At 34.0% G+C, this 72,089-nt stretch overlaps 5 protein-coding genes across 9 annotated transcripts in view; 2 read left to right on the forward strand and 3 right to left on the reverse strand.

Annotated features, from left to right (window-relative positions):
* The window catches only part of LOC126660497 (thioredoxin-like 3-2, chloroplastic), a 4,344-nt gene extending 700 nt beyond the window's left edge, over window positions 1-3,644 (forward strand). Inside the window, exons 2-5 of the mRNA XM_050354044.2 lie at window positions 437-511; window positions 1,128-1,194; window positions 3,137-3,154; window positions 3,366-3,644. Coding sequence (XP_050210001.1) covers window positions 437-511; window positions 1,128-1,194; window positions 3,137-3,154; window positions 3,366-3,470 — 265 coding nt within the window. The 3' untranslated portion in view covers window positions 3,471-3,644. The remainder of the gene's footprint in view (window positions 1-436; window positions 512-1,127; window positions 1,195-3,136; window positions 3,155-3,365) is intronic.
* A 10,186-nt stretch (window positions 3,645-13,830) lies between these two features.
* LOC126660492 (pumilio homolog 4) lies at window positions 13,831-21,695 on the forward strand. Of its 3 annotated transcripts, none has more exons than XM_050354037.2 (12): window positions 13,831-14,015; window positions 14,148-14,200; window positions 15,004-15,692; window positions 16,072-16,906; window positions 17,007-17,565; window positions 17,644-17,785; window positions 17,864-17,971; window positions 18,133-18,345; window positions 18,431-18,541; window positions 20,235-20,429; window positions 20,996-21,170; window positions 21,257-21,695. In XM_050354037.2, exons 3-12 carry the CDS (start codon window positions 15,021-15,023, stop codon window positions 21,292-21,294), a joined length of 3,048 nt encoding a protein of 1,015 aa, XP_050209994.1. In that variant the 5' UTR covers window positions 13,831-14,015; window positions 14,148-14,200; window positions 15,004-15,020; the 3' UTR covers window positions 21,295-21,695. The 3 variants fall into 3 exon arrangements, with proteins under 3 accessions (XP_050209994.1, XP_050209992.1, XP_050209993.1); XM_050354035.2 differs by having other exon boundaries at window positions 15,008-15,692; XM_050354036.2 differs by having other exon boundaries at window positions 15,014-15,692.
* A 761-nt stretch (window positions 21,696-22,456) lies between these two features.
* Window positions 22,457-24,233, reverse strand: LOC126660493 (protein WHAT'S THIS FACTOR 9, mitochondrial). Its single transcript, XM_050354038.2, has 2 exons — window positions 22,691-24,233; window positions 22,457-22,574 (listed from the first exon to the last, which is right to left on the reverse strand). Exon 1 carries the CDS (start codon window positions 24,112-24,114, stop codon window positions 22,771-22,773), a length of 1,344 nt encoding a protein of 447 aa, XP_050209995.1. The 5' UTR covers window positions 24,115-24,233; the 3' UTR covers window positions 22,457-22,574; window positions 22,691-22,770.
* Window positions 24,234-25,769: 1,536 nt separating this feature from the next.
* LOC126660495 (OVARIAN TUMOR DOMAIN-containing deubiquitinating enzyme 9) lies at window positions 25,770-31,296 on the reverse strand. Its single transcript, XM_050354042.2, has 11 exons — window positions 31,162-31,296; window positions 29,764-30,204; window positions 29,428-29,675; window positions 29,176-29,249; window positions 28,793-28,847; window positions 28,601-28,675; window positions 28,413-28,486; window positions 28,256-28,304; window positions 26,804-26,888; window positions 26,089-26,145; window positions 25,770-26,007 (listed from the first exon to the last, which is right to left on the reverse strand). Exons 2-11 carry the CDS (start codon window positions 30,083-30,085, stop codon window positions 25,952-25,954), a joined length of 1,095 nt encoding a protein of 364 aa, XP_050209999.1. The 5' UTR covers window positions 30,086-30,204; window positions 31,162-31,296; the 3' UTR covers window positions 25,770-25,951.
* A 5,001-nt stretch (window positions 31,297-36,297) lies between these two features.
* LOC126660494 (serine/threonine-protein kinase PCRK1-like) lies at window positions 36,298-39,805 on the reverse strand. 3 transcript variants are annotated; one of them, XM_050354040.2, is made up of 6 exons: window positions 39,592-39,805; window positions 39,001-39,285; window positions 38,501-38,918; window positions 37,664-37,924; window positions 37,302-37,424; window positions 36,298-36,960 (listed from the first exon to the last, which is right to left on the reverse strand). In XM_050354040.2, exons 3-6 carry the CDS (start codon window positions 38,891-38,893, stop codon window positions 36,451-36,453), a joined length of 1,287 nt encoding a protein of 428 aa, XP_050209997.1. In that variant the 5' UTR covers window positions 38,894-38,918; window positions 39,001-39,285; window positions 39,592-39,805; the 3' UTR covers window positions 36,298-36,450. The 3 variants fall into 3 exon arrangements, with proteins under 3 accessions (XP_050209997.1, XP_050209996.1, XP_050209998.1); XM_050354039.2 differs by lacking the exon at window positions 39,001-39,285; XM_050354041.2 differs by lacking the exons at window positions 39,001-39,285; window positions 39,592-39,805 and adding an exon at window positions 39,469-39,492.
* Window positions 39,806-72,089: the final 32,284 nt, after the last annotated feature.

Consider the following 72,089-nt stretch of genomic DNA (forward strand, 5'->3'; position numbering starts at 1 on the left):
TACGGAGATTTTAATAGCTTACAGAAATATTTCATGTAAATTATTAGTGTACTGCTAGGGACAGACACTTCATTCTATCAAGGCGTGTCCCGTGTCGAAAACATGTCGGAAACTTTACTTTATACATAGGAAAACTTATAATAACACCGTTTCACAGTGTGCGTGTCCAAATGTCCCGTGTCTGGCTACTTAGGTGTATTGAAGCTGAAAAAGCATCATTGAGGAACGATCCTCATAAACAAAACCCCATTTTTCATTTGTTTAGCTTAATGTTCTTATGTTGAAATTTAATGAATTTTGTTGATTTTCTTGATTAATCTTCAGAATTAAATAAAAAGAACCTTGTGCTTGTTTGAATAGATGTACTGGTAAGATTTTTTGTTTATCCTGTGTTGTAGTGAAGCTTACCAGTTACCAGAAATATTTGTATGTGTAGGATGGCGAGTTGGTGCAGAAAATGTATATATTTGAAACCAAAGTTGGAAAAGTTGGCTGCTGACTACTATCCAAGGTTTGTTTTATTTTCCCTTTTCATCTGCAGAATTTTGAAAACTAGCATGTTACCTTAAACATTTGGAAAACTGAACTAACGCAGCATCTAATTGTTTCAAAGAGTTGCAATTTGTAGATTTTCCTTTGGATCTTGTGATTCTGTTTACTAGATTGAAGGACATCATGAACTGATTTGATGTCATTTTAGCTGTTTCACAAAATTGGAAAATCCGTATGAGAATCAGATCCATCCCGGCAGTAGTACAGTAATAGTTAAGAGCAAAGAAAGTGTCTTCATTGTTTTCCATCTTTACATGTGATGTGATTTCTTCATAAGCTGTCCTGTTGCTTCGTTTCATTTTGTCATTCCTTAAATCTTTTTCTGGTTCAACGTAACGAAGAGCGCCTAGGACTGCTAAAACGAATCGCTCTCTCTTACACAAATACTTGTGAAACAGTTCTTTCTTCTCCAATGATACAACAGAAAGTAACAATGTGTTATTGTTATCACCTAACATATATAAAATATAAAACGAAATTTTGGCTATTTGTTAAGGAATTTAATATGTGAAATTAGATCCGTTGGCTTTGGAAGTAAGATTTTTTATTTTTTTTCACTGAAACATGTAATGCAGATTGAGGTTCTACTGTGTTGATGTCAATAACGTTCCACACAAGCTGGTTGCTTATGCTGGAATCACTGTAAGTTCCATATTTCTATAGAGTTTGCCTTATCTCTTTTGTTTTTTTTTTCTCTTTAAGTTTGTAATTTTACAATAATACAGCCAAAAAAATTAATACTTGGTTGTAGGTAGATAATAGAAACGACTCCCTCTTGGGAAGAATGGTCGGATAAGATGGGGAAGAAAGAATAATGTTTCCTTTGGAGCCTGCATAACTACACAAATATTTAACTAGTTGAACAATGTAGTAGGGTTAGGGTCACACTCTTCTGGTTAATATCAGTTCTAGTATTCCACTCTGATACTAGTTTTAGGTGCAAAGGTGGTTAGTTTTAGCAATTGAATTGAAAAAATACATTCATGAATTTTGATTCCACGAGATAGTGCATAAACATAAAAGTAATATTTCTTGGCTAGAACTTGAATAACACAAGTGTCTATTTTAAAAATTACCAAGTAAATGATTGCAGCTTCTGAACAATGTTTTTATTGTTATCTTATAAGCCAGTAACTTCACCGGTATCATAAATTACAATCCTTGGTTGCCTATTCTTCTAGCTGTCAGCCTGCTGAGCAAATTTTTCACCACTTTTTCTATGTCAGCATATAAACTCCAGTTGTAAATGAATTACATCCTAAATAACTAGTAGTTAAGCCTGGATCAAAGAAGTGAGGATTGAGGCAATTGAAAACCAACTTATTAAGGGGTGAAGTTTGAGCATATTGATCGAAATAGGGGAGGAGAAAGTAGAAGATGGATGAGTTGAGATATACATGGGAGACCTTTATATCATGCACACATTTAACCTGGGATTTAAGGCTTAGTCAAGTTTTCTTGTTGATCATGAGATGCAGTTCTAAAGAGAAAAGAAGAAAAATAGATCCACTAAACTGAATGTTAGAGATAATAAAATCATAGTTGGAGTCTCACCTAACAGTTTTATCTTTTTGAGTGGAATTGGTTATTTTTTTGACATGATATCATGATCTTGTGATATCTTTATGATTGAAAGGTCTAAAGTTTTATCCTTGACAACCTCTTTTAATGTTCCTTCGTGTGTGGAGATGTGTTAGAGATAGTTAAACCGCCTCACTTAACTGTTTGAATTGTTGGTGGATTGATTATTTGACACTGATGCCGACTAGATAGGCATCTCAGTTAATTGAATTGGATTTTGTTATATCAATGAGATTCTCTAACTGATATGTTTTTGTTAATGAAATTGCATGGAGCGGAGTCAATTATATATTGACACTCCTCAATAGACAGACAACGAACCTGCATTTTTAGATTCCTGAATAGGTTGGTAAAGATGCAGATGTTCTGCTTTTCCTGGTTTAAGAATTTTCATGCTTATAATTATTTATAGGGTAGACAAGTTACCATTTCATGACATTTATGATGCCAAAGTTTCCATTTCTCGTGTCTTAGTTAGATCCCATCATGATGGGAAAATGAGAAGAATCCTTAACTAACGCTTGTTTGGTTACGTTCAAAAGATATGGACAATCAATAAGATTTTCAATTCTCGTGTGTATCAAGGTTCCAAATTTGATACCAGTTATAGTGTATAAAAGTTTCAAATGAACTTAGATGCTGTATCAAGTGTTTCTTCTGATTTTAATTTTTTTTATCTTGAAGTTAATGATCAGCTAGCATTTGGATTTGCTTATAGCAGAATTAACTATGGATACAATTACTAAGCAAGCTCGATTCAATTGGAACATATTAACGTATCATACTTGAAAATACCAAAAAAAATTACCTGTTTGAACTTCATGTATAAGATGCTTGTGGTGCTGATTTAATTTTCCTCCTTTAATTGTGCTATGAGAGTTATTCTTTATCTTGTTAATTCCATCCTTCTTGCTTGTTGTGATCTTATCGTTTGCCGTTAACCCTTTCTCTGTCTTACTCTTTGTCATGTATTTGAATGTGGCGGATGACAAAACTTCTGCAGAAAATGCCTACTGTACAGGTAATTTCCATCTCAATTGTATGGCTTCAATCATCTGCTTTTAGGCCTGTAAAAGATAAGAAGGCTGAGAAGTGGGGAAGTTAGTCGAGTATCGATTCTTGATCGACTCGCTTAATCCTTGCTATTCTGATTGTTATCTGAGCTTGTTTATAAGTCCTTTTTCTTGAAACAAAAATGGAGGAAACATGAAAATGAAATTTTTATGTTACAGTTGTGGAAGGATGGCAAGAAACAGTCCGAGGTGATTGGCGGTCACAAAGCACATTTCGTCATTAATGAAGTTCGTGAAATGATTGAAAACGAAAGCACTTTGTGAAGTATGTTTAGTCTAGCATTATGTTTCTCTTATCCAGGAGGAAATTAATTTTCTTCTCTTTTTGCCGGAAAAATATACTCGGAAAATTATAGTCGCAACGGAATGAATGAAGCTTTGGCTTATGTACAAAATATATTCTACCTAAGTATACTATGTTTTTCTTTGCTCGCTTCATACCTTTACTCCATGTCCTTCACGGAGATATGTTCCCTCTCGAGGTTCCTTTTTTGGACTCGACCTACGTAGTGAGCTACTTCGTTTGCTCCTCTTTTCAAGTCATGAGTTCTCATTCATTGTAGCTTGTCAGTTGTGATTGTAATTGTTTTTGAAGCCTAATTAACACAGCCAAAGATGGAACTGATAAGTAGGCTAGTAGAGAGAAGCATTTTGTGGGGGCAATGGAAACTGAGGGTATCGAACTATCAATTTATTGCATTTTGGCGACCGAACTTTGATTCGTTTCGTTTTAGTTACTTCACTTTAATTTCATTTTATTATTATTTTTGGCAAAAATGTTGACATGGCAGCCGGATTTTTCACGTTTGATAAATAAATTGAAAAGAATTAAAATTTGATCGCCAAAATATAATAGTGTGGATACTTCTAGAATCAATTATCTCATATTGTGGTGTTCAGCTGTTAGTTGAAACCTGAAAGCCTGTCTTTTGGGGACTAATGGCCCTCTCTCTTAAACATGCCCATGTGCTAATTCGATCATTTTCATATATTTTGCTCCCAACTAACCATTTCATTCATTATTTTGCGGATATAAACTCTTTGAGTCACTGAATTATTCTAAAATTACAGAAAGGGTATTAAAATTTAAATTGTTAAAAAACAATCACTAGTTTATTAAAGGACTAATGTATTACAAAAATCCGACTTTTTATCCCTTTTTCAATCCTTAAAATCAGTTAATTTTATTCTATTTTTCATTTTTTTTTCAATTGTATCCTGAAGCATTGAATTGTCTTTTCTTTATTTAGCAAAAGTTCAAAAAAATTCTCTAAATTGACCCCTTTTGCATTAGATTAACTTTTTATATTAAATTGACCATTTTTGAAGAATTTTTTTGAACATTTATCAAATAAATAAAGGTCAATTTTATACTTCAGGTTACAATTGAAGTGGAAAAAAAATGCAAAGTAGGATAAAATTGATAAATTTTCAATGTCATGGTAGGATTGAAAAGGGGATGAAAGGTCGGGGTTTTTTTTAAGGTATTAAGTCTTTATTAAATTATGAGTGAAGGTTCAAAAACCCCCCTGAACTTGGCACGAAGTATCAAATAAGCCCAACCTCGCAAAAGTGGATCAAACTAACCCAGAACTATGCAAAAACGTATCAAATACCCCCTTCCCCACTCTCACCCTAGAAAGTGAACACACTCTCCGGTTTTAAATGACTTTAGGTGGTTTTAGAGGGTTAAAAGATTAAAATAGTCCTTAATATTTATATCATTCACAAAATTAACATTTAATATACTTTTATAACTATTACATTTTAATACTTTAAAAATCTAATTAATTTTAAAATAAAAATTAAGGGATCTTTTTATGCCTTTTTCATCAACTTCTTCTTCTCCAATCAACCACCTACCCGCCGCCGCCGGTACTCCGCCGCCGCTCCAGATTCCGTCGTCGCCGCTCTCAAAAACGAAGAACAGATCCCCGCCGGGATCTATTCTTCGTTTTTGAAGAAAAGATCCCGCGACGGGATCTGTTCTTTGAATTTGAAGAACAGACCCATGGGATCTGTTCTTCATTTGAAGAACAAAATGAAGACATTTGAATCCGGAGGTGGTTCGGGGAGGTGGCCTGAATTGATTCCGGAGGTGGTTGGCGGCCGGTTTAGTATTTTTAATGTTTAATTAGGGTTAATTTTAGTTGATTATGAGAGTGATTAGAAAAAAAGATTAATTTTAGTTAATTTTAGTTGTTCTTAATTTTAGTTGATTAATTAGTGTTTTAATTAAGATTAACTAGAGTTAATTAGGATTAATTTTTAAAATCAGCTTATTCCACTCTCTTTTTTAGTCAAAAGGGTGAAACCGATCCGGTTTTGCCAAGTTGTGGGGTGATTTGATCCGGTTTTGCGAGGTTGGACTTATTTGATACTTCGTGCCAAGTTCGGGGGGTTTTTTGAACCTTCACTCATTAAATTATTTCTGAAGGAGGTCACCGTTTTAAAAAAAAGTCATTATGTTTATTACAAATTATAAAATGGGTACTGAATTATACCCTTTTGTTAAAAAAAGAATATTGAATTATACAGTTTTTTTTGTAATTATGGCATGCCACGTAAGATAAAACGTAAAATAAATTAGCGTTTTTACCTCGAGTGATATCCCGTGAAATAATTTGATAATTTAGTGACTGTTTTTCAGAGATTTGAATTTTAGTACCCTTTCTATAATATTGAAATAACTCAGTGACACAGTGAGTTTAATATCCTTATTTTGTTGCAAAAATTACATTTTTATATTCTCAATTAAAAGGGGTTCCGGCTAAACCTGGCCATGGGCCGGGTCAGCCCGTGAATGGGTCCGGTTAAATTCAGCCCGGAACCGGTCAAATCTGAAACCGGGCTAAAACCGGCCTGGAACCATAGACAAGGCAGTTCCGGGCCGGTTCCAAATATTTTGAATCGTGAACCGGCGGTTCCGGGTCGGAACCGGCAGTTTAAGGGTCGAACCTGTCGATAAAAAATTATTTAATTTTAAATTATATATATATATATATATATTATTTATTTATATTATAAATTTATTATTGCGATAAGATATATATTATATTTTTTTATTAGTTTTTTGGTTAGTGAAATTTATTTTATTTTATTATTTTTTGTAATATTGTCTCCAAGTGGTATTTTATTTTTTAAAATTTTTAATAATTAAATTTCAATTTTACTTTACATTTTTTTCTAAACCGCCCGAAACCGGAACCGGACCTGGAACCGGCCGGTTCCGAACCGTCATGGAATCGTCACTTAGACGGTTTCGAACCGGTTCTAATATTTCTTGAACCGTGATCCTGCGGTTCCAAACTGGAACCGTTGGGTTACGAACCGTGGCCACCTCTAGTTCCGGCAAAAAAATTAAAATTAAAAGGGGTTGTTCCGACTTGAAACTCTCGTTTTTCAACATAATACCCCATTGTTTGGAAGTTATAAGGTATGGTTATTTGGTTTCCTATGCTTATGCAAAGGCTATGATGGAGGAATAATAACTACTTACTCCATAAGTTTAGATCTCAAACAATACTATATTATGACGCTTCAAAAGTCAACTGATTCTTCCTGACGTTTGATCAAATTTACTATTTTCCCTTTCGTTTGTTAAGTTTGTTAGTATACTTCGTCAAAGCGTCTAAATGTTATACCCTGTATTTTTATGGTATTAAAGTTATACCATGTATTTTGATTTTCGCTTACATTCTTCCCCCTTATTGAAATTTGTTCTCGAATTTTGAAATCCATAGCCACATAACTCATAACGCTATTTTTAAGAGATTTATGCTTCATCCTTAAAGCATCCTATGCTTTCATGATCGATCGCATCTAAAACTTAACATTCTATCATTTATACCTTGTCTCGTCTGACGACATAGTGTGACCAATAACATCATCGCACTGTATCTATTCTACTAACTTCCGTCTTAACCATCTTTCTTATCTTCCTCTTTGCCAACTTCATACTTGTTCATCAATCCTTCCTTGCCACTGCTGTCGAATAGTTTTGGTAGCATCTTCGTGTTACATTACTGAACACATAAGTCTTGCCATCGAGTCGTATAAATACTAATCGTCTATCTTGCACGCAATAACACACATATATCGCATACCTATATAATTGCACCTCAATGCAAAAGAAAAATATATATGCATGTGCATCTCGTCATATAGTATCAAACAAACATAAGCACAGACTCACATCCTAAAGAGAAAAACTGGAATTTTGGAAATTAAGTGAATACGTATCAAAGACATGACTCGAATCTTATGTGCTACAGTAGTTACTAGGTACTCAAGCCACATAACACACAAAACACATTACATATTAGCAATGGTATCTTGGACCACTGCTCTGATACCAACTTTGTCAAAATTGAGGTTGTAAATGTCACGACCCAAAATCTCGAGTCGAGACCGGCACTAGGGAATGGGAGTGGTAGCTCCAAAACCCGTAGCAAGCCTAAAACCACTATAAACTTTTTTCGATCAAATCAAATAACAATTATGCAAACATTTTCAGAAAGGCTTTTAAAACGGTTCCATTGCAAACATCTTTTTTGCATTCGGAAAACTATACATAGAAACTAGGGTCTTACCATGCGATGCCACATCAAGGAGTGCCCTATTTCGCACATCAAAAGCAAACGGTTTAAAGCGCAGTTAAACTATGCGAGTTTACAAAATTTCAGAGTACATACATAAAAACGTTTGACAAAATCACATAAACATCTAGGACTAGACTACTGCAGCGCTATCGATAGAAACTTCCTTTGTACATACTTCTAAGCAGACTTCTGAAGTAAGGATTAAAGTCCGTCATGTAAAAAGACTATTCACCTGAAAATGTTTAAAACAACGGGTCCCTCAAAACTGAGTGAGCTCATAGTTTACTAGTGAGTATTTTATAAAACAAAACAATGATATAAATAGTTCATCCATATGCATCCGAATATAGCTTCCGATTGAAACCCTAATCCTCGATTCCTTGAATTTTTCTTGTAATCAAAACTAATAACTTAATCCTGATGGTAGGTTACGGGATAGTTCAACCATGTCAACCATACCATCTGGTAGACCTCCGGAATAGTTCAGCCATGGTGACTCGTACCATCACATAAATCCAACCATCGATTTGAGTCCCGGGATGATTCAACCATGGTGACTAGTTAGATACAGGCCGTGGGATAGTTCAACCATGCTGACCTTGTATCAAATTCACACACAACAAAAAAGTATATCGCTCGATCTTAATAAGTGATCACGTAGTTTCTATTGCCGTCCAATAGGAAAGCATGTTTCATTGGACCTATACTGGTTTCAAGATAATGATGCGTGCATTTCATACGAAACATTTCGATAATAAATCATGTTATGCAATTCATATAAATCATTTTGCATTTAGAAAATAATGCATTTTCAATACATCAAAAGTAAATATTTATAAACTCACTGTTTGCTATTCCAAAAACTTTGAACACGCGACCCCCGTCAAGCTCCTTGTCCGGTAGCTGGTTGCCTCGCCGAATCTAGGAAACAAACAACATAACTCGAGTAAGAATCTAACTCTATAGACATTCTAGACTCGAGATATAAATATATATGTAAATCGTCTAGTTCTAATCTCATTTGTCCTATCTTTACTTATCGATCTTCGATACTAGCGCTATATGTCTTTAGGTTTACGACTTAAACCTTAAACCTAAACGTCTCACTCTGTATATCAAAACCCTAATCATATTCTATGTCCAAATTCCATCAAATTGAAGTCCGTAAACTTCAAACAACTCAAAACACCAAGCATCAAACTTCAAATCATCGAAACGGGTCAGGAATGACCTAAAATTGGTCCGGAAAGGGTCCTCCTCACGTCGTGAGGATGTCCCTTACGTTGTGAGGGAACACTCTCACGTCGTAAGAGCTTCCTCACTTCGGGAAAGCCATGAAAATGGCACCGACTTCGATTCCGACGTGCTATCAACACTTCCGCACCTATCCATCATCCAAACGACACTCCAAACAACCAAAAAAGTAGTACAAACGCTTAAAACAAATCGAATACGCGATAACCGTACGGTTTCGCCGTAACATAACGTTATATCTAAAACCCATCAAATAAATCAAACAAACCAAACAAACCTTAAAACGACTACCTTACCTTGATATCTCTTCGTTCTAAGATCGTTTTGCAACGAGAATCGTCAAATTCGGACGAGAAACGAACGATCTAGGTTAGGTTGAAGTTTAGCGTGAAATGTTGAAAGTATAGCTTCTGCAACTTCATTATGAAGTTGAAAAACGCGCCCCCTGAACTTGTGACATGGGGTTATCTAATCTAATTTATACTTTTTCGAACAATTAACTCTAAAATTCTTTATTTTGGGTCAAATAATCTTATAATTTATATTTTTATTTCAAAAAATGGATTCAAAATAATTTATCGCAACAATTTGGGAAGTATCTAATTACGTTTTTACATCCCTCACCTCGGATTTGTATTTTATGCGTTTTGAAAATAAAATTAGTTATTTGACCCAAAAATAAGAAGTTTTGGAGTCACTTGCTCAAAAAAGTATAAATTGGGTTAGATAATCCCGTGTCACAAGTTCAGGAGGTGCGTTGACCCTTTGTTTTTATATTACACTTAAGGCTCAAGCAGCTCAATCTCGTACTTTAACTCAATTCCTTAATTAACGTCCGCATCCAATTTTAAAACAGTATCGCGATAAATTCTTAAAAATATTTTATGGACGATGACATAAACATTATTAGCTCGGGACCTACACTTTATTTTATATTAATTTCTTAACTTTTCTTTAGTCCCGCTAATATCCGCTCTAACGAATAATAATTGCCAATAAAAATTATTATTCTACGATCAACTTAATAAACTCATTCCGACTACGATTCTCAACTCAATTTCCATTTCCGACCTACTTGACCTAAATTTTGTAATTTAGGACACGTGGCACGATCGAATATCTTAAAAGTTTATGGGTTATTACAGTAATATGGACTCAGCCTATCCCATAGGGTGACATCCATATGTACCTATCAAAGCACCCATCTCATACGCTCTAGGGCGGAGACCTCACTTCCTCACATGATCATGAGTAAGAGTTTGCTAGAATCGGATATAGGTCCTGAGAGTTCCGCTCCACCGAGTTACCCCGTATCGTTTACTCTGATACCAACTTTATAGTCCAAGTCCAATTTTTAAAACACTGCTCTTTATAATAAAGAGTATCTTTTACAAAATAAAGAGCATCTCAAATATGAAGAGTATAATTTTTAGTTTTAGCCCAATAAACTCTCCATTTTATTACTTTTTAATTTATTTTAATTTTATAAATATTAAATAATATTAATTGATGGAGTCTGCCTTCTGAGCCAGTGAGTAAGACCTGCAAAACAAAGTAGAAGCTAACCGGACGGTGGTTGTCCGATTAATTCTCCGATGCTAAAGTCAGTTTAGAGCTTTGAGCAGCGTTTTGTGTATATGAATGTAATTGTGATTCTAGGCATACCTCGTGCTCCTTTTATAGTAGTCGAATATACATTGTAGAGTCATAGTAGGCAAGTGAATCCTACTTTGTAGGGATTCGGCAACATAGTAGGGATTCTCCTGATTTGTCGAGATCTACCTTAATCTGATAAGAGTCCTATTTAGGAACGTCTTCCTAAATAGTCTTATCTTCCTAAGGTAGAGCTTATCCTTCCATATATGGTGTTTGTGTCCGAATAGGACAATACTTCCATTCTTGGTCGTTTACTCGAATCCCGGACCTAACGCGCTTTGGGCGGATCATGTGGGATTCGGTCTTTATTGGCACATCACCGAATCTCAGGGGATTCGGTATCAGTTGGTATATCACCGAATCTCAGGGGATTCGGTGTCTCCTTCATATCTTCAGACCTTCAGGGGGAGTCCGGTATCACCTGAGAGCGGATCTCCTGTGACTCGGCTCCATTCTATTTACTGTAGGATTCAGTATCCATCATTAATCTATTAATTTATTTATTGTTTTTAAATGTTAAAATAAAATAAAATTACATTTTAAGAGAAAAATGCATTAAAATCATTTCAAAATTTGAATTTTTGTTCATAAGATTTGAAACAGAGAGTAAATTTGGCTCTCTGCATGTGGAGAGCCAAATTCACTTTATATTCTATATTTAAAATATAGAGAGTTTATTGGAGTTTATATTTTACACCAAACACTTTAAATTGAAGAGTTTATATTTTAAAAAATTGAAGATGCTCTAAGTAAAAAGGGAGTTAAAATTATATTTTGGTGTCTGAAATTATTAAAAATGGCTTATGGGATTCTAAGAGTTTGGGTATGGTCAATTTAATCCCTCAAACTTACAAATTGGTCCATAAACTTTTAAGATAGTGCAATTAGTCCAATTTCCTAAACTTAGATCACAATTTCTTTGAATTTTTATAGGCTATTTGTGGCTAATTACATTTCAATTCTTCAAATTTACAACTGTGCACTGATCTAACCAGCTTGAATTCAAACAATCAGATCACAAACTCGTCATCCGGACGAATATCTTTGAAAATCATCATTGAACGCTTCAGTTTCTTATCATTTTTTATTTGTCTGAAAAATAGGTGTCTACATACGCTATAAAAACACTATAAATACATTATAAATACACTTTAACTACCCCATAAAAATACCAACAAAAATAAAAAAATATCAAAAGAGTATTTTTAAAATGGAATAAGGTACAAAAAAGACCTTGTAGTTTTTCCAAAAGGACAAATCAGCGTCAAACTCTTTTTGTGCACAAAAAAGCCCTTGCAGTTTTTAAATTGAACAAATAAACCCTTCCGTCCATCAATGTTGTAAGCTACTGGTAATCAATGACATGGCGGTAGGAAAAATGTTCATAAATAATCTTAATGTTTGAAACATTTACCAATTTTAAATTTATAAATTTTTTAATACTTTTTCACCCTCTTCTTCTTAATTAGCTTTAATTGATTAATTTTTTTATTAAAATTAACTAAAATTAATGGTCATAATTAAACCAATCTAAACTCAATTACATCTAACCAAATCATTCAAAATTATATTAAATCTAATTAAACCAATCAAAAATCAAATAACCTAATTAAACCAATCAAAATCCAATAATTAAATAAAACCTAAATGAACATAATTAAATCAATAAAAATATAATTAAACCTAATTAAACCAATCAAAACCTAATTAAATAAATCTAATTAAACCAATCAAAACCCAATTAATTAAACCTAATTAAACCAATCAAAACCCAATTAAACCGATCAAAATTAAAATTAAACCTAAAGAAACCAGTCAAAATTAAATTAAACCTAAAGAAATCAAAGAAACCTAAATTGAATCTAAAGAAACCGATCAAAATTAAATTAAACCTAAAGAAACCGAATCAACCTAATTAAAATCAACCAAACCTAATTATGTCTTAAGAAAATCACCGCCGGCCTCCATCTTCAACAGACCTTCGCCGTCGTCCTTCATTAACAAGCCAGACTCGTCCTTCACCACGTTCGACAGATCTCGGAACAGACAGAGTCGGTTCTGAGAGAGTAGACGAGCTTCGTCTATTTTCTCAAAACAGATGAAGCTCGTCTGTTCTCTGACGGAGCTCCGTGTGTTCAGAATAAACAGACGAAACCCGTTGGTCTCTTAGAACAGACGAGCTTCGTCTGTTTTGAAATTCGTCTAAGAACTGGGTTCGTCCTAATTTCCGACGAACCTAGTTTTGAAACTGTGTTCGTCGGTTTTTTTTATTTCAAAAAAATAAATTAAAAAAAGTATCAATTTGGTCTCTATTTTAATATTTTTTAATAAAAAAAATACCTGAAGGATCAATATGCAAAATAATGAAAATAATACGACCATTTTTTAACTTTGTTTTCTAACAGATCTAACTCCGTCAACTGCTACATTTGACGGAAGGGTTTGTTTGTTCGATTTAAAATTTTAAAGAGTTTATTTGTTCAGTTTAAAAACTATGAGGGTTTTTTTGTGCCAAAAAAAGTTTAACGGCTGATTTGTCCTTTTGGGAAAGCTACCATGGTTTTTTTTATATCTTATGCTTTTTAAAATTAAAAGAGAAAAATTAAAATAAAATGGGATGTAATTATTTAAAAAAATGAATATCGCTTTAGTTATTTTTTAAAAGTATGGTATTTTATGAATTATTCCAAAAGATAAACTATAAATGCTTTTTTATTTCATGTACTACATTATATTAAATTATTATCAAATTAATTTAAAATAAAACAAATATTAATTTTTTTGAATTAAATGAACTGAATTACTCTTAAATAGTCATAAAATCTATATTGAAATGACAAATAGTTCCAATCCTTCCTAAAAAGAAAAAAATAACGAAAAGAAATTCCTAATTAGCGAAAATGCCATAATAACGTTCATGCATTGCACGTAACTCCCCTCCATCACCGTCAATATTCTCATCCAACGGTCTAAACATCATCTTTAAAAATATACAAAATAAAAAACCAAACAAAATTAACAATCATTTCTTCTAAAAATAAAATAGGAAAATAATTATTTTATTCTAATTTTTTTTTTAAAAAAACTAGTGGGCGTTTCAAAGATTTTGTTTCTGTATATTCTCTCTAAAAAATCTGTTTACAGATTCTTTTTATTTTTTGTATATATATATTATCTATAATATTATTTTTGATAATGTAAAATTTGATTTTCTGTTAATTATTTGAAGAATTGAAGCTGCCCCTCCTCCTTATTTTCTCCATATTATACGATTTGGGGCCGTTTTGATTAACAGTTTGTAAGTTTTGATTTATTTTCAAAGGATTTTGTTTAATTTTTTTTGAAAATTTTCTGAGATTGAATCTTTTTAGATTTATTATTTGTTTTTTTTATGTAAAGTCTAATTCTTTTTTTTCATTTTTTGATTTAGTTTTGGTAAAGATTGATTTTTGGGAGGTGTTGATGTGAAGATTGGTGTAAAAGGTATGTAATTTTTTGTTGTTGATGTTAATATTATTTCATATGATGTTAGTTTAAAATTTAAATTTGATTGATTTTGTAAGCTCTGTTTGGCTGCCGGGAAATATTGGAGTTCTATTTGTTGTTGATGGTGTTTTTGTTTTCTGGAATTTGGGAAAGTGATAAAAGTGTCAATGTCTAGTTTTGTACTGTTCATGTTTATTATAACTCAAAAATAACTTGATTTTACTTACCTTTGTTACAGTACGGAGACTTCATTCAATCAACGTGTCTGTTTCGGAAATATTTTGGATATTAAACCGCTTTTTTTACATAGAAAACCTTAAAATAGCAGCGTTTTGCCGTGTCCGTATCTGTCCCGTGTCCGTGTCTGTGTGTCATGTTTCCCTTTGTCTGTGTCCAAGTGCCCCGTTTTCCTGTGTCCGAGTTCGTGCTACCTAGTTTATATTTGGATTGGTATTATGAGGGGATACAGAAGAAAGGGTTTTGTTTTTTGTTTTTTAGTATATATATTGTGCTCATTCCGAATGTGGATATATATATAAGTTATGTCTTCATGTGGAACATATATTGATAAATTATTGCTTTCTTAGTAATCTGCAGTTCTGTGTAGTCTAAAATTTTATATATACACACTCAACAATGTTTAAATTTAGTATTTGTTCGATTTAGGTTTTTTACTTTGTGGTAACTAGTAATTTTTAAAAAGTGATTTTATAGAAGACAATCAAATTAGTTAAAGTTGTTGTCTATGATGTGGTGTTTATTGTAATTTGCTGATTTTACTTTTACTTTTTTTGTTCGAGTAAGTTGCAGTACAAAGATGGTCACCGCGAGCAATTTAGATATGCTTCTGAGCTTAGATGATCATTTACAAAGGCCCAATGGTAATTTAGAAGATAATTTCCAAAGTGAGCTAGATATGATCCTGCAAGCTCGGCGCAATCAGCATAATGTCGATCGTGAAAGGGATCTGAATATTTATAGGAGCGGCAGTGCTCCGCCAACTGTTGAGGGGTCATTAAGTGCTGTGGGCAGTCTTTTTAGGAATCCTGATTTTAGTGATGTTAGTAGCTATAGTAATAACAGTAGTAATGCAGTTTTGACTGATGATGAGATTCGCTCGCATCCGGCTTATCTTTCTTATTATTATTCTCATGATAACAATAACCCGAGACTACCTCCGCCGTTGCTGTCAAAAGAGGACTGGCGTGTGGCCCAAAGGTTTCAAGCTAATGGAAATTTGCTTGGTGGAATTGGGGACTTGAGGAAGAGAAGATTGGTTGATGAGGGCGACGGTACGTCACTATTTTCAATGCAGCCTGGTCTTTCTGCACAGAAGCTGGAGAATGATTTGATGGGAATGAAGAACGTCAACATAAATAATCTCTCTATGCAGAACTCAGCGGAGTGGCTTGATAGGGACTTGGGTGGTTCGACTGGATTGCGGAGTGGGCTTGGAGCAAGGAGGAAGAGTTTTGCGGACATTCTTCAGGTAATATATTTGCTGCACTTACTTATTTTTTTGAAATGCTTGAACAATCATTTCTTGGAAGAAAATGAATAGAATGGTATTTTTCTTCCTTGGTGAAAAGTGCTCGTCAATTAAGAACTCTGTTTATGAGGGATCTTTAGAGTTGATGATGACTGATACAATAGTTTATGGTCATAACTATTAACATGAAACTTGTGAATGGATGTCCCGAGGAACCTAATTTGTATCTATTTATGAAATCCTGACATAGCATCTGCAATGCTTATCTTTTAATTGGATTTAATTGAAACCTTTTCACTGTCCATTGTCTAAATGGTGCTGCTGCTGCAGTGTGTTTACTTCTTTCGTAAGTGACAACTAAAATTGGTGTTGTTTGCAGGAAGGACTTGATAGACCTGCTTCCTTATCGGCTCATCTATCACGCCCAGCTAGTCATAATGCTTTTGGTGATCTCTTGGGCTTATCTGGGGTTTCTGATTCTCATTCAGTTGGATTTGGTGGCGGATTAGAGCCCTTGGATGTTTTGCGTTCTGGATCAGCTTCCCCTTGCTTGGTAGGGGGTCAAAACCATGGCACATCTATTTCTCATTCTTTTGCTTCAGCAATTGGTTCATCACTTTCGAGGAGTACAACACCTGATGGGAGGTCTCATGGTTCAGGCCTTCCTCCTGTGGGAAGTAGAGTTTCCTCGCATGAAAAAAAGAATGCTAGTGCTGGGTCAACTGCTGAAAATGGTCATTCTCCTGGCATGACTGAGCTTGGTGAACTTGCAGCTTCATTATCCGGTTTAAGATTATCAAAACTTAGGCATGCAGAGGCAGATGGTCATGTTGATCTGGACAATCAGGCGGATTTTCTTTTTAACATGCCCAATGGTCAAAACTTTTTACAGCAACAATTCAGAGAGAAACCAAATGCAGAAAATCTCTCATTTTCAACTAACCGCATTGATGTAGGAAGGAAAAACGGTGTCATGCTAGGCCTCAATGCTTCCGAGTTTAATTCTAATGGAGAAGTTAGTATTCCCAAGAGAACAAGTTCTTTTACCAATCTTCACTCAAAACTAAACTCCTCAGGCCTTGGAGGTTTGGAAAGATCAAATGGTCATCTGCAAAATGCAAATATTCCAAATTTGGATTTTGTTACGCAGACACCTGGTGCCTACGCCAGCAATCAGAAGCTGGATTCCTTGCTGAAGAACCATCTTGATGCAGGTTTTGTTTCCTTGCAAAGATCTTTCGAAACTTACTTCCTTATGTGTTATATTTCATTGACCCATTATATTAACATTGAATATCTTTTCTTCGGGTTCAGCCTTAGGTAGCAATGGAATTGCGCATAGTTTAAATAGAGTGGAAAATCAAGCTATGCCTGATCTTCATTCTCAAGTTATGGACTCGCGTTATGCTCAGTACTTGCAAAGAACTTCTGATTATGCAACACAGGCAAATAATCAATTTAGAAACCTTTTTGGATCCTCACATGGAAATTTGAATGAATTTCAGAAAGCATACCTGGAAGAATTGCTTGCTCAACAAAATCATCAGTATGATCCTCTAATGGTTAAGCCTGGAGGTATGAATCAGGGGTACCTTAGGGATCCATCATATGGCCTTGGCATGCCATATATGGGCAATTCGATGGCCAACTCTGTTCTTCCTTCTGTTGGATCAGGAAGTTTTCGGAATGAACAAGTTGCACACCTTAATTCAATGATGCGAAATTCAATGGGCGGATCTATTGGGTCGTGGCACCCTGATGTTGGAAGCAATATAGAAAGAAGATTTGTTTCATCGTTGTTGGAGGAGTTTAAGAACAACAAAAGTAGATCTTTTGAACTTTCGGACATTACTGATCATGTTGTTGAATTCAGGTATCATCAAATACTTGCACTGGTATTTTGTCTCACTCATCCAGCAATTGACTTGAAATATTTATATGTACTTTGCAGTACGGATCAGTATGGAAGTCGCTTTATACAGCAGAAACTAGAAACTGCTACAGATGATGAAAAAAACAATATCTTTCCTGAAATTATTCCTCATGCTCGTACCTTGATGACTGATGTATTTGGAAATTATGTCATACAGAAAGTATGTTTTTCCTTATTTGGAAATACTTACCAACATTCCTTGTGCTTTAAAATTTTATTAACTAGTGCTTCAATGCAGTTTTTCGAGCATGGTACAGAAAGTCAAAGAGCAGAGTTAGCCAGTGAGCTAACAGGTCATGTTTTACCTCTCAGCCTTCAAATGTATGGATGCAGAGTAATTCAGAAGGTGCTTTTCTAAGGTCTTTGCATCACGATTGAGTCTGAGCTCTTGTTCATGCCGGAACATATACTCATTTTCTTTTTGGCATATACTCATTCTAGACGATCATCGTTACTCTTATTGATTTTGGCTGTGGAAAACTCTTAATGTTATATAATTGACCACAGGCTTTGGAGGTGGTAAGGGTGGATCAGCAAACTCAAATGGTAGCTGAGCTTGATGGTTCAATAATGAAATGTGTTCGTGATCAGAATGGTAATCATGTTATTCAAAAGTGTATTGAATGTGTGCCTGAAGACCAGATTCAGTTTATTGTTTCTTCTTTCTACGGGCAAGTAGTGGCACTTTCTACTCATCCTTACGGTTGCCGCGTTATTCAGGTAAGTAATTTGCTGTCTTCATGCTTCTTTTGGTGGAACTGTATGATATTCTCAATTTGCTGACTATATCTTTTGATGGGAGCAGAGGGTCCTTGAACACTGTGAGAGCATGAAGACACAAAAAATTATTATGGATGAAATTATGCAATCTGTCTGCATTCTTGCACAGGATCAATATGGGAACTATGTTATTCAGGTTTGGGAATTCTTTTTTATTTCTCTTGTCCATCAAATTTTTTCAACAGCAGAATGAACTCTTTTTACCTTTGACTGGCTGATGTAGTCCTAGTCTCCTAGATACTATTAATTATAAATAACTACTGTACCTGAAAGAAAAGTATCATTTTACTTGTACCTAAAATGTAAAATTCATGCGGAAATGTCTATTCAATTATATTTATATATTCAAGCTATTAGTCCTCGTCTCCTAGATACTATTGATTTTTTTACCTTTTGTATAATACATACTTTAACTTTATATGTAATTGTTGTTATGAGGTCTTAACTTGGTAATATTGCTTGTTAGTTACATATATTTTCTCTTGGTGTACAAAAGCCCCTAAAAGTTTATCTGGAAAATGATTTCATTGGGCTGATAAGGTTAAGGTTTTTTTAAGGATAATGCAAGAACGTTGAATAATAAGGAGAATGAAAATATGCAGTTGCTTGCTCAAAAGTATGTCTTAGTATGTTTTAGGACCATGTCTATTTACAGTAGCATGTTTATTCCAAGTCAGTTTCAAAACTTGACAATTTGGAACTTTTGTATCTGTGGATTTCTTTGGTTACCCTTCTGTACAATAGGTTGGTTCTCATGTGTATGCTCATAAAAAATCCCAGATCATACTTTTTTGGCCTAATGTCTTAAAAAACCCCGACCTTTTAACCCCTTTTCAATCATACCCTGACGTTGAAAATTTGTCAATTTTACCCTGAAAAATTAAATTAACGTCTTTTGCGTTTGGAAATTTGTTTAAAACATTCTCCATGTCTCGCATATATTAATTGTATATTTTTAAAATTTATTTAAATTTAGTTAAATTAATTAAGAATTTAAATTAGTGTTAATTTGATTATGGTTTTTAGTTAGTTTTTAAAAATAAAGGACTTATTTGTACTTTTTTGAATAAGAAAGAATTTAATTTCATGTTTAGACTTAATTAATTGAATGATTTCATCATTTAAGTAAAAAAATTAACAAAAATTAAAATATTGGGGTACAATTGAAAACGGAAAATTCAAAAGTGGGTAAAATTGACAAATTTTCAACGTCGGGGTGGAATTGAAAAAAAGTTTAAAGGTGAGGGGTTTTTGAGTGATTAGGCCTACTTTTTTTCCCTACATTTTATTTCTCTCTGATGCATGCTAATGTGATGTATAGTGTTTTGTACGATTGAGTCCCAGTTTTACATGGTGATACCAGTGCCCCCCATTCTGTTTTCGGGATGACGATTAATTCGATTTGTTTTTGCAATGTAATGTACAAATTTAATGCTTTAGAAAAATGGAAGTACAGATGGAATCATATACCTGGATTTTTGAAATAAACATCGTCGTGGCGTACATTTCCTGTCAGTTTGAGTAAGGTGCTCTGTGTTTTATGTTTGAATTTATCAATTTTTTCTATTACTATAGACCCAATTTTTTGTCCTGACCAAATTTTGTGTTATTGTTCCTTGTTGATTGTTGAAACATCGACATGTTTTATGTGTTTGTGGCACTTCATATGTTCTTTCAATCTATTTGCTTGCTAAGATTTGTCCAAATTTGCATTTTTTTGCATCTTGTTGGAATATGATATCATGTTGAGTTATTGCTCTTGTTCTTTTGCTCATGCATTGTGACTTATTTATTCGCACTGTCCTGATTTTTGTGCTTCTGCATTATAGCATGTCCTTGAACACGGAAAACCACATGAACGTTCTGCTATCATTGGGAAGCTTGCTGGGCAAATTATAAAGATGAGTCAGCAGAAATTTGCTTCGAATGTGGTGGAGAAGTGCCTAACCTTTGGTGGTCCTGCAGAGCGTCAACTTTTGGTGACTGAGATGCTGGGTACTACTGACGAAAATGAACCTCTGCAGGTGATCCCATCCTTGCCTTGATTAAAATAATTTGTTAATTGAGACTTTCTTGCAAAATGAGAGAAATGGTTTCATATTCTGCGTAAATCTGACACTTGCGAAATGAGAGAAATTGACACTTTCTTGCAAAATGATAGTCAAGTTTTGATAAGTTCGCATTGCGTTTTATTGTATTGGTCCCGCTGGTTCACTTTTATTATGTATCTAATTCTTTTGTCTTGTCTAAATAATGTCTATAGTGTTCTTTTTTTGGTCTAGTCATGCTTAGTTAGTATTTTACTTCATTTTTGAATTTATCAGAACTATATACAGTCGTATGGCAGTCGTATTGTTACTTTATTATGCATGCATGAACAGTATTGATAGAATATGGAGGTAACTTTATAATATAACGGAACATTTAGTTTTTAGAGTTAAAAAGTTAGTCCATCAACTTTTGTATTACAATGTGGTGATATTTATCATTCAAATTAGTATAAATCCTGTTGGTTAGAAAGGTTACCACGATCTGTTATGATCAGTGCTTTGTAGAATTCCGCTGAAATCTAATGAATGCTGATTTACAGGTCATGATGAAAGATCCCTTCGGAAATTATGTTGTGCAAAAGGTGCTTGAAACCTGTGATGATCGGAGTCTTGAGCTAATTCTTTCTCGTATCAAGGTTCATTTAAACGCCCTGAAGAGGTATACTTATGGAAAACATATAGTCTCCCGTGTCGAGAAGCTCATTACTACCGGAGGTGAGAAATTCTTCTATCTTCCTTAAAGTTTATCAGAGTTTATCTGTTACAGGCTTGCATATGAATATCTCCGGTATATTTTGCAGAAAGACGCATAGGAATGTCAGCCTCATTCTCGACTTAAAGGCACTTTTAACCAGAAACATGGAAGGCAGTTTTTCTTTGCTGCAGCTGAAAGTAAAAACGAGGTTGATATTTTTCTGTACAGCTAACATGGAAGGCAATTTTCCGGATTTCTCATCTTTATTTTCTGCAAAGATTATAACTGTAAATAAATATAAAGCTACGAGGCCTATGGAATAAGATCTTTTTTGTTAGTATCATTATTGTAAAGTCAACTAGCTATGTAATTAGTAGCGTTCTTTCACAAGAAATCAGGTCGAGAAGTTTCGCGGCTTTTTCGAGAACGTGGTGCCTTTCCGAGAGTGCAGAGTATTTATTAGTCTGTAAAGAGATTAAATGTAAATGTTTAACTTGGATGGTAAACGCAATAAAGGAGTTTAGATCATTGATCTAACCTGCATATATGCTCATTCTACATACAGTTATGAAAAAATATAAAAACAAAATAAACTGAATCGAACTAAATTTATGAACATATAAAATATTTCAAATCATATTGAATTTACTGAGTTATTTTTTCATTAATTCTATTTAATTCACTTTCTATCAAAACTGCACTGAAATGTTTTATATTCAGTTCAAACCGAATTAACTTTTTTTAATAATATCAAATTAAAACTAACTGAATTTATTTATCTAATTCAATTATTCAGTTTAATCTGACTTTTACAAACACAATATTAGCAGTCTACACGGTGTAAATTATCATTTTTTTCAAACCGTTCCTAAATTGTAATTCGTATCTCAATCGCCCCTTTAGTTTATATTTAATAATTTAGTTGTCCCTGCCATTATTCATACATCAATTTTGTCATTTTAATGACATAGTGTCCCAACTTACTTGAATTCTAGGTGTTCATAACAAATTAAATAAAAAAATTTAGGTGTTCATATCTATTAAATTTGACAGAAACAACGCATGAATAACGGCTGCAACAGCCAGTTAACTAAATATAAGTTTAGCGACGATTGAGGTATAAATTAAAATTTCCGCATATCGTGCTCATCCGACATGGCATAGATCACCGAACCTGCACTTTTCAGAATACGGTTAACCAACATGTTAACTAATCGATTACGATAAATTGGATCGGATTTTGCAGTTTTTTCTTCTGCAGTACCTCGACGTGACATGAGTGATGACAACTAGGGGAGATAGACGATTGACCATGAACAAGTTAGCATAAATTGCCACTAGTTTTGGCAGAACAAACCCGAAACTAAACAGATGGTAAGTAAAGATTTTGCTGCACATTTCTCTTCAGCAGTCTCTGGTTATTCCTATATACAAAACACTAACCTATTACGTTGTGCGGAAATATAGAATTGCTAAAACATTTTAAGGAAAAACCAAACTATTACAAAAACAAGTTATAAATAGAGTTTTGAAGTCTCACACGTCTTTTTGACAATTGAAAAGGCCGAAAAATGTAGCAGTCGGGAATTTTCCGTACATCTGCTCCAACTTCTTCAAAGTCTACAAACACTGTCCCTGTTCACCATCATCTATACAATCCAAATCCAAATCCAAATCCAATTTCGGGGACTTCAGACATTCAAAATTTGTCGTATGTCCCCACCTCCTTCTCTTCAAAATCACTTCGGATTCCTTAATCAACTCAACATACTTTTGCCTAACACTCAAAATCGGATGCCTCTCTATAGCCAATTCATCCTTATAAGCCTCTTTAAGAATCACGGTACAAGTTTTATTCCTAAACGACAAGTAAAACATATACGGATGTCTCTCAAACGCCTTATGAACTTTTTGCGGCAATCCAAAATACTTTTTCAAGCACAAAATCTTCTTCCTTTCAGCTGAATGCTCTACAAACAAACACAACATTTCATGCAGAAAAGCGACAACTCTCTTCTCTGCTAAATCACTATCGCAATCCAAATTCGAATAATCATCATAAGGCGATATATAAGGAATCTTTTGAAACTCCTTTAACCAATCTTGAATTTTTCTTTTCAATCTCACACCCTTTGACGGAAAAAGCGGAAATTCACATAAACCTTCACTCAGTGCATCCCTTGTGTGAGACATTGAACTCACGACCTGGTCAGAATGCTGACCAGCGCTTATACCATTTGAGCTATAACTCGTTGATTTACTCATCGCATTTCTTTCTAAAACCGATAAAAACGACATTTTTTCACTATTAACTACAGTTAATCCTTCCAACCCATCTTCCAACCCATCTTCTAAATCAACAATCTTAAAACATTCATCATCTATGGTTTCTAAAAAATCATCATTCAAACCCAAATACCACAACATACCTTTCAAAATCTTCAAAGGCACCACCTTTTCTCTACTCATCATTATAAACCTCATCAACCTCTCATTCAATTCATCTCTGAATTCCACAAATACCCTTTTCTCCTCCTCATCAATCTCAACAGCTTCTCGGGTCAATCTAAACCAAGGCAAATTATACTCCGGGCCGGTAAATTCGTCAAAAATTGAAGGGTATTTTCGTAAAAAGTTGGCGACTTTGATTTTTTTGAGATCAAACTGTAAGCCTTTTTTGGAGATATCTGAGATTGGGATGGAGGAATTAGGGTTTTGGGTGATGAGATTTTTTATGGAAATGATTGATTTGAGGAGTGAAGATTTGTGAATGTGATCAATTGAACCGTAAAATGGGTCTTTTTTCCATTTCATGTAAGTGTTTACGTAATTGTGGAATTGGGTGTGATTGTGTAATGGGTATTTGTTGGGTTTATGAATTGTAATGGAAAAGATTGGGATTTGAGAATTTGAGAGTAGGGTATTTAGGGTTTTAGAGGTGGGTTTTAGTAAGATCATGAGCATTTTGGAATTAATGTTTTTTTTTTTATGTACAAATCAGTGTTTTAAAAACCGAACCGGAAAAGTTTTGCGCACATTTTTATCAAGGAGTGGCTTGATAGGGATTTGGGTGGTTCGACTGGATTGCAGAGTGGGCTTGGAGCAAGGAGGAAGAGTTTTGCGGACATTCTTCAGGTAACATATTTGCTACGCTTACTTCTTTTTGTGAACTGTTTCTTTAGGACAGCATGTTTTTTTATTACTTGTGTCACCAACTCAATCTTTTTATTTTTAAATGATCTTTGTAAATGTTTTTTTTCTTCTTTTTTTTTTGAACAGTAGTCTTAATACATGTTTGAAACTAAGATATTTTTGTTGCAGTTTTCAGGCCGTGATAATTTGTATCACATTCACAGGCCAGCCAGTGTTGTTTGCTATTATAGTATTTCCTTGAATAGTAAAATCTTTTCTTTTATAGTCTTATGATAGAATTTGCGGACGGTACTTTGACACCCTAAGACAAATTCCGGCTGATCAGTTTCCTCTTTATGGTTTGTAGTTTGGCTGATGCATGTAATGTGGTTGTAGTGGTCTAGTTTAGCTGCTCGGAAATGAAACCCTCTCCGGGTAATAGATGTGTAATAGAGCATCTTCTATCTTTCAAATAGTATTACTATAATTCACATGTGCAACCCTTCTATGCCAACTGAAGTATTAAGATATCTTTCGAGACACGAGATTGTGGTAATGAGATTCTCAACACCAATCATTTCTTGGAAGAAATGGATAGAATCGTATTTTTTCTTCCTTGGTGAAAAGAACGTGAAACTTGTGACTATGAAATCCTGGCTTAGCATCTGTAATGCTCATCTTTTAATTGGATTTAACTGAAACCTTTTTCACTGTCCATTGTCCAAACGGTACTGCTACGGTGAGTTTGTTTCTTTGGTAAATGACAACTTAAAATTTGTGTTGTTTGCAGGAAGGACTCGATAGACCTGCTTCCTTGTCGGCCCATCTATCACGCCCAGTTAGTCATAATGCTTTTGGTGATCTCTTGGGCAGAACTGGGGGTTCTGATTCCCATTCAGTTGGATTTGATGGCGGATTAGAGCCCTTAGACGTTTTGCGTTCTGGATCAGCTTCCCCTTACTTGGTAGGAGGTCAAAACCATGGCACAGCTATTTCTCATTCTTTTGCTTCAGCAATTGGTTCATCACTTTCTAGGACTACAACACCTGATGGGAGGTCTCATGGTTCAGGCCTTCCTCCTGTGGGAAGCAGAGTTTCCTCCCATGAAAAAAAGAACGCTATTGCTGGGTCTACTGGTGAAAATGGTCATTCTCCTGGCATGACTGAGCTTGGTGAGATTGCAGCTTCATTATCCGGTTTAAGATTATCAAAACTTAGGCATGCAGAGGCAGATGGTCATGTTGATCTGGACAACCCAATGGTCAAAATTATTTGCAGCAACAATTCAGAGACAATCCAAATGCAGAAAATCTCTCATTTTCAACCCACCACATTGATGTAAGAAGGAAAAACGGTGTCATGCTAGGCCTCAATGCTTCTGAGTTTAATTCTAATGGAGAAGTTAATATTCCCAAGAGAACAAGTTCAATTACCAATCTTCACTCAGAACTAAATTCCTCAGGCCTTGGAGGTTTGGAAAGAAGATATAAAAGGCAGAAAAGAATGAATAAAATAATTAGAGAATAAAAGAAACTTGGTATATACAACAGATCTAATATCCTATACTCTCCTCATTCAGTAAGCAAATCTACAGTCTTATAAGGTATAATTACATCTGGGGAATACATGAAGCAGAAGCATCAGATAACCCGTTCACCATTCGTATTTCTTAGCTTCCAAGCATCCACCATTTCTTCTTTTTTCTAGTATCCGGAAGGGGTAGCTCTGCATATCAGCAACACCATTTAAATAAACTCGAAACAATAAAAAAGAAAAACATTATTCGACTCGTATTAACATACTTACCTCCTTCTGGATAAATTGAGTTGTAGTGTACCTCGGCCCAAAAGCTCAAGCAGATAACTAGCCAAAACAAAATTATAACTATCACGCTAAGCACCTCGAGTAGTAAGGCATGACATGAAAAAACTTAAATCTCACAAACAACAGTAATCACTATTCGCAATTATATAAAAATAACATTTAATGATTCATGCATTCCACTGGATAAATGCTTGACGAAATTGATTCACTGAAGCAGCAGGGATAACACTTTGAAAATCTTATGTTGCTACTTGTAACTCAAACTCTTAATATATCTATCTATGATACAACATTGGTACATGAGAAGAGAGGTATGTTAAGAAAATTTATTTGACGGAAATAATGGTCTTCATTAACAAATTTCTGGTAAAACTGTCCAAGATGTGACATATCTCTTTCATAACTGGAGTAGAACTTCTGTTTATGTTAGCGAGAACCGAGGGTAATAATAACACCAAAAAATGCTTTAGGCATCTTGTGAGCATGTTCAGCTTCAAATTTCATGGAGTCCTAAGGATGATTTTGTTACTTACTGTAGTATGCAACTTGTTTCTCCCTTGCTTGTTTGGTGTTGTAAAAATTTCCTAAGCGTTCTAAATCTAATTGATTAACCAGTGAACTGGTCTCTTAATTATATGTTTCACCATTCAGCACACCAATGCAAAACTGAAAACAGAAAGCTTCTCATGAATCTTACCTCGCTCGGACTTCAAAATTTCCGGAAGGATCTCAACGTAACACGTGTCCCGAAATGAAGTTAGCACAAATATCTTCACACCATACTGCAATTACATAAAAATTATACATTAATTAAGCATTCAGGGTTATTAAAATTAAAAAGTTGCAGCCCCACTTAAATGATTTTAGACTTAATAAAATTTTATAACTATAAATAAGAGAAAACAAATATAGTTTTTTGATTGTAAGCAATATGTGAATAAAAGCTCTTCAGTTCACCTAAATGTTACATACCAATTAATATTCCAGATTTCAGCTTTCCACCGATAATTTAAGTTATTTAACCCTAATATGCGTCCCCATTCCAAACATTTTTAAACAACCAAAGCAATGAAGCATTAGATATTCGTACTCAACAGCATACATACACCTAATTTAACTTGCAAGATCTTCTGATCAAAAGCAACAGAAAAAAAATTCATAATATTATTAAAATGACTACTGCAAGTCATTATTACAGAAAAAAAATGATAAGCAAAGATAGTTAGAGATACTTTGAAAATGCATAATGGACCCTTGAAAACATAAACAAAGAGAAGTAATAGCCATCAGGGCAATAGAGACACGAGAACAAGACAGATAAACCTATCATGGAAAAATGGATGTAGACACGTAAGGTGCACTTAAATTCATCTATTTTTAATTTGGAGTGAAGGTGTTATGACCCCAAACAATTAATTCTAGTTCTGCTTACGCATACTGTCCTGTAGTGAAAGAACAATTTACTATAACACAAAAGTATTAGTTCCTTTTCTTTTAAACCATATCGCTAGTTTTGAAGAACTGAATAATTTCTGTCTTAAGATTTGGCGGAAAAAAAACTCTTGCTTAGGGGAGACCTGAGGTTCATCCCCATTGCTATGAGTCCCTAAAAAATACAAACAGACAGGGTCTAAACTCGTGGTTGCCATGCTAGAAATTTGGGTCTATATGGCAATGGCATTTGAAACTCCCTTCGCTTTTCTACATTGCAGTCTCCCTTATTGTTACTTACTATCACGCCGGGGCTCTAGCTCACACACAGGAGACAAAATATTCCAACTGACAGCTTATAAAACTATAGCAGTTCCAATGACTTAGTGTGACAGCTGCTTCACATATGGTTGGAAATTCAGTAAAAGTGAAACTGCCATTATTTAAACCAGCAAGACTTTTACATAAACTGTAGTGATTTAAAAATACTCCATAGCATACAATTTTAGGTAGTAACACATAGAGACAAAATTACATATTCTTATAAGATATTGAAATCAAATATGATAGAGCATTTATTCATTTATTGCGATCAGATCATATAAAAATTCCTTAAAGCTTACGCTAATGAATAGTAGAACGGCAAATTAACAACAGAGGAACCAGAAAATAAAACCAAGTACAAGAGAATTCAAAAGTGTTGAGTTAATTCTCATACCGAATCTGCAGCAGCTTGCAATGTGACATGATCACCCCATTCCCCCGTCCTTAATAAATCACACAAAAGCGAGGTGGAAAAAATACAAATATGTAAGTATGAATCAACTCTAATAAATCTTTTAGCAAAGAAAGGAAAATGGAGGACAGCTACAAACTTGCTCATTTTCTTCATGTAATCACCATAAGCCATAGGAACGTATCCCTCATACTTCCGTGGGTGTGTTTTTAGCTGATGATAACATGACGTAAAAAGTAAGCAAAATTCAAAGTTTTATTTCATCATGGAATTAACTGAGAAAAGAACAAATAAAATCAAACAGCACAATTGTTTAAACCAACAAACCTCGAAAGCAACTCGTTCTCTCACAGCTTTATGATGCTCAGCAGAACGATAAAGTTGGTCTGATAAGGCACGAAACTGGAGAAATACGAAACTAAATAAGGCACCATTTCAGTTGATAGCAAGTAGGACTATTATTTGGGAGAAAAAACAACTTCTCGTGAAAAAATTATCTTCATAGTTTAGAAGACCAACCTGACAGTTGCCATCCCCTTGAACTGTATTCTCAATTAAATCATACAGCTTCAACCTAAGACCAACATAGGGAAATTAAAGTCAAAATTCAAACAACAAGAAAATATAGTGTTCCAACTGAAAGGCCAGAAGGAACTGAAAGTTCAAGACTACACTCATCAAAAACAAGTAAAATTCCATGGAGTAATGAAGTAGTAGATACAAACAATGTTGACATTCAACACATGACTGGATGTCTATACACATTGCAGTACACCGAATTCAAAGGTAAACATGAAAGAAATTACTTGCCCCTATCCTTACAACAGCCCATTTGACCACCAAAAGATTGCACAGAGATTAAGCATAATAAGCATTAGAAAAAGAAAGACCGGATGTAAGACCTGTCTAGCAGCCTTTGATGATCTGATACCTCTTCATCTTCGGATGGTAATTCTCCATTAATTTTTGGGACATGCTGCAAAAACAAAATATGAAAATTCAGGGAAGTTAATTACTAACCATCTAGTAATTTCGTAATCGTGACAGATTACCATGTTATTTGTACACTCCCATGCATAGGCTCTCACAACTTTGTTGAAATGATTTTATCTTAAGCTTCAGATGAATCTCATGAAAATTTCTGTTACACTTACAGGAATAGAAGCCATATGATTGAGCCTTTTGCCCACTTCACCATCAAGAGTTGACTCGTCTTCTATTTCCAAAAGATGCGACAGGTCTTGCATTCTAAATGATTCTTCTCCGTTGCTATGAAAATGTTCTTCTTCTCCTACATTAGGGGATGAAGAAGAAACTGGCACTTCATCATTCTCTTCACTTCCACACTTGCTAGAAGAATCCGACTCGTTTTTGTTTTTGTTGAGATCATCACCCATGTGCTCTACAAGTGGTGCATACAAATTAAGAAATGAAATCGATAAAGCAGCCAAAAAAATAAGTAATAAATTAGACAGGAACTGAAGAACTACCTGAACTATCACATCTTCCAGAAGTACTACCCCAGTTCTGTGCAATAATTAATTCTTGTCCAGGATTCTGAAAACCCGATGCTTCTGCAGCATCAATACGTGAAAGTTCATCCTGAAGAGCTCGTGCAATAACCGCATCATTCTCAACATAATTCATATATACTACTTCGTTATAACCTTCTACAACATATCCAACTTGACTTTCAGGAGTACCATAATAAGTGACACTGTTACATGAACCAGAACGTGGAGGTGCACAAACGTCTATTAGGGTATGGAGACCCCACCGAACAACATCAGGATCTTGATCGTGAACCATCATCTTTATTTCATTACTCTCTAGAATCTCTGACTGCTAAAAGAAATACTTTTTTCTTTTGAAAAGAGCTTTCCTACACAAATATATGTTCTTACTCAAATTCTTCAGTAGCTATAAGAACCCTGTAAAACAGCCAAAATCAGTTTTATATGAAACTTCACACATGACACAAATCCTCATAAATATAAATAGAATTATTCAAAGACGAATCCTCATATAAAAAAAATCACAGATATGATTTCAACTAGCACGGACACTTCATTCAATCAACGTGTCCCGTTTCGGAAATATTTTGGACGCAAAGCTTCGTTTTTACATAGAAAAGCTTAAAATAACTGTTTCTCTGAGTCCGTGTTCAAGTGTCCTGTTTCCTAGTGTCCTATCTGTGCTACCTAGAACAGAAGCTTCAAAAAGGGTTTGTGGGTTGCCCAAGAATCATAATCTAGAATGAAAACAACAGAAGAGCAAAACCTAGGTAGCAGACGGGGACACTTGGACACGGGCACGGGGACACTTGGATACGGGCACGGGGACACTTGGACACGGGCACGGGGACAATTGGACAGGGACACGGGGGCAATTAGACAGGGACACGGGGGCACTTGGACACAGCGACACTTGGACACGAGAAGACTTGGACACAGGGACATGGCGAAACGAAACGGTGTTATTTTAAAAATTCCTATCATCCTATGTAAAAGGTGAAATTTCGTGTCTGAAATGTCAAGTTTCCAAAATGTTTCTGAAACGAACACGTTAATCGAATGAATAAAGTGTCCGTTCTACCTAATATCATATCAACAGGACTCTTCTTATCTCCAAAAAATTAATTCATCAATTACCATTTAAACAGATAAATATTAATTACATACCAGAAAAACGGCAATCTAAAATTAGAAAACAAACAAGAACAGTACCCAAATCAAAATCAAACCCTAATGCTAATCATAAACATAAATCATTAAAATTCCTTCCAAAGCTTTAACTTTGAGCACAACTAAACAAAACCCAGGAACAAGTAAACAAAACCCATTAAAATAAATCAAATTAATTGAATTAGAAAGATAAAAAAAATTGACCTGAAAATAATATCCAAGTGAGAAAAGAATCCTTCTTGTTGAAGAAAATGGCGATTAAAATGGAGTTTTTATGGGTGAAAATTGGCCACTCTTTAGGCGTCTTTTTTGAAAATCGTTCAGGCGTCGTTTCGTGAAGATTGTTTATATAGTTATTCGCATTGGTTAAATTACTAAAACATTCCTTATGTTTCTCCTGGTAGCACTTTTCATTCCTATATATCTAAAGTCAAACTAATTAACCCGTGATTTTTTTTTTTCTTTTCAAACAAGTTAATCATTTCTGACTCTTTTAAAACTTTTGGTTGGCATGGCTAAATATCAAATTATCTACATATATAGATTAATTTAACTTTTATGTATAATTAAAGTCTATAAACAATTTTAATAATACTATAAAATGTGAAATAAATATAGAATTAGTTGCTAGTGCGGGTTTAGTCTAGAGGTCTAAGTTTTAGCCATCTAGGTGAGATGGTCGTGGGTACAAACCCCGACTACACCCTTTCTAAAAATGGAGTAAATTAGGCTAGACTGCTGGCCATTATAGCCAGGATTTGACAGATATATGGGCTTGCGGGCGGTTCACATTCCACGGTTTGATGGAGAGCGAGTCCTCGTTACAAAAAATAAAAGAAAAGTAGAACTAATTAAAATATTTATAGAACTCAAAAGACAACATTAAAAGTAACTCATTATAAGTATTACTTTGCTTTGATCCATTCTCTTGTTTTTTTGTAGGATATCAGGATACGATGACCAAAGGCAAGAACTTATCGAAGTTGTTGAACTTTCTATGATCAATCATGAACTCTGCAAGTTAATGTGTATTGGTGTATTGCTCTACGGTCCACCAAGAAATCGTAAAACCACGTTTTTCGAAGGCGGTTGGTAATCATTCAAATGCACCAATACACGTTAATAAAACGCGACACGTGAGTGGTTTTGATGTTATTGTCAATTCTGAAGCTATTAAATTACAGGGTCCTCAAATGGTTCGTGACATATTTGTTCTGACCAAATGAAATGCCCCTGCAATTATCTTTATAAATGAGGTAGATAATATTGCTACTGCTAGACATGACACCCTACATGTAGCTGACACAGAAGTTCAACGAATTTCTGAATCAGGTACGCTATGAATAATGGCGAGAATAGCACGATGGAAACAAATTATCGATACTGCACGAAAAGTTGTCAACTCTTATGTTTCGCATTTTGTTTCCTTTTTCAAAATCTAGAATTTGAGTCCCTTTTACTCTCCAGTATTTTCAGATGGATGGATTTGATAAGATAGATAATGTAATAGCCATTATGGCAACTAATAAGGCTGATACCTTGGATCCTGCATCTACGACCTGCTCGCCTTGACAGAAAGACTGAGTTCGGTTTGCCTGAGAGATTTCAGAGGAGGATTATTTTCCAGGTAAATTGTGCAGTAATAACTGCCGATAACCTGTTCTTATCTGGCTAAATTTCGTACTTGTTAAACAAAGTTTGGCATTTGATTCATACTTAATGAAGTTATTATTACCAATGAGCTATAGCTCAAATGGTATAAGCGCTAAGCAGCAAACTGCTAGGTCGTGGGTTCGATTCCTCCCACAAGCGCTCCCCCCTCCCCAAATTATCAAAAAAAAAAAAAATGAAGTTATTATTTAGGCCTGTGCAGTTAAGCTGAATTATATAAGCAACTAGTAAGCTGGACTTGAATACCCCAATGTTGCAAGGAAACTTGGCGAGTCCTACATTTAGGCGTTCATTTCTGTTTTTGAAAACGCTTCTGAAACTACGAAACTTGATATTTATAACATATTCTTGTAAAAATATCGTTTCCTTATTTTCTGTTCCAGCGTTTCTATTTGAGTGCAACATATATAGATGCTCCCGAGTCCTGATAACTGATGCAAAACATACTTAAAACATTAAATACATCGGAATGCTATCCTGAAGTATATGTTTCGTTTCTATAAGAACATGTTTATATATACAGATAGCATCTATCTTTCAAGAAGCAGGAATGCAAGCAATTCGTCATCGACGCCATACAATATATTATATATCCCAGGGACTTTGAAAAGGCATTCGAAAAGATTCGAAAATCCATCGACAAAACAGATAACGTTCGAGTTTTATAGCTGATGCTAAAGTAGTCAACCCTGTAACTCTCTCTGCTTCAGGATTTGCTGTCAGGTTAAGTTTTTACAGGTTTTAACATTATGATATAGCTATATAGAGTTTTATTAGCACTTAGGATCAAGAAAATTTTAAGGTATAAGAAAGCTGCATAATCTTCATTAAAGTAGTGCAATAGCAAAAACATTGGCATAATCTTCATTACAACTGTTGTAAGAAAAATTATCAAGTTCTACATTTTAGCATTTTATTTCCGTTTTTAGAAATACTTTTGAAATTAAATAATGATTAGGATATTAAAAAAATATTATTTAATAATGTGGTAATATTTTATTACCATTTGTTTGATTTCATATCAAAAAATTAATTTTTTATTTAAATGATGGGTGAAATCCAATTAGCATCTTCCATGGATGAGTTAGGGGTGATGATTTGCTCGATTCGGTTAAAACCAAGCCGAGATCTCCAAAATGAATCGAAATCTTTAAAACCGAACTAACCGACCGACAAAATACTCAAAACAGAACATGAAACTTTAACCAAATCTGAACCAACTGAAAAAATTAAAAGAATTTGAAATTTGACCCGACCGAATAGGTCAATTATTCGTACGGTTCGGTTAGAACTGAAGAAAACAAAAAATAAAAAAAAGAAAAGAAAATTCGGCTTGTTCGTTTGTTCGTTCGATTAACTTGGATAACCCAAATCTCAAACCGGACTGAAAACCTGAAGTTTCACATCTCAAAACAGAACCAAATCAAACACATATTTTTCACCGAATCGACCAAAAGATATCGGTTTGACCGATCGGATATTTTCAAATTCACTAATTTAACTATTTAAGGATTCAATATTATTCTTTCCTTTTTTTACCGAAATATTTTTCCACTTTAAATTTCAAAATAAGCAAATTCCAAAATTTAGGAATCAAATGCATAGAAACATTTTTATTTCCTCAATTATATTTCCCAATATTAGCATTGTGCTTGCAACTTTATAAATAAGGGTTTAGTGAACGATGAAAAGCAAATCATTCTCTTAAAAACTTTTGTATTTTTTTTTTTTGGAGTTTTCATTTTATCTCAAGAATGGAAGCATCAAAACGTAAGAAGAGAAAAGATGGTTCAAGCAAAATATGCAAATTGGCACAAATATTATTTGGCAAGCGTACACACACCAAAAATTCTGAACGTACGGTGCCCCGACAAGCGGCCGCGGCGAATTCAGAAAGTTTTCATAAGGTGAACAAATATAATGTTATATAAATATCATTATAATTTTATAAAAATGTAAAAAAACATAAATTAAAATGACAAAATTGTACTATTAAATTTTATATTAATGATATCAGCTTATGTTTATGTAGGTTCGTCCACGTCAACGAGAATCTGACTCGGACTATGATGACTATGGACATGGTTCACCTGATCAGGAAGAGCCTTTGTCAAGATATCAGAATAGGCCTGTTTCGGAATATAGCGAGCATCAGTATGGTTCCGGCTCAAAACATGGAGCACACGGGTCTTTGTCAGGAAATGGTTTGGAATCTCAGTGTGGATTCAGCCCCCGATATAGTATATCTGAAGACGGGTGTTCATCAGAATGCAGTTACTTTGAACCTCAGTGCGGATGTGGCCCGATAGATATTAGACCTGAATATCCGTGTTCATTAGAATCTGGCACCTGGGCGCCTCAACCTCGGTTTGGCGCAGGATATAGTAAACCTGAATATCGGTCTTCATCACAATATGGTACTGTGGAACCTCAATGTTGGTTCATCTCGGGATATAGTAGACCTGAAAATCGGTCTTCATCAGAATGTGGTGCCTTGGAACCTGAATGTCAGTTCTGCCAGGGATATAGTAGACCTGAACATCGGTCTTCAACAGAAAACATATCCTTGGAACCTGAATATCGGTTAGGCCCGGGATATAATAGACCCGATCATGGGTCTGGCTCCGTTGATATGTACGGTGGTCAGGACCATAGAGTTCAAATGAATGGAATGTGTAGTGGGTATACAATTGGTGGTCAGCCACTGTATGCACCACAGTGTTTGAGTTCTGAAAATCCTAATGCATGCTCCATTATGTGATCTGCATGTTATATGCTTTTATTTTTAATGTTTATTTAGATTATAAGAGTATTTTTTTTTTTTTGAGGGAAGATTATAAGAGTATTTTAAATTAATTGAATTTTAGGTTATGGATGGGCAGAGTTATTATATGGTCAGTTTTCAGTGTCTTTGAATGGATTAATTATGATTCTTTCAAAATATTTACTAAGAGATTTAATATATTATTCTTATCTTAATTATAGAAATATTATATTTCAATCGAGAATGCCAGATTTGAACCTATCTTCCTCCTTATAGAGGTGACCATTTGGTCAATTTGATTATAGCTAAACAGAAATCCCCAAAATTGAATTTAACAAACCGAAACTGAACTGACCGTAAAAATTCAAAACAGAATCGACCGAAGTTTGGTTAAAACCGCAAAAAGATACAAGGAACTGTTTCTAAAAAAACAAGTAAAACTAAAAGTCAATTTTTTTATTTATGCGGCCGGCTCGGTTAATTTAAATAACCCAAATCTCAACCCGAACCAATAACCAATAACCAAAATTTTAAATCTCAATACTGAACTGACTGAACCCATATTTTTCACCGAATCGGCCGAAAGTTATCGGTTCGTTCAGTCTCTCTCTTAATTAAAAGGAAAAAAAAAGAGTGCAAATATTACCCTAACGTTTCTCTCAAGGAACAACAAAGCATCTAACAAAAAAATTGGCACACTTAAAATTTTAAAACTAGTGGTCCATTTCAGAAATGGACATAATTGAGCCAATTTTAAAATTTCTAGAGTGTATTTCCGAGAAACAATTCAAGGACTTACGTGTTCCCCGAGTTAAGCATTAGGGTCACATTTGTACCTTTTTCTATAAAAATATAATTAGTAGCATGCACCAGGTCAAGTTTATGGAGGACCAATTCAAGTAATCTTACAAACAAGAAAACTATTCATGATCTGATTTATATATATAAATCATTTACAATTATATTCCTCAAAAACAGAGTAATTTACATACACATCAAAAAAGATTGCCTTACTGCATCATGAGAACAAGAAGAATTAGTATCTGACCTGATTTTTCTCAACATGGCCTAATTAGTTTTGATTTCCATCTTCTCCAAGCCAGCCACATTTTCTCTCCGATTTCGGGATGCAGAAGCTTTCTTATTAATCTTTCCCCTCGAGATTCATCTTTCGGAGCCAAGCTTTTTACAGGGAGCAATGGACTTCCTAAGTCAGCCGAGTCCACAATTTTGTTTATCATTGTCAGAACTTCACTCATTTTGGGTCGTGATTTCGCCTGACGAACCAAGCACCGGTTGGCTACAGCAGCGAGTTTTTGTGCAGTCTTCAGATTGTACTTCCCCTCGAGTCTTGGATCCAAAATAAACGCGAACTTGTTTAAATCAGACAGGTGTGGCCGTACCCATTCTAAGAGTTTCTGTTCGTCTTTTGGGCGGTTTCGATCTATCGGACGCCTGCCGGTGATAAGTTCATAAAGAAAAACTCCATATCCCCATACATCACTTTTAGATGTGAGACGTCCTGTTTGAATGTATTCAGGTGCTGCATATCCAATGGTTCCAACAACCTGTTTAGAAGTAAAATATACTGCTTCATTAGTTACTTTACATCTAAGAAACTATCTTATGAAATGAAAAATGTCGAAATGGATTCCAATTCTTACAATATCCATAGAGTAATTATATTGGTGCATCACTACATTGCACGGAAACTTCTCGAATTCACGTTTCGGCATTTCATTTCTATTTCTATTTCTAGAAATGCTTCTGAAATTTCTGATTTCTAACATTATCTATAAATAATCTATTCTAGTAAAAAAAGATTTTTGTTATGTTTCAGCATTTCCGTGCTACATAGTGCATCATATGCGAAAATGGTTAATACCACTCTGAGTAATAATAAACCTACCGCAGTTGATACATGGCTTAACCCGTCTATAGGCCCCAATCTCGCCAACCCAAAGTCTGACAACTTTGAATTCCACTGGTCATCGAGAAGTATGTTGGAAGACTTGAAATCTCTGAAGATTATCTGCAGATGCAGCACTGAAATTTAGCAAAATATTTATCTTTCTGTTGATTTTTCATTTGTCTTCGATACCGTCTCTTTTAATAAAACCTTGATACTCATATTTCAGTATTCAATGCTCATTTTGCCATCTTATTAGTCACGTGAAGCTGAACCAATAAATCATGCATTTTATTATGATATAAGCACATCCCAGTTATGATAATGCCTGTAACACAACGAAATATCAAAAATACGAGTACCTGAAAATCCATTCCTTCATGAAGGTACGCTAAACCTCGGGCGGCATCTTGGGCGACTTTGACTCTGGCAGACCAAGGAAGAGGTGTCTGAAGTCGACTCGATAAGTGATCCTGCACACTTCTGTTAGGCATATATTCATACACTAGCAGCCGCTGAATTCCTCTTTCATCGTCCTCGGCACAGTATCCGACTAATTTGACTAGATTTGGATGTTCAACGACTCCTAAAACATTTACTTCTGTCACCCATTCCTTGTGTCCCTATATAAATGTAAAAATGCATATCAAAAACCTCTACTTCAAAATGTCACCCAGTAAGAAACATAGCAGGCATGATTTTGTCACCCTACAGAACAGTTATTACAGAATAAAAGCTTCTCGAACCGACCAGCATTACATTGAATATTTATAGTAATGTAACGGAAGCTATAGAAGAATGCATATGAATTATGATGCAATAAATCTAATTAGTCCACTTTAATCATAAGAGATGACTAATGTTTCAAACTTATGTTGCACGGGAACGGAAAAATGCAGAAAACGTTGAAAAAGGAATGTTTTATAAGAATAGGTTACAAATATAAATTTTGTGAATTTTAGAAGCGTTTCTGCAAATGGAAATAGAACGCCAAAACATAGGACCTGACAAGTTTCTGCGCAACAGAGTTTCCAACTGTCAGATTGTCCATCACCGGGTCTTCTATAGACTATTTGCAGACTCGATCAAAAGAAAAATTACACAGCCAAATATTAAGAGTTATTCTAAAACACTAAATGCTGCACATTCGAAGATTAATAATGCACTTCTACAGCATTAAGAAGGTTAGGAATGCTTACCTGCAGCCCTCTTTTACCAAGTTGTTTAACAGCAACATCTATTCTCTTACTCGGATCTTCAGTGGTTCGAATTACTCCCCTATACACACTTCCGAAACCACCCTCTCCGATCATGAGTGAGCGGCTAAAATTCTTCGTAGCAGTTTTCAACTCTGAGAATGTAAAGACTCTAAGATTACTTTGTCTTTGAGATAAAGCAGCAAAAGAGTTCTTTGTGGAGGATTCCGTGCTAAAATCGGAAATATTCTGAGAATTGAACTCAGACCCTGATTTCTTCATATCAAGTTCATTTGACATAGACATGGAAGTTGAAGAATTAGAGTGAGCAGAAACAGATTTTGTAGTCTTTTGCTCTTCCATTTTCTCTTTGTTGGCTAAGTGAAAGCACTTCATAGCACCTAAATGTTCAACTCCCTCACTGCATACATCCAATTATAGCAACATTAAAACACTTGTATCAAAGCTAAAGTCATAGATAAATACAAATTAGAAAAAGTTACCATATTTTCTTGGAATCATTAACTATAGCATATTTTGCAATTTCAACACGATCTTCTAAATTTCGCAATTCGAACTACATTTCGTTTTTTGGTTCCAAAGTTCCATATCAGCATTTAGGTAGCACGAACACTTCATTCAATTAAAGTGTCCCATTTCGGAAACGTTTGAGACATTTGACATTTCAGACACAAAACTTCATTTTTACATAAAAAAACCTTAAAATAACACAGTTTCGTGGTATCCATGTCCGAGTGTCCCGTTTCCCGTGTCCGCGTCCGTGCTACCTAGATAAGCACCAATGATGGGACTTTCAATCAAATGAAAAGTGAAAATTAATGTTGGGAAATACAAACTTGTTGAAATTGCAAAACAGAATATAATCTATGATTTCATTTGCATTTGATCCTAAAAATCACCACTAATTCTTCCTTAAACTATCAGTCATCTTATTTCAAGAATGAAATTACCAAGGCAAATTCTTCCAACTAAACTATCAAGAACATAAAACAATACAAACCCAGGTTCCATTCAACAATATAGTTACAAACTTTTCACTAAAATTTAAACAAAAAGTACCAGAAAAAGCTTACCTTTTATAATTATAAGCAGAAATGGAACCAAATTTTGAACAAGAAAATGTTAAGTTGTACAAGTTTTTGACATTGGTGGTGGAAATTTAGAGATGACCAAAGAAAAAATGGACCCAACAAGAACGAGCATTCCATGAACTAAGCCAAGTCAATACATGGCAGCTGGATTGTAGCTCACCAACTAGGATTAAACTCCCATTTTTAAAAAAGAATTGGGGTTGAGTTAAAATAAACTAAATGATTGATTAAAAAGAGAGCAAAAAAAATAATTAACAAATGATCACTTACCCCTGAACTTGGCACAAAATATCAAAAACGTCCAAATTAGCAAAACGGGATCATTTTTATCCTAAACTTGTCAAATTTATTAGAAAAAAAACTCTCCCCACTCTCACCCTAGAGAATGTACCTCACTCTCCGGTTTTAATAGTGGTTTTGATTTTCTAAGGTGGTTTTTGATTGAAAAAAATTTAAATTAGTCCTAATTTTTTTAAAACATTTTAAATTAATACCTAATAATTTTTAAATAATACAATTTCATCCTTTTAATTTCAAACTTAAAATTACAAATTAATCGTCCAACTTTTACATATATACCAAATTAATCCCTAAAATTTATATTGTTAATAAAAAAATCAATATTTTTTTAAAATTAAATCAGACTCATGGGTCTGTTCTTGACCTATGGGTCTTGAAGAACAGACCCAGGTCTGTTCTTGAGAGAACAGACCATCGCGGTCTGTTCTCTCAAGAACAGACTTCCGGCGAGGAGGAGGTCCTCCTAACTGGAAAGTGAAAAAAAAATTGATTTTTTTTGGATAAAAATTCAAAGGCCTCTAGGTTAATTAGATTTTAATTGTAATTAATTAGTGTCACGTCAGCACAAGGGGTATTTTTTTACTGGTTTTAACAAGTTCAGGATAAAAATGCGGTTTTTTCAATTTAGACGTTTTTGATATTTTATACCAAGATGAGGGGGTAAAGTGATCCTTTGTTCAAAAAAATAATGGTAAAGGTGTGGAAAAGGGTGTTGTTTTGTTTTTGTTTTAAGGACTTGTGGGTTATTACTTGAAGAGATTGAACTCTTCATTTTCAAGATGAAAATGGCCTTTACTATGGTTTATTTTCGAGTAAAAGGTTGTTTCGGTTTCTGAATTTATGAGTCATGATCATATAACTCACTTTTATTTATTTTGATTAATTAAGGATATTATTATATATTTTTAAGTCGCTTAAGGATAATTTTATTTATTTTTGATCAAATAAGAATAAAATTGGATCATTCTTGTCTTTATTTTTTTTTTTGATATTATACAATTGGCAAAATACTTTTGTATACCCATAATTATAATTTGTTTGTCAAACATATTACGTTTTTTAAATTGTGCTAGTTCGATCCATTATTTAATCGATAATATGACAATATACTCACAATTGTTTTAGAGTTTTAAAATGTTATTGTTTTGGAATGATTCATATTGTTATTTGAAGATTTAAATTATTCTTAAAGATTGTGGACATATTTGCATATGTTGAATAAAAGACAGATCAAAATTGCCACGATTTTAAAATTATGGTATTATTGGCAAATGAACCATACTTATGAGTATATAAGAATATTTGGCCTATATAATTTTATTTTAATTGATCTGAAAATAAATAATTTGTGTCTAATTGATTAAAATAATTGAAACTGAATTATTTAATCTCGAATCATAAATTTAAGAATCTGATTGATTTTTTTTCTTTTAATTTTTTTATACTATAATAAAATAATCATTGTTTTTAGTATTATGATACGTGGATGTTATGTAGTTAGGAGTTGAGAAGTGGAAACCATTAACTAGGCAGCTCTACCTTTTTTAATTACTTTATTTCTTTAGACATATTTTTATAAAATACATGGAGGATATAAAATGCAATTACTAAAATACAGTGTTTATGAACAAAAGGCAATGCATTTAGTACAAGTGTAACTAAAGGAATTTAAGAGTAAAAAATTGTTGAATTTAAAAGTTAAGGAAGAAGGTGAAGGCATTATTTTTACGGTTCAACTAGTTAAATAATACTCCCTCCGTCCCGTTTAAGAAGTCTCATATTCTATTTTGGGATGTCCCATTTAAAAAGTCCCATTACTATTTTTAGAGTACTTTTCCATTGAATGCCCTATTTTACCCTTATTTTAGTTATCTTAAAAGAGTTTTATGGAAAATTCCACTATCATTAATAGGGGCAAAACATGAAAAGACAAGAATAATTAATGTTTTCTTAATCTGTGTGTAAAGTCAAATGGGACTTCTAAAGTGGGACGGAGGGAGTATATATTTAAATCCGTACATCAAATTCTAACTAACAAATGATTGAAAATTTGATAAATGAATCATATACTCTAACTAATAAATAAATAATCTAATATTTTTTACAGTTAAATCGGTTTAATAATTTCTAAATTTTGCAAGTTTTTTGGTTCAAGAATAAGGAGGTCGGATAAAAAATTAATTTGTAGGCCAAAACTAAACCAGAATGATTTTTAATGATCAAATCGATTGAATCAACTGGTTTAATTTGATTGTTAAAAAATTAAAATTATTTTGATATTTAATTTCACACTGAATAACGTTTATATCTAAGTTTATACAATATTAAGTATTATTACTTCATTTAACTATAAAAAATATATGTCATTATTGATAAAGCTATACTATAGCACACGGTTTGCAGCTGACTTGTAGTGTTCATTAAATACACAACTTCTATTATATAGCTGTACATTTTTAGATATAGTTAAACACTTCAATATCTATCTTGTATAATAAGAGTTCTAACTCTTACCATTCACTTGCTGTATATATAGCCTTGTACCATTGATTAATAAGATCATTCATTATTAATCTCATTCAATACTTCTTTATGGTATCAGAGCCATAATTGGTTCAACAACCTTTTTTTCCCGTCAATATGTCTTCTAGTATTCTACCCATTGTTAATTCTCAGTTTTCACTTTCCTCTTTACCAAATGCTGCTGCTAATCTTCCAATCAAACTCAACTCTACAAATTATTTAATATGGCAGGCTCAACTTCTTCCCCTGCTCAACAGCTATGATTTAGCAAAGCATATTGATGGCCGCCTCGAAGCTCCACCGGCAACTCTTGAGAACGAACAACCAAATCCAGGTTTTCTCACCTGGTTTCAACGTGATCAACTCGTTTTGAGTTGGATTATTGGATCGATGAGCGAGAATTTCGTTCCACAAATTATTGGAGCCACTAGTGCTCGACAGGCGTGGCTTAAACTGGCAGCCACCTATGCCTCTGGTTCAAAGGCGCAAGTTCGCACAATAAAATCCAATTTTTATCGACTTCAAAAAGAAAATAGTGAAGGTATTTCTGCCTACATTCAACGTGCTAAAGGCATGTTTGATCAACTCGCTGCCTTGCGCAGTCCTGTACTTGAGGACGATCTCGTCCAAGTCATCACAAACGGTTTAGATTCTACTTACCGTCCTTTTGTTCGTTCCTTGGAGAACCGCCTTGATAGTGTCTCGTTTGATGATCTTTATGGGCTTCTTTTGAGTGAGGAGTCTAATTTACTTTTAGAAAAGCCTATAAAAGAAGCAGCCACATCCTCTGCATTTGTTGCATCTAGTCCTATGCCTAATCAATTCCGCTCTTCCCAATATCAGCGTGGAAGGGGTAGACAGCGTGGTCGCGGCCGTAATTCCAACTACTCTCGCCAGTATCAGTACAATTCCTCCAGCAATCCATCATTCGATACCACCACAGCTACATGTCACAATTGTAATGGTTATGGCCATATCTCACCACAATGTCCTTCTCCAAAAGTGCCTCGTGATACTCGACCAATTCTTCCCAAACCAAACAGCAATATGGCAGCTGCTTCTTCCAATCAGCAATGGATCATGGACACCGGAGCGACACATCATATTACTCCTGATTTGGAGAATTTATCTCTTCATACAGATTATGCTGGTCCTGATGGCATAAAAATTGGCAATGGTACAACACTTTCAATTTCTCATATTGGTGATTCATATTTTAATTCTTGTCGTTCTTCTTTTCACTTAAATGACATGTTACATGTTCCTCAAGCTAGTAATAATTTGCTTTCTGTTTCTGCCTTTACTAAAACTAACAATGTGTCTATTGAATTTTTTCCCACTTTCTTTGAAATCAAGGATATCCGCACGAAGGCTTTGCTCCTCAAAGGCCCGAATGATAGTGGACTTTACTCCATGTTTTTGCAGCCTACGTACGCGCCTGCAATTCCAAAACAAGCTCATTTATCCTCATTATCTCTCTGGCATGCTCGCCTTGGTCACGCCAACTTGCGCACTGTTCGACAAGCTTTGCATCAGTCTAATATTTTTGTTTCTTCTAATAATAGTTCTAGTCTTTGTCATGCTTGTTCAATTAGTAAGAGTCATAAACTACCATTTCCGGTTTCTAATTATCAAGCTAGAGGTCCTTTAGATTTAGTTTGTTCTGATGTCTGGGGTCCGTCTCCATTTGTTTCTGTTGACGGAAAACGTTATTATGTTATTTTTTATGATCATTTCAGTAAATATTCATGGATTTATTTTCTTACTTATAAATCTGAGGTATTGAATGCTTTTATCAAATTTCGTCATGTCGTTGAAAAATATTTCAATAGTTCCATTAAACAATTTCAAGCAGACTGGGGTGGAGAATTTCAAGCTCTCACAGGCTATCTTTCTGACAACGGTATTACTCAAAGAAGTTCCTGCCCTAAAACTCCAGAGCAAAATGGGTGTGCTGAACGAAAACACAGACATATTGTTGAAATGGGTCTTTCATTGCTGCATCATTCTTCTGTTCCTAAGAAATATTGGACCTATGCATTTGATACCGCTGTCTATACAATTAATAGATTGCCTACTCCTATCCTCAACAATAAGAGTCCTTACTTTGTCTTGTTTGAATCTGTACCCAATTATAATGAATTACGTGTTTTTGGCAGTTTATGTTATCCTTGGCTACGGCCGTATGCTCCAAATAAATTAGCGCCTCGTTCCGCTAAATGTGTATTTCTTGGTCACAGCAAACTTCATAAAGGTTATTTTTGTTTAGATTTTGTTACCAAGAAAATTATTGTCTCACGCCATGTAATCTTTGATGAACAGGTGTTTCCATTCAATGATGTGTCGCAAGGTGTTTCTCCAGCATCCATCCCTGCTACTATATTGCTGCCACCATTTTCTACAACTCAAAATTCCTTACCAAATCAACCTACCAGCTTGTCTGATTCCTCCACAGCTGAACCAATCAGTCCGCAAACTCCTTCGACAACTCCTTTGATCCAAAATAATCCGACCACTCCACATACCGACCACAACACCACGACCACATCTACCTCTCCTGGTCTACCGCTGCTAGTTGATTTGTCTAAATCTAACTCTGACCAGCCCTCTTCCTCTTCACCAATAATACACCGCAAACATCATATGATAACAAGACTTCAAACTGGATCTTTAAAGCCAAAAAATTTCATTTCTGCTATTCAACCAGAAACTGAACCAAGTTGTTATACTCAGGCTGCACGCAGTAGTGTTTGGCGCCAAGCTATGGCTGAGGAAATTGATGCTCTTGTTGCTAATCATACTTGGGATTTGGTTCCTTTTTCAAATCAACCAAATGTCATTGGTTGTAAGTGGGTTTTTCGAATTAAATACACCTCTGATGGTAAACTTGATAGGCACAAAGCTCGACTAGTTGCTAAAGGGTTTCATCAACGACCCGGACTTGATTACAATCATACTTTTAGTCCTGTTATTCGACCGGCAACAATTCGGTTGATTTTATCTTTAGCTGTTTCTAATGGATGGGTAATTCGTCAATTGGATGTCTCCAATGCCTTTCTCCATGGATCTCTGGATGAAGAAGTTTATATGCATCAACCTCAAGGCTTTGTAAGTTCTGATTTTCCGAATCATATATGTCGTTTGCGTAAATCCTTATATGGTCTTAAACAGGCTCCTCGCCAATGGTTTACTTGTCTTTCTCTTGCTTTACAACGACTTGGTTTTGTTGCTTCAAAGACCGATGTTTCGCTGTATTATTTTAAGTCCAAGGACATTATGCTTTTTTGCTTAATTTACGTGGATGATATTATTCTTACGGGAAATAATTTCACTTATCTTTCTTCGATGATTCAATCTCTTAGTCGAGATTTTAAGCTTAAAGATTTGGGACCTCTCAACTATTTTCTCGGTGTGGAAGTTTCTTGGCAAAAGAATGGATTGTTACTCACACAATCAAAATATATACGTGATATCCTTGCCAAAACTAACATGAGTGCAGCTAAAGGGGTTACAACACCTGCTTGTCCATCTCTTAAGTTGTCCCTCAATGATGGTTCAGGTTTTCATGATGCAGGTTTATATCGTAGTGTTGTTGGCAGCTTACAATACTTATCGTTAACAAGACCGGACATATCTTACTCTGTCAATAAGGTTTCGCAGTTTATGCATGCACCGACAGAAACTCATTGGACAGCGGTGAAGCGAATATTACGGTATCTGCAGGCTACTACGGATCTTGGTCTGTTCATTCGGAAATCTAGCTTTTCTACTATCTCAGCTTATAGTGATTCAGATTGGGGTGGTTCAATTGATGACCGGAAGTCTACTACTGGTTATACCATCTTTGTGGGCAATAATCTTGTTACTTGGTGTTCTCGCAAACAACGAACGGTCTCTCGCTCATCTACGGAGGCTGAGTATCGCGCATTGGCAGCGGCTGTTCAAGAAGTTATTTGGTTACAATCGCTGCTCACAGAAATTGGTGTTCATTCGACTGCTCCTACAATTTTTTGTGATAATTTAAGTGCTACTTATTTGACTACGGCACCTATTTTTCATTCTCGATCTAAACACTTGGAGATCGACTTCCATTTTGTTCGTGATAGAGTTTCTAAGAAGGACCTATTTGTGAAGTACATTTCAACGGATGACCAAATTGCTGATTTGTTAACAAAGCCACTATCTAAATCCAAGTTTCTATTTCTCAGAAACAAGTTGAACGTTGCTTCAAAACCCGTTCAACTTGCGGGAGGGTGATAAAGCTATACTATAGCACACGGTTTGCAGCTGACTTGTAGTGTTCATTAAATACACAACTTCTATTATATAGCTGTACATTTTTAGATATAGTTAAACACTTCAATATCTATCTTGTATAATAAGAGTTCTAACTCTTACCATTCACTTGCTGTATATATAGCCTTGTACCATTGATTAATAAGATCATTCATTATTAATCTCATTCAATACTTCTTTAATTATGTGGTTAAATATAAATACTATATTCTACAATAATTTGGATAATATTTTTTTTTTTGAGAGAAAGATAATATTTTTTATTTAATGTGAAATTAGACATGAAATAAAAGTTTGATGGGTAAATTGGTAATGTGTCTAACAAGATATTGAAGAGTCTAAAAGGGACAAATAAAGAAGAGAATTACAAAGTCAATGAATAATTAAGAACTTAAAAATGATGTGGCTATGATAATGTTGATTATCAAAAGTCTATTGTGAATGCTTTGTGTTGTGCTAAAGAAATTGACATATAAGTATAATTGTTTTTAGAGACACACAAATAAAATACATTTGTATGTTAATTAAGCATGCCATTTGTTACTTTCCAAGTAATTTAGATCAACAAACCGTATTTTGACATTTTATTTCAAGAGTATAGAATAGAACAATGCGATGCCTCTAAACCAAGCTCGTCCTAATCGAATCGGATCTAAGGATGATTTGTTTTAATTTTAATAGTAAAAAAAGTTAAATTTAAAATATTAATTAATTTGACCGATTAAATTTAAATAGACGATATTTTAAAATCATCAGGAAAAAAGTATTTGAATATAATTCAAGATTTTTTGAGGTACTGAATTCTTTTATATATTAAAATCAGTAGCGGAATGAGGAATTTTTTCCAGCCCGGGCTAATATAATGGTGTAACCGAGGCAATCTCCCTCGCGAGCTACTCGAAACTCAAATCGATAAAATTGACTTAAACTCGAATATTTGAGTCTTGTTTAGTAAATGGGTCAATTTCAATTAATCTTAATAAACATATAAAGATTATTTGCATAAAATTTAGGTTGATAAAAAAATTATAGCCAATATTACAATACTTTTTCTATTAATTTCGATCACCACAAGACAATTGTGTTTAGCTAAACTATCGCTCAAGAATATATCTTTCATTTAACCAAGAAAATAGGTTTTGATAAATGTTCATTACTGAAAATGTTATTTAAATGACGCTAAAAATGCTTTCATAAATAAATCGATCCAAATAATCTTAAAATATAAATTTAATAAAGTTATTGAAATAAATAAATAAATTAAACTAATATGTACAGTGAAATAAAATAAAAAAATGATTGAAATAAGAGGTGCATTGATATTTAAAGAGAAAATATTAGGGAATTATTCGATTATAATTTTTGATAGAAGATTTTAATTTGATTTTAAAAAATAAAAGTTTTAAAATATTTAGGTAAAGGAATTTGGAAAATTAATTTAGTAAATTAAAAAAAATCAAAGAATTTTAAATTCTGAAATTAAATTTTATATAATTAAAAACAAAGGAAAAAACTGATGTGATAATTTTTTTTATTGAAAATATAGAATTTTAAAAGAAAAAGGGGCTGTTGCTCATTAAAGAGAAGCAGCCCGTCCTGGTATCTGTTTATGGCAGATAAAACAAGTGAGAGGCCTGTTGGCCCATTTGTTTGGGCTATGGAAAGGCCAAAGTCTTTGAAAATTGAGATTTTTATGCAAAATACTGTATTTTTTTACGACATTTATTTATATACCATTCTTTTTAAATCCTTATTTTTCATACTATTTTTTTTTATACTTTTTTTTATAAAAACTTTACTTTCTATCCTAACTTTCATTTTCCACCATTTTCTTTCATTAATTTTAATTTTTTTCTTTACCATTATATTTCTACAATTAATATTTATTAAATATTTAACTTTTAAATTTTTTTATCTTTTTTGGATTTTTACTGTTGTTACTTTTCGTCAGTTTTTATCAACATAATATCAACACAATATCAACAACATTTAATAAACTAATTAATATTAATTTTTAAATCTTTTTTATTGATTTTTACTTTTTAATATTTTTTAATCTTTATTTTTTGTTCATTTTTAACCACTATTTGTTGTTTACCACATATTTAATTTTTTTTTCATATATCACATAAAATCAACACAATATCAACCAATAATCAACATGTTATAAACTAATTAATTTAAATTTTTAAATCTTTTTACGCTAATATTTATTTTTTCAGCGTTGTTTCAATTAAATTTTCATTTTTTTTATTTTATTTAACGTACAATATCGTTCTTTTTATTAATGTTAAAATCACTCAAATATCAACCGAATATCAACAAAATGTCAATACAATATCAACACTATAATATTACAATAATTTAACATTATTATTATCTTATTCACCTATGCTAAAATCAACAAAAATTCAACCAAAATTCAACAAAATATCAACAATATAACATTACAATAATTCAACATTATTATTTATATCTTTCACCAATACTAAATCAATAATAAAATCAAACATTGCTGATTAATTCAAAAATAGAAGTTATATATTAGTTACATAGTAGTCAATCATCTATTATACTAAGTATACAAAAAAAACTAATAGCCACATAATAATCAGAAAATTTGAAATTTGAGAATTTCAAGCAAAATGAATAGGTTTAAACTCATAAAACCAATTTACACCAATTTATAACTCATAGGATACAAAATCCTAAGTCCTAAAATAATTAAAGAAACCAACTGCCAAAGTCAGTAGAGTCCAATTTAAGCTACTTTGAAACATAGATTAATTAAAATAAGCAATTGTAATTACTAATTGATAATCAACTGCTCAGCCCGGCGACGTCTTGAAATAGAATCACCGATGATGAGATTTCTGTCAGATCTGACCACAAGGAAGCTCAATAACAGTGCCAAAACAACTTGTATAAAAATAAGGCAAAAGTAAATCAAGATTCAAGACACAATTATGCATACATGAGAAGGATCTACGGGAGATGAGCTGCAATTTCTAGGAATCTAAGGAATTTGACGGCGTTAATGCCGTGGAGGAGGAGGACAGAGGAGCCTCACCCTTTTGGAACAAATGTCAGGTGACCTCACTGGATTTGATTCTCTCTTCAGCCTTCGATAAACGGCATCAACAACCACCTCCATCAACACCACCACCAACATCGGATGCGGCGTATCCTCCGCCGACACAAATGAACATAATACTACTTTATATAATTTGAGAGGAAGAGCCGGTGAAGCTAATAGAGATAGAAGAAGCCGGCGGCTTTGAGGAATGATGAAGGGCGGCGGGCGGCAGAACTTCGGTGGAAGGAGAGGGTGGTGGTCACTGACATTAAGTTTTGTTAAAATAAGAAAATAAAGAAGAAAATAGAGAAGAAAATTAATAGTTCGTATAAAAGTAATAATTACACCCGCGTACAGACAGTAGTTTAGGAATATAAAACTATGGATCTTAAAATTATAAAGAAAAAGCCTAATTACTTAAAAAACTCTCGCATTATAATATTTTTTTATTTATACCATGACCTAAGAAAAAGTTTATTTTTACCTTTTTTTTGATTTGTCATTTTTATCTCTACTCCAAAAAGAGTACAATTGACTATATAAAATTTTTAAGGATAAAAATCTTAATAACAACTAAATAGAAGGGTTCCACCATATTTTTTCTTATTTTAAAAAATACAAATCCTGCAACTTTAAAAATATTTAAATAAATCTTCTAATTTATTATTTTTAAATATTTTAATAAAAAATTAAATTATTTAAAAAATATTTTCAGCATACCACCGTACTCTCCCGATTTGTCGAACCCGCTATTTTTTTTAAAAAGTTTTTTGTATCTTTTTGATGCCGAAGGAGATCTTCTTATGGGGGAAGGAGGAGCAGCTCCTTCCTCCCATGGGTTTCCCCCATGGAGGAAGGAGCAGTTCGTACTCCTCCTTCGAGGAGGAGCCCGGATTTTTTTTAAAAAAAAATTATATAAATTAATTATTTATTATCAATTTAATTTTTTTTGAAAAAGAAGGTATTTTTGAACAATTAATATGATTAATGTCTTATTAGAATAATAGTCAAATTTAAAAGATTATCTTAGCCTTTTTTGTATATGAAAAGAGATCAATTTAATACTTCGGGGTACAGTTGAAAACGAAAAATCAAAAATAGGGTACAAATGAACTTTTTCCTAGGTCATGGTATAAACGAAAAAATATTACAAGGTGGGGGTTTTTAAAAGAACAAAGGGTCAACGCACCCCCTGAACTTGTGACACGGGGTCATCTAGCCCAATTTATACTTTTTTGAGCAACTAACCCCAAAACTCTTCATTTTTGGGTCAAATAACCCAATAATTTATATTTTTATTTTAAAAAACAGATTTAGGATAATTATATCGCAACAATTAGGGAAGTATTTAATTATTTTTTTGCATCTCTCACCTCCGATTTGTATTTTACGCGTTTTAAAAATATAATTATGGGTTACTTGACCCGAAAATGAAGAGTTTTGGGGTTAGTTGCTCAAAAAACTATAAATTGGGTTAGATGACCCCGTGACACAAGTTTAGGGGGTGCGTTGACCCTTTGTTCGTTTTTAAAATAACTAGTTTCGCATTACGTGCTATGCACGTGGCTCGTAACGTAACTCGTCAATGAATATATTAGTAAATTTATTATAATTATATCAATTTTTTATTTATAATTAATATTTTAGTTAAGAATTTTTGTAAAAATAAAAATAATATATTCAGTTATTAAATTTTTTTTCCATATTGAATTTATTCTTTTTTTGGTTTATAATAATCATATTAAATAATTAATTTAATTTTATTAATAATATCTTTAAAAATAATAAGATAGAAATTTAAATAATATTATATTTATTAAATACGGTATTTTAATTTTGTAGTTCAATCAAACTAAAAGATAGGTATTCCTACTAATTTGTAGACAATTTAGTTATTTTTTACATACTAAAAACTAAATTGAAGATAATTTAACTACCTATTCTAATTGGGACTTTAATTATAATAGTGATTATTTAAATAACTAATTAGTTAATGACTATAAAACCTTTATTTAGTAGTAAACTGAAAAGGATTATTCAGTAAATTTGTCTGTCCCCCCCTATTCGTGCTTTTATATATAGTATAGATTAGGCCTAAAGAAAATTTAAATCTCAGTTGTTTCTGTAAAAAGCCCTTGAAGATTAATAAAAGAAACCCTAAAAAAATCAGTCTTCTTCTCCGTTCATACGACTGCACAGTCGGGCTAAATGTTCGAAGAGAGAGTTGCTGCCGCTCAACAGTCATCGTGCCTCCACCAGTCCGCCTTCGATTTTCCTACGCCAGCCCAGGCTCAAGCCTAACCGAGCCTTAACGTAGTTCCGCCCCTGATTAAAATATCAAAAAACAAATACATCAAACAAACACCAAAGCATACATAAAACAACAATAAAAACATCAAAGTACATTGAATCACCGAAAATGCACTGAAAAAAAAACGAAGAAACACCAAAGAAATATTTATTATACACCTAAAAAACACTTATTTATAATAGCCAACAAAAGTCAACAATCCACATAACACGATGTAGACACCCCATTTTTTGATAGGTAGAAAAGTGATAACGGATTGAAGCGTTCAATGGTGATTTTTAAAGACACTTGTCCGCATGACAAGCTAACGATCCGATTGTTAGAATTCAAGTGGACTAAATTGACGTAAATCGGTAAACTTGAAGTGTTCTATCGCAGATACCCTATAAAAATCTTAAACTATTGTAATAAAAGTTTAAAAAATCGGACTAATTATAATATCTTAGAAATTTTATGGGTCTATTTGTAGGTTTGACTAACTAAATTGCCCAAAACTTAACTAATGGAAACCTAACCCTATCGGGTCCTAGATCAAGATTACTAAAGTTAATAAAAAAACCAAGTCCCAAATGATCTACCTACTAAAGCGGACTCCCTAAGACTCAACAAGAACCGACCTCCCATAGGGACTCTCCCATAAGGGACTCTCCTATAGGCTCGCCCATCCAAGTGAATCTCAAGACTCGCCTAAGAAATATGTCTGAATCCCCTAGCACTCAGCAAGTAAAGACAACTAAGTTCTAGATATAATCTCATTCTAAGATTCAGAATCCTAAGCCAACTTCAACAACGATAATAAAGGAGGATTCTAGAAAACCGTGATCATCTAGATGAAATAAAGATATTGTAATACCCCAAATATTTTAGAATAATTAAGTCGTGCCACGTGTCGTGAATTATGATAAATTAAATTAAGAAGAATTTAATTTAATTATATCGGGAATTTAGAATAATTTTTATTAAACAAATTAGCGAGATTTAAGGAAATAACTTCGAAAATTAATATAAAATAAATTATAAATTCCGTGATGGAAATTATTTCGCCAAAGTCCGTGAATATTTTATACTCCCTCCGTCCCAATAGAGTTGTCTACTTTACCTTTATCACACAGTTTAAGAAAACATAATTATTGTTATGGAACTTCTAAATTTTTCTCTACTTTTTTTGTTATACCCTTATTTAATGTACGGTCCACTTTTAATTTATTTTATTAGTGAAATTTGAATAGGGATAGAATAGGAAAATTAATTTTTAAAATTGTTACTTTTTGAAAGTGGACAAGAGTTTTGGGACAATTTTTTTAGCCAAAGTGGACAACTCTATTGGGACGGAGGGAGTAGTATTTATGGTAAAAGTTTCAAGTCAATCGGAGACCGTTTAAAATTTAGACGCGGATAGGTTTTGTACTAAATTGAAACTTTTGAAACGTTTCAAGGAACAAAGTGCAAATTAGTCAGTTATATATATATAGTGAGATTAGGATGAAAGAATCATCCAGAGCTTCATTGTCAATATCTTTCATTTCCTTTTAACGATCATTTACGTTTCTTCGTACGATCTTCGTTTCTCGTCCGTTTTCGACGTTCTATGGCTCGAATCGATCGTATTTCAGTGGCGAATCATGCTAAGCACGTCATTGATTTAGCACGTCGGAATGGCCGTTTTCAGCGGCCGGAGTCGTGCCCACGACGGGGCACGACATGCTCAAGGTTAGAGCACGTCGTGTAGGGGCACGAGTCATTCCCCGTGGGGACCCGCCCCTAATGGGGCGGAGAATCCCCACCAACTATCCCCATGGGTACGGGGATGGGGAAAAATCATTCCCCAACCACGGGAATGGGGAGGGGACGGGGAGTATAGTACCCACCCAATGGGGATCCCCATCCCCGTCCCCATGAGGACCCGATTTATATTTATGCATATTTATATTATATTATAAGTTTAAGTATGTTATTTATAATTTTAAATAATTCAACTTAATTTTTTTTCTAATTTTCTATTTAGTTATAAATATATAATATTATAAAAGATAATAGTATTTTCTATAATTTTTTTTAATTATCTTATGAAAATAATGGGATTATTTATTAATTATATTTAATTATACGGGGAACGGGGATACCCATGGGGATGGGGACGGGGATGATTTTATCCCCATTAATTAAATGGGGACGAGGATGAGGATTCTCCATATACGTGGGGATGGGGATGGCTTCCCCGTCCCCACCCTGCCCCATTGCCATCTCTAGGCACGATGAGCCCTAAGGAGGTGCACGACGTGCATCTCTCAAATTTGAAGGGCACGACGTGCCCTAAGGGGGGGTGCACGACGTGCACCTCCCCATGTTTGAAGGGGATGACGTTTTGAAACCTAATTTGACGATTCTCTAACCCGATATCGACTTCCGGACTCCAAAAATGCGAAATTCAGACGTTAAACGAGTAAAATATGACTAATAGTTTGGAAGGAGATAGTTTATGGATATCAATTAGTTTATTAAGAAAACCTATATTCTATATTGAGAGTTGAATCAAGAAGTATTAAGAAACGGAAGAAGTATGATTCGTTTATCGGAAATGATTACGTTGAAGCACGACGGCTAATAAGAGTAGTGTGCCATGTCTCGAGTTTAGAGTCAATCTTAGAATAGGATTCTGATGTGAGTCAAATGTTTTGAAATTTGTATTAGATCCAGCGAAGCAAGAAGCAGCTGGACCAGGAGCTTGGGAAGCTTGACGTTTCTGAGCACCAAAGTGTTTTTGGATAAGCGTTCTCTGTGAGTTTATATAATTTACTTTTAAAGTATTTACATAAGAAAATATTTTATATTGTTTTACATTTGAATTGAATGCTTTCAATGCAATGTTTGACACGAAATACGTATATGATGGGTTTGAAACCAGTATTGATCTGATGGAACGTGCTACCTATTGGGCGACAATAGGACTGCGTGATCACCAGTTTTAATTTGATACAGATGTAAACTTGATTATGAATATGAATTTTGAAGTTGGACAATGAATTCGATACGAGCGAGAACTCGGTTACGGTGTAACCTGAGCCCCGTATCTAGTGAGTTGGACTCACACTTTTGGATTAAGAGTCTGGTCGCGATCGACGTGGTAGAGTGTGAACACTCTCGGGTCGGAACATTTGGATCAATTTGATTTGATTATATATGGTTGATATGTTCGAGGATTTGGGTTTCAATCGGATCTTGTACTTGGCTGCATATGATTTGAATGCTATTGCATTGTTTTATGTTTTACTTGAATACTTATTAGTAAATGTATGAACTCACTCAGTATATTCCCATATACTGACCCCTCACAGATTTCCTTTCAGGTGAAAGACGTTTTTGAAGTAGCGGACTTCTATCCTACTTCCAAAAGTCTGTATTTTTGAAAGTATGTAAAGAAACAGTACTTTACTCTTAGAGCTGCAGTAGATAGATGTTTGTATGTCAGTTTGTATTAAACAGTTGTCTGTATATATATAACTTTAGCGTTTTAAAGATTATTGATGTTTGTGGTTGCCAGAGGATAAGTATACCTGGTGTGTTCTTAGCATGACACATGTTTCTGTTTGTCATGCATGATCTTTCATATTTTTCAAAAAATTATTTTATGTTTTTAGGCTTGCTACGGGTTTCGGAACAACCACTCTCATTCCCTAGCGCCGGTCTCCGCCCATGAGATTGGGTCGTGACAGATATTCTCCTATCCGGAGTCAAACTCCTATTTAAAAAGGTAACCCTATTTAGGAATCATCCTTAAATAGGACTCATCCCTCATTTAGATATATGCTAAATAGAAATCTCTTTCCTATTTAGATTCAACTTCCTAAAAGAATTACTTTCCTATTAGGACTTTACCAGGTTTTCCCTCATCACTATATAAGGGGCTAAGGTAATATCTATACGCACAAGTTAATTACAATAATACTCTCTTAAACTTTATACTGACATAAGTATCGGGGTGCTCATCAGGCAACCACCGTCCGATCAACTGTTTAACCTTTGTTTTGCAGATTGAACAAGTCGAGAAGACAGACTCCATCAACTGGCGCCATTTGCGAGAAAGCTTACAATAATTTCATTAAAGGAGCTTTTTGCGAACTAAACAAATTATCATTGACGGATGAATTCTGACGGGATACATCCTATAAACAGGCAAGTGGCAGATCTAATAGATATAGAGAAGACTCCTAAACCAACACTGCCCGCCGCCATAGGATCTTCAAGCTTGATAAGGACCACGTCAGTGGCTGGCGGTTAAAAAATGTAACATCAAATCTTGATGAAATTGCTGAAAATTCTAAATTAATTAGGATAAGATGGCGGAAGAAGCAAGAAACGCGAAGAAAACTTAAAACATGGTTCAGACCTGAAGATGCTGATGCTATCTTGTCCATTCTCATTCCTTTTTGTTATACTCCAGACAGATTGATTTTGCACTACATTCCAAATGGTATTTACTCGGTAAAATTGGGATATTACCATTGCCTTTTGGAGAAGTTAGCACCAACAAATACTAGAGCCTCAAGCTTCCCGATGCACCTTAAGAGAAGTGACTGGAAACAATTCTGTCAATTACAAATCCCCAACAAAATCAAAAAATTCTATGGAAAACATTCCATAAAGAAATCACAGCCGCAGAAGCTCACAACCTCCGCCTCAAGTGTGAATTGATTTGTCCTCATTGTCAAAAGCAGGAATCTCTCCACCATCTCTTCTTTCGCTGTTGATTTGTAGGAGAGCGTGGTTTCTTTTTGAATTACAACTAAACTCTACTTTGATCCCAGACCAGCCTATGGACGCCATTTGGAAGAATACTGTTTATTTCTTAGGAGACAGTAATGACTATGGGAAGTTGATTTCTCTATTCGCAATCACCCTTTGGTTAATTTGTAAAGTAAATAATTCGCAAATCTTTTAGGAATCTCCTTGGTCTATTGAAGAAATAGTGTATGCTATGCAAACAAGGAAGGAGTTTGAGGATGCTCAGTCTCTTGATCTGTCTTCTGGAAATAGAGATGACAATCCCACGTGTTTGCCCATTCAGAGGATCACCAGGCCTGGCCTAGCTTGTGCTGACTTCATTTTTATTTCCTACGATGGAGGGGTCAACTCCTCGCTTGAAGCGGGGTCAGTTGCGGGCATTACTGAGACCAATGATGGAAGGGTGGTGGAAAAATTTGCAAATATGTTTAGAGGAATTTGAGATCCTGAGATAACTGAAATTTTGAGAAGCGATGTGTTGGGCCAAGAGGAAGAGATGGAAAAAGGTGATCTTTAAAGGAGATGTCATTTAGGTCTCCAATTCTGTTAATTCAGGCGATTGCCGATTGGCAGCAGTTTGGGGTCTCTGTCAGGATATATGGCTAACCTTAATCTCCTTTGATCGTTGCCTAATCCAATGAGTTAAACGGGGAAACAATAAATATGCTCATCGTCTTGTTCAGTTAGAAAAAGTAAAGTCTCGCTGTTATAGTGTTCTATCTTCTTAGTTTTTAAGTGTCTTTCTTTGTGAGCTATCTGTGTGTGAGGGGGAAGATACATAAACCTGATTTCTTTCTGATAAAAAAATAAAAATAAATAGTACATTTATTAAGCTAAAAAGGCGACGGATGATAATAGATTCACCACGAACCTTTTCAAGATTGAAGTAACTCTCAATGGTCGAAGATAAATAAAGAGAATTAATGTTCATATGATTCATATGCACCATTTTGTCACCAATGACATAGCCATCTATTTCACATTATAACTTCATGTTCTTTTAAAAAAAGTAATAAATCTGAAGCCTTGTCATCTACCATTTTCACTAATAGAAAAGTCCATATAATTTATTAATGATAATAAATTTACCAAAATAGAGATGCCAAATAATTTTCTATAGCTATCAAAATAAAAAATAAAAACTAAAATCTAAATACTACTAACGAACTATCATGAAAACTACAAAAAGGTACTATATTAAGAAAGACTAAACCATCAAAAAACACCAAAGATTTGCGATTTTTTTTCAGTTATGACCAAAAGTTTAAAAATTTGCAAATATAACCCGTTTTGACAAATTATATTTCTTTTATAACTATTTTTGAATGGCATAATACATAGCCGTGTCCCTGCACTTTTAACTTTTTGCACATAAGGTCCCTGCACTTCATTATCCCAATTATAAACCCTTGCACTCATTAATTCAGCAACCTGTGGTCCCTCCGTTAACAGAATTTAGCGAGTGTGTTTCACGTGTTGGTCACTGCAAACATTTAATGTAGTGGCATGGCCATGATTAAGTACTTGTGGGCCCAATGCTAAACCTTTCTAATCAAAGCAACTCCAATCATACTACTTATCTGCTCTCCTACCCCAACACGCTACTCTCCCAACTCACCCAGATACTGCTCATCTGATTGCAAAAACATAAGATTCACACTCAACTCTTCCTCCTGCTATGCCTGGAAATTCAAGCCATGCAAAATTTCTCCATCATTACGTCCTTATTTTGTTGACCATGCATTACATCACCCACATCCTTATTGCCCTGGCCATTCAAATTGACTCCACCATCAGGCCCACTTCTCACACCATGCAGATTATCACGTACAAATCCATGTAATTTTTCCATTCTTCCAGTATTCACCCCTATCTCAATAGTGGTAGCAGAATTTCCTCGAGCAACTAACACTAGCCGAAAACTTGCAGCAACAGTACCATTAATCTCAGACAACCGACGGTAAAAAGAACCAATAAACAATAGATTATGAATAGAAACCGAGCGCCGAATAAAAATCTGCTTTCTACTATTCAGCAGAGCACCTCTACATTTACATGTACAATAAACAAAACATAGAGACATATACATTGTTTGGAAAAAACCTCGAAAGGAAACAAATCTCAAACTGTCTATCCGCTCGTATTGGAAGCAATTTTTTGCACCAATTTGCGCAAAGTGGCTGATCAACTTTCTTAGTCTTTCTCCGAGGTGGGACTTCACTTGGAGAAACTGTTTCTACATGCTCATCATTATCTTCCTGCGTAATCGAGCATGCTGCATTTGTTGTTTTATTTCCAAGTTGAATATTTTGATCCCCAATAACATTCACAAGCTGCTCTTCTATATGATTTATTTCCAAAACATGTTGGTCAGTTATGTACTCAATATTATGCTGAAAAACGACCTTCGACAAGTTTGAATTTTCCAGAGATTTATGTTCAAAATGGTGAACTTCAGTTTGCTCCATATCCTACGTTCCACTGTGATTTACACCATATCCTTCATGTTCAACTAATTTTATTTTTAATAATCAAATGTTTAACAAAATTATCAGAGTGCTACGGTGGTCGTGGCCGGACTAGAGCTGGAGCCGGAAGGCATCTGTATTCAAACAGTCAACACCATCAAAATCATTAGCCTCAGTTACGTATTTATCACGGCCCTAAAATTTCAACGGTGAAGATGTCGGTCACCATTAATGTTAGCAACGGAGTAGCTCAACGTTACGGTAGCCTCGTCGCTAAAGAGGCTAATTCAATGACCATTACTAGCGACGAGGCAGCTGAGTGTTATGGAGGCACAGTGATTATGGAATATGGTAGGAGAAAATATTTTCGTAAGGCTTATTTAATTACCTAAAGAGTTTAATTAATATATATATATATATATATATATATATATATATATATATATATATATTTAGTTTGCTAAAATTAGTATAATTAGACCTCTTAATCAAGGGGTGTGTACAGAAGTGAGTTCTTTTTTTTAACAATGGAGTTTTTCTTTTAACAAGTTAGTTTTTAATGAAGGCTACTTAGTTGAATATGAAGGAAGGTTAATGAGATGCCATCTGACATGTAAATAAATGGATGGAAGTTTCTAACGGCGTCAACACTCGCTTGGGTTGAGGGACTACGGGCTGCTGAGTTAAGGAGTGCATGGATTTATAATAGGGGTAATGAAGTGTAGGGACCTTATGTGCAAAAAGTTAAAAGTGCAGGGACACGGCTATGTATTATGCCTTTTTGAATTGGTTTGGTTTTTTTACTGTGATTAAATCTTTTATAATGACACAACACGTAAATATTTGATATTTTATTGTGATTAAATCTTATATACATGGTTGTCATGTTGGCGAGAAAATCGATTTGATTCGAATTTGGCTATAAAAGAAACATAATTTGCCAAAACAAGTTATAATTGCAAATTTTGAAAGTTTTGGTCATAACTGACACAAATGGCAAAAATTTGATATTTTTTGAGAGTTTGGTCATTAAGAAAATACATATACCTTGTTTAGAATAAAAGGGCGAATGATGATTTATGTTCGTTGAGACAACTCATTGAACTTCTGATTAGCCCCTGTGGTCGGAGCTATAGAATATTTAAGCCCTTGAGGTGGATGCCGGCTCACTTAAGCCCCTCTGGTTGTTAAAAATGGTGCAAATAACACTTGAGCGTTAATTCTGCTAGATAGTCCGTCAATAAGTCTGACGTGGCGTTCCTTTTTTATGGCTAAATGTCTATGTGTCATTGAATAAATAACTTATTCGATACATAATCTTAACTTAATAAAAAGTGTAATATATAATAATTTTGATGATAAATGTGTTATTTATCCACCATTTCTCTCAACAGTATCATACAACTCTCTTACCCTAAAACCATACTCCTTCTCCTACCTCTACAGCCGCCGACAATTTTCCATCATTAATCAAGGTCGGATTATCAAAGCTAGCAAATGTTGCAATTACTCAGTTAATATTACTGCTTTCCCTTTTTCTTTAAACATCTTTCGCAACTTATGGCGTTAGAAATCGAGGAAACGTATGGATGGTGGATAAGATTGAGGTTGACGTGAACCCACCAAATCCGTTCGTGATAGAGGAACGGAGGAGACGAACATATTATGTGTCGTGGCGGAGGCGTCGATGGGCACAGATCTGATGAGAGAAAAGTTGGAGACTGGAGGAACAAAGGCAAAACGGAGGAAAAAAGAGCTGGGCGATGGTGACGAACGGAGGAGATGAACAAAATCAGCGGCCGGAAGAGATGTTGCATGAGGTGGGAAATTATAATATTTTTGGAGTCTAAACAATCATTACAACAACAACTGATTGCTTAAATAAATGTGAGCTTTGATTGCTCTGTAATTTGTTTCTTTCTTATTTGAATTTCTTTTGAATTGTAATTAATAACTCTATACTGCGATGATGAAGATTGAATGTTAGAGCAACTTTATGGTACGAAGTTCATTTTTTTCTTTGAAGTTTAGTACTGATTTTATGGCTGTTCTTTGGAATGTGGTTTAGTAGTTTGCATTGTTTCTTTAATGTCATTTTAGTAGGTTTTAGTGATCAATATTAGCAATAGTTAACTTAGGCTGATTTGTGCTTCTATCGCAGCGATTGTAATTTTTTTTTTATCTGATCATGAGGTGTCCTGAACGGGTTCCAACTATGAAACGGCACCTTTAAGCCTTCCACATTCAGACTAATCCCCACTCGAGCCGGGTAGGTCCCTTGCGGGAGGCAAAGCTCTGGCCCGAAGTTTTAAATGGCTGCATACATGAGTATGGTTCAAACCCGCGACCTCACTTAAGCTAGAAGAGCGCCTTACCAACTCATCTACGCCTTGGGGTTTCGATTGTAATTTAGTTAGCTGTTTGGAAAATTTTATGTTGAGGGAGATGATGGACAAATAACACATTTGTCATCAAAATTATTGTATATTACACTTTTTTTATTAAGTTGGGATTATGTATCAAATAAGCCCTTACCTAATGCCACGTAGACATTTAGTCATGAAGAAGGAATGCCATGTCAGATTTGTAGACTAACCATCTAAAAGAGTTAACGCGCTGGTGTAATTTGCACCATTTTTGACAACCGTAGGGGCTTAAGTGAGACGACATTCACTTCAAGGGTCTAAATATTCTAAAGCTTCGACTACAGGGGCCAATTAGAACCTTTTGCCAAAAAAAGTATATTTTAGAGACTTCTCGCAATCGATCATGACAATTGACAAACCTAAATCGCAAAAAATATGTATGTTGAAAGCAAAGAGGATTATACATATAAATAGACAAGTAACTAAATAACAAATGAAGTGTTACAGAAAAAAAACAAAAAAAAATCTGCGCTAAAAGTTTATCACTAATTTTGAGGCTAATAATCCGCCACGGCCCCTGACTTTAGGGGCACCTTAAAACAAACCTCCTGATCTAAAAAAACAATCAGTAACCCCCCTGATTTTTATGGCGGCATCAGCTAAATCCCTTTGGGATGAAAATACTCCTGGCGCCGTCTTTTTTGGTCAACTGACATTCAAAAAAATAATATGACGGCGCCACGTCAGCTGACACGTCATCAAGAAATGCTAAAAAAATCAAAACACCCAAAATATCCCTAAAACACCCAACCCAACTCAACCCAATCTAAAACAATCCAATAAAATCCAACCAAACCCCTTCACCCTAACCGCCACCCTCCATCCCACTGTTCTCCGGATACCACCACCCGCCGCCGCCATGGCCGAATTTTTTTTCCCGGCTGACTGAGCTGTTCTTCAATGAAAAATAGCAATGGAGGTTGTTCTTCAACGAAGAACAGGCCTGGATCTATTCTTCAACGAAGAACAACCATGGGTTGTTCTTCGATCGCAGTTGTAAGTCTTTAGCATCGCAAAAAGGATCATAAAAAGTCTTCTTTTTCTTCTTCCAATCACTTCTTCCCTCCTCAAGAACATCAAAGTCCTCATGACTGCTAATAATAGAGTGCACATAACCTTCTGAATCATCATAGTCACTGCAATATCCTTCAATTGTATCTTCATATGCTTCATTTGTATCTTGAGGTAAACTGCTTTGCAAGCTTGGCATCCTACCTACAACATTCATTATGGGCTGTGGCTGAGGTTTAAATTTTTTAAACTTCACTCTGTCATTCCTAGCCTGAATGTATTCTTCATCATTCGAAAGTTCATTATCTTCAAGTCAATCATCAGTCTCACTTTCACCTACTGGGCAATAGTCTGAGTCTATACCGCTTTCCTCGTGTTGCATCTCAGGAGCATTCATCTCAGGTACATAACTCATATTCTCATCATGCTCAGTTGGTTGTTGGTCAGTAGGATGATCTTCAAAACTCAGATTATCATCACCCTCATTTGGTCTTTGTTCTGTAGGTTGATCTTCATAACTGTGTTCTTCCCCCAACAGAAAGCTAGAAGAATCCTTGCCAACCATTTGTGCCAATGCACAGTAACATCTCCATCAGCTGATGAGTGTTCTGTAATTTTCTTAACCCAGTTGATATCTTCATACCAGGAACTAGATAAAACAATTTATAGGGATGTGTGCATCCTAATTTCTCCAATTCCTCTTCAATGACTTCAAACCCTACCCTTGAAGCATCATATCCAAAATTATGCATTATCCTACCACCAATGTAATCCATATCCTCACCAAAATATGCAAAATGCCCACCATAATAATAGTATACTGAAAAATCCATGTTAATAGTCCCTACAAAATGAATAACACAAATGAAACATTTCCTAAAGAAAATGCAACCTACCAGGCACCAGAAAACCAGAAAACACTAAAATTGACAGTAAACATTACCTAAAGCAAATGCAAGCAACCAACATTACAAACATACTTAAACTAACAGTAAACCCTAAAAATATTAACAACTAAACAGTAAAACCGCATACCAGAAAACCCTAGCAATAAACCCCATACTAGAAAACCCTAAAAAATTAACAACTAAACAGTGAAACCCCATACTAGAAAACCCTAAAAAATTAACAACCTAGCAATAAACACCATTACCAGAAAACCCTAAAAAATCAACTAAACACTAAAACCCCATACCAGAAAACCATAAACAAAACAAACTAACAACAAACCCTAAAATAGAAAACATAAACAAAAGTTTCGATACCAGCAAGAAAAAAAGATGAATAAAACAAATGAACTCACCTACACATAACCAGTAGAGCTTTCTTCAGATTTCAAATTCAAAAATTAGACAGAGCTTTCTTCATAAACGGGTCGAAGAGTTGCATAAATATGAAATGGGAAATGAAGGCGAAGAGTTGACAGGCAGAAAAAAGGGAATTGAGTGATTAGGGTTCATTTGACAGAGAGTAGAGAAAGGAGGGAAAGTAAGGCAACAATGGAAATGAAGGGGTTTCAGTTAGGTTTGATTTTTTTAGTGAAAGAAACGACGACGTTTAATTCAGATAAATAAAATAGTTCGTTTTGCTTAAAACGGTGTGTTTCATACGTGGCATGTGACATGGTTTCTCTGGCTTCCAGATCACCAAAAAACTGTCAGACATTTGTCGGTGTATCGATTCGTCAAATTAATTAAGTTCGTGAATAACATTGTCAAAATTGAAAATTTATGTTGTAATTGTAAAATGGATCAAAGTTGTTGAATTAATTTACAATTAACCCTTTTTATGTATCCAAACAAAAATAAAATATTTTCAACTTTATTTAATTTTGTAGTTATTTTATCTATCTAAACATAAACAAATTTATATTTTAACTTTCCACTTCATCCTCTCCCCCTCGATTCTTTCCCCTTCACACTTTATAGTGCTTTCCTTTCCCCTTCACGCTTTGTAGCCATGCAAAGACTGAATCAACAAATCGACCGGCTTAAACTCCTAATTTAGTAATAAATGTAATCAATTAGTTTCATCCAATATCTTACTAACTAAAGTTGGGGCGTTTCCAGCAAGGGCAACATTTTAATATTGGGTAGAAAAAATAGATGATGTTATAAATGGAAAATGAAAATATATTTCCATTAAGGGCATCACAAATCAACTACTATTCAACAAAATCTATATATTATTTAAGGGTATAAGTGGAACCCAGAAGCACTATTCAATGAACAGTATTTTTGGGTTCAACTTTATACTATAGATATATAAATTAGTTCCAGCCAATATCTTACTAATTAAACTAAGGCAGCTACAATCAATATTACCAATTTATTATTTTTCATTTTAAGAAAATAAAAAAGATATGTTACCAATTCAATTGAATAGGTAATCACAAAAAGCGTTAATTGTATTGATTTTAGTGATCATTATATAAGAATGATGATCATAAAAAGTGTTATCATTATATAAGCATGATGATAAAAATAAAAAGATAGATAAACGACATCAATAGTGTCTAAATTATTTAAAATTCTTTATTTTAATGTCTTTATTTTATTTTTTTCGTATTACTGTTTCATTTTTTTAAATGTATTAAATAAGTGTTTTTATCAATTTGCAAATTACCAAACTACTAAATAAATTTCTCCACCAAAAAATTAGAAATCCAGGCTCGTAATATACTATGCAAAGAAATTCAAGCATTAAAATCATCAAACATGACACTTCTCATTAAAAACAGGCGTGTGATTCAAAATGGATGTATAAAATTAAGTACAAGTTTGATGGAAGTGTTAAATGTTTTAAAGCAAGAGTTGTCGCATATGGATATACACAAATTTGAGTTGGATTATCATAAGATACCTTCGCTTCTGTAGCAAAATTCATTGCTTCACGTTGTGTTGCTGTCAATTGCAGCTCGTCATTGGGAACTTTATCAATCAAATGCTAACAATGCATTTCAACATAGAGTCCATGAGGAAATATATATGAAAGTTCCACAGGGTTTTAGCAAACCCGGTAATAATCGCATTTGTAAATTAAGAAAGTCTATTTATAAGTTGTAAGAATATGGATGTTGGTTCCTTGCACATTCTTGGTTTTAAACAATCAGCTGCGTATAACTAATTATTCATTATTTCAGACAATAACTCAGTTACAATCTGTAATATTAAGGATCGGTACATCCAATTTTTCACATTAACAATCTCAAAAAATTAAAATACTTTCTTGTTTAGAAGTGGCTCGCAATCAAGACAGTATACTGTTTAGCCACCATAAATATACTCTTGACATGCGCTCCTAAATGTAAAACCAATCAAATTTTCTATGGAATCACGACATAACGTGACCATTGGTGTTGGTGAACCAATTTCAATTGCAAGTTAGTATCGTCATTTCATTTGTCGGTTGCTCTACTTAACAATCACCAGACTTGGGATTACGTACATGGTACAAGTCCTCGGTCATTTCATGCAAAATCCTTGAGTTCCTCATTTAAATACATCCTATTGAGTCCTTCACTATCTAAAGGCAACACCTAGAGAAGATATCTTTCTTTCTTCCTCAGCAAGTTACATGTGATGTGACTGCATATTGTGATTCAGATTGGACAAGTTGTCCCACTACTAGCCATTCTACTTGTGGTTGTGTTGCATTTTTTAGGCATAATCCCATCTATTAAAAGTCTATTAACGAGAACACTTTTCACGATCCTCCACAGAAGCCGAATACAAAGCAATAGCCAATTCAACTAGTGAGCTAATTTGGATACGTGCTTTACTTCTTGATATGAAGGTCTGTTTAGCAACATGTCACTTATTTGTGATAATCAAGAAGCAGGACATATAGCAGTCATGTTTCATAAGTGTACAAAACATATTAAAATCGATTGTCATTTTATATGTGACCAATCTTTAAGTAAAAGGTTGCAGTCGAAAATCAGATTTCTCGCTGCCAGAAAATATTAAAAAAAAAGTTTACAAACTAAAAACTGGACAATTCAATAGAAAATAAAAAAATAACTAAAAATAAATAAATCTCAACATTAGATTGTTCAAAAATCGCTTCTTTATTCGTTCTTCATAGATTAAGCTTTACTGGTTTCTTGGAAATTCTTTTCGAAAGATTTATCTCAAATTTTTTCTGGTGCGCTGGATTTTTCTTTTGAACTGTGGTCCAATATTCTTCTTCTTGCATATTTGGTTTAATAAATTATTTATAGATATGGAAATAGGTATGAATATGTGGTGATTTGATATTACAAAATGATAATTCCTTTGGTTCGGTTTGGTTATGGATTTAATTTGTTTTGTTAAATTATAATAAATTGAACATAAAATCCCACCGACACTGATGGGTCTGAAAAAATTTAAATCCTTAAGATTTAGTTCAGTTTGTTATTGAATAAAATAAAAAGGCCTAATCACATTTTAGCCTTTTCTTTTTGCACCATAACTTTTCAATTTTTTTCAGTACTCCTAAATTTAAACTTTTAGTATTCAATTCCACCTCAAAATCAAATTGACAATTTTCCACTTTAAAAATATATCAATTTAACACTTAATTTTTAGCATTTTTTTAAATAGCATTTGACTCCATATATTAAAAAATTAATAATAATCTTTCATTTGATATTTATTTAAATATTTTAATATAAAAAACGATTTCACAGCCACACTCCTTAACCTCGCTGTCTTTTTCCGACTCCCTGTATGTTTAAATTATATCATAATTACTATCTTTAAATTATAAATTAATGTATTAAAAATTTAATTTAATTAAAATAATTTTTTGAAACATATAATTAATTTATTAATTAAAAAAAATTAAAACTCGCTTGTCTTCCTCTTGACGAACTAGAGCAGGTTCGTCTCGAGAAAGACAAACCAGATATTGTTCAGACGAAACAAATATGGTACAAACTCGTCTTCCATGGAGGAAAAGGACTTCGTCTTTCTCGAGACGAACCCATGTCGGGCTCGTCTCGAGGAAGACGAATGGGTTTTAATTAATTTAATTCTAAAATAAAATAAAATAATTTTATTTTTTAAAAAAATATTCAAAGATATTTAAATTATTTAATTATATATTTTTTCGGAGGTTTGGATGGCGGCAAAGTAATCGGAGAAGGAGAGCAGCGACGGAGTCGTTCAAATATCGGAATAAACATAAAAAAATCACCATTAGTTATTATACTATCATTTGAATTTATAAGAAAAAAGGTTTTTTATTCGATTTATAACATCAAGTGATATTTAAAAAATAGGGTTAATGTCATAAAAATTCATGAACTTTACACGTTTTCTCATTTTAATCATGCAGTTTAAATTTTCTCATTTTCATGCACGAACTACCAATTTTTCTCAAATTCATGCACGGTGCTGAGATGTCACGGCTCCATTGGTGTAATTCGCTAAGGTGGAGGATATTTTGCACCAATGAATGAGTGACACGTCAACACTGTAATACCCCGAATATTTTTAATATAATTAAATCGAGTCACGTGTCGTAAATTCCGATAAATTAAGTTAAGGTGGAATTAATTTAATAATATTGGTAATTTCGAATAAATTCCATAAGGCGAAATTGTCGGAATTTAAAAAAAAGTTTAGAAAATTAATATAAAAGAAAATATAAATCCCGAGTTAATAATTATTTCGCCAAAACCCAGGAAATATTTTATAGTATTTAGAGTAAAAGTTTCGAGTCAATCGGAGACTGTTTAAAATTAGGTCGCGTATAAATTTTGGGCAAAATTGCAACTTCTAAAAAGTTCAAGAACCAAAGTGCAATTTATCAATTATATAAGAAGTTGATCATTTGAAAGAAGGATCCAAAAACCCTAAAACATCATTTCCTTCATTTCCTTCATCAGACCCATTGTTCTTCACGTTCGATCACCGTTCTTCGTCTGTTTTCGACGTTTCTTAACTCGAATTGATCGTAATTCAACGGGTAATCACGGTTGTTTTACAGTTTATTTGAATCAATTTGATGGAATATTGAGATAAAGATTGAGGGTTTTAAGCGATTTTATCGTTTTAGCGATTTTGGATTCGAATTCAACGTTTTAAGCTTGAATCTTGTGTTTTTGATGTTTTTTAGCGTTGCGGGATTGAGTTAGAGTGTTTAGTAGGTCGGAAAAACGAGCCCTGGGTGAGAACCCGTGGCTGTGCGTCGCACAGTCCCCTGTGCAGCTACACAAGCAGACGCGCGCACGCACAGTGAATCCGTCAATCGTTCCGTTTTGAGAAATTTGTTCGTACTCGCGTATCGTAATAAAAATCGATTAGTTATCAATTAGTTCGATTAGTAAGACCTTAAGAGGTTAAACGAGAATTAATTCAGAAGGGTGATACGAACCGAAACGAGTTAGAAACCGTTTATCGGGATTGAACACGTGAGAAGCACGTTAGTCGATAAGTTTTATATATCGTGTCTCGAGTCTAGAGTCAATCATAGAATATAATCATGATGTGAGTCTCTTGATTTGAAATCGTTTTAGATCCGGCAAGGCAAGCAGCAGCTGGACCAGGAGTTCGGGAAGCTTGACGGTTTCTGAGCACCGTAGTATTTTTGGATAACGATTTCTGTAAGTTTATATATATTTACTTTTAAAGTATTTATACAAGCAAATGATTTATATTGCTTTACTTTTGAATTGAATGTTTTCAATGCAAATGTTTTACATGAAACACATACATGTTTGGTTTGAAACCAGTATTGATCCGATGGAACGTGCCTTCCTATTAGGCGGCAAAAGGGCTGCGTGATCACCAGTTTCAATTAATCACAGATGTGGATATGAGTATGAATATGAATACGAAAGATGGACTTGTGAAAGATTTATACGAGGTTGAACTCGGTCGAACTATCTTGGGACCCGTATCTAGTGGGTTGAACTCGGTCGAATTATCTCGGGACCCACAACTTGCGATTAGGAGACTGGCATCGGTTGAACTCGGTGGAATTATCCCGGGACTGGGCCAAAGGATTAGACGATTATTTGATTATGTTTGGCATGTTCAAGGGATTAGGGTTTCAATCGGATCTTTTACTCGGATGCACGTGAATGAAATGTTTATCGCACTGTTTTATGCTTTATATTAATAATTATTAGTAAATAGTATGTTTACCCTCTCAGGTGAAAAAGAACTTTTGAAGTGACGGACTTTTATCCTTCTTCCAGAAGTCTAATATTTTTGAAAGTATGTAAAGAAACAGTACTTTACTTCTAGAGATGCAGTAGATAGGTGTTTGTGTTCTAGTTGTATCAAACGGTTTCTGTAATTATTATTCTGACGTTTTAAACTTGTATATATATGATGCGTGCTGCGTTTTACCATTTCGTTGTGCCATATGATGATGTATGGTCTGGCATGTTATTGCATGACACGTGTTTATATCTGTCATGCATGACATATGATGTCTGCGAAAAATTTATTTACGTTTTTAGGCTTGCTACGGGTTTCGGAGTTACCACTCCCATTCCCTAGCGCCGGTCTCGGCCCATGAAATTTGGGTCGTGACAAACACCGTGCATGAATTTGAGAAAAAGTGATAGTTCGTGCTTGAAAATGAAAAAATTTAAACTTCGTGATTAAAATGAGAAAACATGTAAAGTTCGTGATTTTTTTCGACATCAACCCTAAAAGACATGCTAAAAAGGATCAAATTTGCACTTAATCCAAGTGAAAAAGGGTCAAGTGAAAACACGAGATATTACATTATGATATTTTTATGATAAAATATATTATGATAATAAAATTATAATTTTATAAAGATATGTTATGATAATAGTATGATAAGATTATGATAACAGTATGATAAAATACGTAAAACAATTTTACAAAACGATTATGATACCTATATGATAATAGAATAAAATCAAAGTAACTTTAGAGAAAGCTTATAATACCGATTTGATAATGAAACCTATATAATATTGGAGTAAAATCGTGATTATTTTAAGGCCTAATCACTCAAAAAACCCTCACCTTTTTTTTTTCAATTCCACCCCGACGTTGAAAATTTGTCAATTTTACCCACTTTTGAATTTTCCGTTTTCAATTGTACCCCAATTTTTTAATTTTTGTTAATTTTTTAACTTAAATGATGAAATCATTCAATTAACTAAGTTTAAACATGAAATTAAATTCTTTTTTATTCAAAAAAGTACAAATAAGTCCTTTATTTTTAAAAACTAACTAAGACCCATAATCATATTAACACTAACTTAAATTCTTAATTAATTTAACTAAATTTAAATAAATTTTAAAAACGTACAATTAATATATGCTAGACATGGAGAATGTTTTAAACAAATTTCCAAACGAAAAAGACGTTAATTTAATTTTTCAGGGTACAATTGAAACACAAAAATGCAAAATAGGGTAAAATTGACAAATTTTCAACGTCAGGGTATGATTGAAAAGGGGCTAAAAGGTCGGGATTTTTTTAAGACATTAGACCTTATTTTAAATACCAAGAGTAAAAACATTAATCAAGATTTATGTTTTTTTTCTCAATTATTAAAAAAACATAAATCTGAAATAAATCATGATACATTTTTTGTAATTTTTTCGTATTGAGATAAAAAAAAGTGCAGTTTTTTTAGCTAAATACGTAAACTTCCTTAGTATTAAAATTTTATATAATAGATTCCTTAAAGAGGAAATTACACCCGATACGCTTTTATTGAAATTTTTGTAACACGTACGCTCTAACTTTTGTTGTTAAAAAAGTTATTGTTTTAGTTTTTTTTTTTGAAAAAATATACCATCTACCAATAATCTACCGATATTTTATCAATTATCTATCAATAATCTTCTAAAAGACATATTTTTGTAAAAAAGAAAAATTAGAGCACATTTTTACAAATATTTAACTGCAAATAGATACTTTTATAAGAAAAAACTCTTTCTTTTAAGTTCTATCATGGCTCTACCTTCACTCAAAAGTATAGCTTAATAACCCTAAGGCGTAGATGAGTTGGTAAGGTGTTTTTAAGCGGAAAAAATTCAACGATCTTTTAAGCGGCAAAAAGAAAAAACACCAAAATACAACGATCTTTTAAGCGGCGAAAATTCGCCGGAAACACACCTCTACCGTCGTCTCGGCTTACCTAAGAGAATGAATATTCAATAATGGTTGTCGCGCTTAAAAACATCATCTCCGGCTCTACTGCAACTGTCGTGTCATCGAATTTGCTTCAAGAATTGCTTCATCTTCACTTTCCTCCTCCGATCTATCGCCGCCTGGACTGTCTCCTCCGAGCTACTTCTGTT

Source organism: Mercurialis annua, linkage group LG8, assembly GCF_937616625.2.
Source record: "Mercurialis annua linkage group LG8, ddMerAnnu1.2, whole genome shotgun sequence".
Classification (NCBI taxonomy): Eukaryota; Viridiplantae; Streptophyta; class Magnoliopsida; order Malpighiales; family Euphorbiaceae; genus Mercurialis; species Mercurialis annua.

Coding starts and splice junctions, on each gene's coding strand:
- LOC126660492 (XM_050354037.2), top strand. CDS start 15,021: ATGGTCACCGCGAGCAATTTAGATATGCTTCTGAGCTTAGATGATCAT. Junction 17,566..17,643: donor GATCATGTTGTTGAATTCAG/GTATCATCAAAT, acceptor TGTACTTTGCAG/TACGGATCAGTATGGAAGTC. Junction 18,542..20,234: donor ATGGGAACTATGTTATTCAG/GTTTGGGAATTC, acceptor TCTGCATTATAG/CATGTCCTTGAACACGGAAA.
- LOC126660493 (XM_050354038.2), bottom strand. CDS start 24,114: ATGCTCATGATCTTACTAAAACCCACCTCTAAAACCCTAAATACCCTA.
- LOC126660495 (XM_050354042.2), bottom strand. CDS start 30,085: ATGATGGTTCACGATCAAGATCCTGATGTTGTTCGGTGGGGTCTCCAT. Junction 28,848..29,175: donor CATCAAAGGCTGCTAGACAG/GTCTTACATCCG, acceptor TGTTGGTCTTAG/GTTGAAGCTGTATGATTTAA. Junction 28,676..28,792: donor AAGGGGATGGCAACTGTCAG/GTTGGTCTTCTA, acceptor GTATTTCTCCAG/TTTCGTGCCTTATCAGACCA.
- LOC126660494 (XM_050354039.2), bottom strand. CDS start 38,893: ATGAAGTGCTTTCACTTAGCCAACAAAGAGAAAATGGAAGAGCAAAAG. Junction 37,925..38,500: donor TTGGTAAAAGAGGGCTGCAG/GTAAGCATTCCT, acceptor ACATTTATATAG/GGACACAAGGAATGGGTGAC. Junction 37,425..37,663: donor ATGAAGGAATGGATTTTCAG/GTACTCGTATTT, acceptor CTGCATCTGCAG/ATAATCTTCAGAGATTTCAA.